Raw genomic sequence first — 59,895 nt, 5'->3', positions numbered from 1 at the left:
TCTTTCTTTCTTTCTTTCTTTCTTTCTTTTTCTTTTCATTCATTCTTTCTTTCTCTTTTTCTTTCTTTCTTCTCTTTCTTCCTTCCTTTCTTTTCTTTCTTCTTTCTTCCTTCTTTCTTCTGTCAGTCCCTTGTTTTTCATTTTTGCATTATCTTGACAGTTTGATGTGTATAAGCAAAATAAACAATTTAAGAATGGGCCGAGAGTTTGGGAGAATTTCTCTCAGAAACTAAACTTGTTTAGAGTAAGAGTTCCTGGTCTCAGTGCAGCTGAGTCAGGGCCTCGTGAGTTTTACATTTAGTTTCTCCAATGTAAAAATGTAAGGTGACTCCTCACCCTGAGGATTTTTGCTCGTGTCCACCCTCAGGATCCAGCCCCCCCCGCAGCCACCCCACCCCCCCGGGCCTGGTCCAGCTGGGGGCTTTCTGTGGAAACTTATTGTGGGAGGTGTCGCCTGGAGCACTTGGCTCCAGCTTCAGAGTCAGCGAGCGAGCGGGAAGAACAGGAGCTATAACTCGGGAGCAGATGCCATTGGCTACATAAAGAGGCAGCCTAGTGGGCAAGTGCCATCCAGCAGTCCCTGCTTACCCCTTCCCTCCACAGCCAAGGCCACTTAACTCTGGCCATGTGTTCTGGGAACGATCCTGTTTTAGATGGGGAGCTGAATTTGATTCCAGTCCTGCTCTGACACTATTATTTATTTATAGTTGTAATCATTAACCATTTGTTGCACTCTTGCCATGTGTCAGCTGTTCTACAGATACTGACATTTAAAACTCCGGGAAAAGAAAGCAAGGAAGCTCTGGGAGCCCTACAAGGGCAGAACTACTAAAGTCACGTAGAACATGACAAAACTGAGGTTGAGGAGATTCAGGGACTCAGTCCCAGAGCCAGGTTCCCTCCAGCTCCAAGTCTGCATTTTGTCTTTCTTGATTTTTTTTAACTGTAAAATATGTCTCAAAATAGTATATATACACATATAAATGATTTAATGCATTACAATATATTTTTATATACAAATAATATGTTTATATTACATAGTTTATTTATTTTTTTAAAGATTTTATTTGTTTGAGAGAGAGCACACAAGCAGGGGGAGCAACAGACTCCCCGCTGAGTGGGGAGCCTGACACGGGGCTCAATCCCAGGACCCCAGGTTCACGACTTGAACCAAAGGCTGACACCTAACCCACTGAGCAACCCAGGCACTTCTGTTGGCTACAGAGTTTAGTGATATATTTGCAGCTTGTTTTTTGCTTTCTTTATGGAATCTTTTAATAAAAACAAATTCTTAGTTTTAATGGAATAGAATTTAGCAATATTTTCTTTTATGATTTGCCCTTTTCCATAGCATGTTTAAAAACTCATTTCCTATTCCAAAGTCATAAAGATGGTTTCCTATATTGTTTTCTAGTTGGGCCTTTCATGTTTATATCTTTAAACAAGCTAGAGGTCTTTTGTATGGGTTTTTCTGGGTGTTTTTGTTTTTGTTTTTGTTTTGAGCGTGATGTAAGGTATACTAATTTACAGACTTTGTGTGTGTGTGTGTGTGTGGTCTCTAAACTCACACAGGAACTACACAAACCAGGCTTACTTCTTTCATTTAAATTTTACAAGATTTTATTCAGTATTTACTGTGGGTCTATCTAGAAGTAGGTCCCGTATAGGAAAAAAAAAAAGGAAATTACGGGTTATGAAAGTTTTGAATCATTAATTAGGAATTTACTGTTAAGGAGAACACCACATATTTTTTAGCTTCCTGATTGTTTTCACACGTGTATATATATATATATATATATGGTTTATATAGGTTCTGTGGGCCACTGGGGATTCCCAAACTCACCTCCTTTGAAATGAGTCATAATCACTTCTTGGCCTTTTGGCTAAGATCAAGTGTGAAATGAGTCTGGTAAGTACTGATGTGATGTGGTGAACCTTGGGTTCTTGTTCACATTCTATTTTGTTACTTATCTTTCTCCACAGAGATATGCTATGGTCCAGAAGTTTTTCTTAATATCCTACAATGATCCTCTATTTTTCCATAAGTAGAAAGAGGTGTTTCTGAACAACTAAATGCTTCATGTGGCTAGATGCTTCCAAACCTAGGGATAAGCATGGTTAAGATCAACTGGGCCATGTTTTGGTCATTAGGTCCAAACAATTGGCTTACCATAAACCTACCATTGCCACTCTAGATAAACCACTCAAAGCTGATAGTCCATTATGTTTGAATTTGTAGAAGGGAGGTAGTTAGGGGAGATCTTTATCATCCAATATGAAAAATTCCTTTTATTGTAAAGTCACTATAGTAAGGGTTTCAGCTCAGGCTTCTGGAAGGCCTTTGCAGCCGGACTCCTCATGCAAAAGAAATGACACTTACAAAGGGGAAGAAAACATCTCCAATAGTACAGAAAGCTATAAAATGAAAAACAAATTTCTCTTTCCCTCTTTCCTACCTTGACCTACTCCCTAGAGCTAATCATTATCCATAATATCTTATGTGTCCTTTCAGAAATTATTTTTAAGCATATGTAAGGAAAAAATATTTCTATTTCCTCTTTTATAACACAAATGGACACATCCATGTAACCACCACTCAAAATGAGATATTAACATTTCCATCCCCTAGAAGGTTTCCTCATGCCCCTTTCCAGTCAGTTCCCATTGTCCCTACTTCCTGCCCTCCCAAAGACAACCATGTTGAAACTTGCTTTTTTGACTGAATCTGTTTTGGATGTGATTTGGTATCAGTGCTTAGAGCTTTACCTCGTTCCTTTAAATAATTGTATAGTATGCATAATATGGATGCATCAGAGTTCCTTATAGATGGACATTAGGAATGTTACCATTAAAAAAAGTACAAACAATATCAACGCAATGCATTAAATTCCAAGTGACAGCAAGACAGTCTCTCAGCATGAAGTCCCAGCATCCTCTGTCTCAATAGGGACCTCTGGTCTTACCCTTCCTTGGGTTTTGTTTGCAACCTTTGCTCCATCCAGTTAAATACCAAGTCCACTTTACCTATGTAAAATGATGCTATTATTTAAAATCATCATCCGGAGAAAAAGTCATACTATTAATCCTACCAACAAATACAATATTTCTAAAATCTTGTACCAGGAACTATCCCTCTTCAAAGGAACTCCCTGGACCTCAGTTCTGTACATTATGGGGAGGGATAAGGATCTTTCTTCCTAAGTGGGCAAATAAATATAATTATGGGCATAAATCTGAAGGTTTTTTTTTTTCAAATAACCAACACAAACAAACTGAGGTAGAGGCACTGCTGACCAATAAATTCTTGAAAAATAAAGCCTATTTTGATATTTAATAAAGTATATAGAGCTGAGGAATGGTTGATATTCTCTCCTACTTAAAGAGTAAACACATTCAGGAACATATACAAGAAGAGTGGATGGATATTTGCTTCTGGTAAGAGCCAAAGCAAATAATAAAATTAAGTTATATCAAAATAAAGCCAACGTGATCTTGATAACTAGAGTAGTTGTATGCATGACACTTGGTGTCTATCATGCATAATGTCAGTTGGGAATCCAGAACATTTCTTATCTGGCAATAGATTATTGTGACAAGCTTGGTCAACAGACCCAAGGCCAGGACGCCTGGGTGGCTCAGTCGGTTGGGCGTCTGCCTTCGGCTCAGGTCATGATCCCAGGGTCCTGGGACTGAGCCCCACATTGGGCTCCCTGCTCCGCGGAGAGTCTGTTTCTCCCTCTCCCTCTGCCCCTCTTCCCTGCTTGTGCTCTGTCTGTCTGTCTGTCTCTCAAATACATAAATAAAATCTTTAAAAAACAAACACACACAACAGACCCAAGACCATGTCTCTCTAAAAGTAAAGAAAGCTAAAACAAGCCGCGTAGACCACAGGATCAGAGGAAACATAGCCATCCCCAGTGAGAAGAGACCTTCTCTCGGCTGCCCCTCCACTTACCAGCGTCTGCTCTGCACCCCAATAATATACACTGGAGAAAATGTGCCCAGTTAAATTACTATTATGTGACTATGGCCTCCCAAAAGTGGTAAAATACACATTTAAAGACATGTTGATGCTTTTTATGTGTACAGAGTTATAAACTGTGTCAAGGGCTTCTGAGGACCCTCCTTGGAAGTGTAGAATAGTCACCCCTGAGTCCCATAGATTTATATGCATTCTTTCTAATCTCTGCAGCTGAATCAGTGACCTGCAAGTTAGCCAGGGGTACGGGCATTAGTTCTCCTAGTGTTTTCAGGGGGTGAGCTTCTTTTTTGCAAGCTGGAATTGGACACCTGTGTGTGTGTTTCCCTCTTTCCTTAAATCCCTGCAGTTAGGGCTCCATTAAGGAACTCATTACTATTAAAATTTAAAGTGTGGGGGCACCTGGCTGGCTCAGTAGGTGGAGCACATGACTCTTGGTCTCAGGGTTGTGAGTTCAAGCCCCATGTTGGGTGTACAGATTACTTAAAAATAAAAAAATCTTAAAAATTTTTTTTTAAATTTTGATTAGTCTTGAAGATTTTTGCCTTTTTTCTCACTCAGCACAACCAGTGGGTTTTTCCTTTTTACTTAACTTGAGACGCCAGGGCAAAAACAAAAAGTCAGTTTTTACTAAGGAGCCTTACAGAGTGAAGCAACTTTAATGGCAAATACTTCTGAGAAGTATGATTTGGATTGTTCCTCTTCAAGGGTTTGTGGGATTGTTAAAAATTTTTCACTTGGGTAGAAGTGGAGGAAACATTAGGACTTTCATATTTTCTCCCCATCTCTAGCTTTGATCATTTTCTACAGATTACCAAGTCCGGAGGACATGGTGTCCTATCAGGGGACCAGCAGGGTACATGCCCACTGTGGAGACAAACACTTTAGACTGTCAGAGATGGGGCCATTTAATAATCAAACCATACAACTCTCTCAGGAAGGGTGTCTGGGAAGAAGACTAAGAGGAAGATTTACACACACGAGGTCATTAAAGATGTCTTCACAACTACCACCTGCAGAGGAGGGAGGGCAGCAGGGTTGGGAGAGGTTGACCTGGGCTGCAGGTGGACCAAAGGCCTCTCAGCCAGTCCTACAACAAGAAGCTTCTGGAGCTTCATGGCCTCAGGAGTCAGTCGACCTGGATTCAAATTCTAGCCACACACCTTACTAGTTGGACAAATTCCTAACCACCCTAAGTTTTCTCAGCTGTTCAATGGGCGTAGTGATTCCATGAGTGCCCACCTCACTGGGTTGTTATGAGAATTGATTGACACAATGTATGAACAGTGTATGACACATTCTATGTGCTCAGCAGGAGTTAGCTATTTGCAGTAATCTATTATCGGCATCGTGATCAGCATAAGAGAAAGTTATGCCTCATTATGTAATAGAAGTAGACATAATATGGAAGTGAGAAAGCCAGGGTTTGTTTTTAAATAAATAATCATTTTCTTTTTTCATGGTTAAAAAATTGTGGTAGGAGAGGGAAACAGGAAGATGCTGGTCAAGGGGTACCGAATTTCAGTTCTGGAAGATGAATAAACTCTGGAGATCTAATGTACAGCAATATGACTATGGTTAATAAGACTGTTTTATATACTTGAGATTTGCTAAGAAGGTAGATCATAAGTATTCTCACCACAAGAAGAAAATGGTAACTATGGGAGGAGAGAGACATGTTAAGTAGCTTAATTGTGGTAAATATTTCACAGTGTATGTGTATATCAAATTGTACCCCCTAAATATGTACAATTTTGAATTGTCAGCTATACCTCACTAAAGCTGGAAAAAAATGACAGTTTTTTTAATGGTCAAAATAATACACATTCATTAAGAAACATTTAACGAAAAAGAAAAGAAGTTTAAAAAATAACTTGTCATTAACTTTTTGGTATTTTTTTTCTTCTATTCCTTATCAACAACTATGTGCATATGTGCGTATATATGTATTTTTTTTTAAAGATTTTATTTATTTATTTGAGAGAGAGAATGAGAGAGAAAGCACATGAGAGGGGGGAAGGTCAGAGGGAGAGGCAGACTCCCTGCTGAGCAGGGAGCCCGATGCGGGACTCAATCCCAGGCCTCCAGGATCATGACCTGAGCCGAAGGCAGTCGCTTAACCAACTGAGCCACCCAGGCGCCCTATATGTGTGTATTTTTGAGCAGCTTTCAAATTACTATGATTAGCTATAGTCATCATGCTGCACATTACATCCCCAGGACTAATTTATTTTATAACTAGAAGTTTATACCTTTTGCCCACCTTTGCCCATATATGATTATTTATTTTCTTTTTTTAAAGATTTTAATCATTTATGTGAGAGAGAGAGAGAGAGAGAGCATGAGTGAGGGTGTGTGGAGGAGGAGCAGAGGGAGAGGGAGAAGCAGGCTCCCCACTGAGCAGGGAGCCCAACACAGGGTTCTATCCCAGGACTCTGAAATCATGACTTGAGCCGAAGGCGGACTCCCAGCCGACTGAGCCACCCAGGTGCCCCCCATATGTGTTTTCTTAAGTAAACTTTTTACTTTAAAATATTTTTTTGATTTACAGAAAAGTTACAAGGGTAATACAGAGAGTTCCCATATAGCTCACACCCAGTTTTTCCTGTTACCTTACATTGCTGTGGTACATTGTGGTACATAAATGTATCATTTATCACAACTAATGAGCCAACATTGATACATTATTTTTTATAAGTAAGCTCTATACCCTATGTGGATCTTGAATTCACAACCCCAAGATCAAGAGTCTTGTGTTCTACCAACTGAGCCAGCCAGGCGCCCCGATACCTGACTCTTAAACTGAAGTCCATAGTGAATTTACATTTCTCAGTTTTTATGTATGTCCCACTTCTCTTCTAGGATTTCTTCCAGGACACCACATGACATGTAGTGATCATATCTTGTTAGGCTACTCTAGAACATAAGAGTTTCTCAGACTTTTCTTGCTTTTGGTGAACTTGACAGTGTTGAGGAGTCCTGGCTAAGTATTTTGTAGAATATCTTTCATTTGGCACATATCTTATGTTTTCCTCATGATTAGACTGGGGTTATGGGTTTGGGGGAGGAAAACCACAGAAGTAAAGTACCATTTTATCACACTATATCAATGGTACTATCAACATGACATCACTGTGGATGTTGACCTTCAGCACCTAGTTGAGGCATTATTTGTAAAGTTTTCTTTTTTTTTTCTGCCCTTTCATTCTGTATCCTTTGGAAGAAAGCCACTATGCACAGCCTATACTTTAGGGGTAGGAAGTTATGGTCCAACTCCTTAATGAAAGAACATCTACGTATATTGTTTGAAATTCTTCTGTATAGATTTGTCTTTTTTCTACTTATTTATTTGGTCAATAATTTATTGATATCAGCGGCGCCTGGGTGGCTCAGTCGTTAAGCCTCTGCCTTCAACTCAGGTCAGGATCCCAGGGTCCTGGGATTGAGCCCTACATCGGGCTCCCTGCTCAGCGCGAAGCCTGCTTCTCCCTCTCCCACACCCCTGCTTGTGTTCCCTCTTTTGCTGTGCCTCTCTCTGTCAAGTAAATAAATAAAATCTTTTAAAAAAATAATTTATTGATATCAGTAGTAAGCTCTCATGGGTATTTATTTTATACCTTGAGTTATAATCCAGTATTATGCTATTTTGTTGTTGACATCATTCCAGTTTTGGCTATTGGGAGTTCCTTCAGTTGGCTCCTGTGCCATGGACATATCCTTGTAGGTTTTTCTTTGAGCACTTCCTTACTCTCCGGCACTAGAAGATGCTCCATATTTATGTTGTATTCCCTGCCCCAGCCATTTCTCCAAGAGGCCTAGTTTCTTTTTACTGAGGAATGGTATTAGAAACCAAGACCTGGGCACTGGGTGTGCTTCATGTACCTGGGTATTGTTGCTTCTGGGCCCTTTCAGTGGACAGAACTAAGAAATATACATGTATATACTAATAGTTTTTTAGTGGATTCATTAGGATTTTCTACATATAAAATCATATTATCTGCAAATATAGTTTCGCTTCTTCCTTTTCAATCTAGATACTTTTTATTTATTTTTTTTCTTGACTAATGGCATTAGCTAGAACCTCCAGCATAATGTTGAATAGAAGTAGTGAGAGTGGACTGTTGAATCACAGATCTGTACTTCTGAAACAAATAACGCAACATATTTTAAGAAAAAAGAAAAAGAAGAAGGTAACAGGAGAGGAAGAAAAGGAGAGTATGTCAGAGGGGGAGACGAACCATGAGAGATGATGGACTCTGAAAAACAAACTGAGGGTTCTAGAGGGGAGGGGGGTAGGGGGATGGGTTAGCCTGGTGATGGGTATTGAGGAGGGCACGTTCTGCGTGGTGCACTGGGTGTTATGAACAAACAATGAATCATGGAACACTGCACCAAAAACTAATGATGTAATATATGGTGATTAACATAACAATAAAAAAATAAAAAAAAATAAGTAGTGAGAGTGGACATCTTTGTCTTGTTCCTGATCTTAGGGGAAATTATTTAGTGTTTCACCACTAAATAAATGTTCTTTATTAGACTGAGGTAGTTTCCTTTAGTTTGTTGAGTGTTTTTTATAATGAAAGCGTCCTGGATTTTGTCAAATGCTTTTTCTACATCTATTGAGATGATCATGTGGGTCTGGTCCTTTATTCTATTGTTATGGTATATTACATTAATTGATTTTCAGATGTTAAGCCAACCTTGCACTCCTGGGATAAATCCTGTTTGTTCATGGTGTAGAATCCTTTTTACATGTTGCTGAGTTCAGTTTTCAAGTATTTTGTTGAGAATTTTTACATCTATATTCATATGAGATATTGCTCTGTTTTTTTCTTGTAAAGTCTTTGGTTCTGGTGTCAGGGTTAATACAAACCTCGTAGAGTGAGTTGGAAAGTGTTCCTTCCACTTTTATTTTTTGGAAGAGTTTGTGAAGAATTGTTATTCATTCTTCTTTAAAATTTGTTAGCATTCACCTGTGAAGCTATCTGGGCCTGAGTTTTTATTTGTGAGAAGTTTTAAAATTACTAACTCAGTCTCTTGTTATAAGTTTATTTAGATTTTCTATTTCTTCTTCAGTTTCAGTAGTTTGTGTCTTTCTAGGAATTTGTCCATTTCATCTAGATTATCTAATTTGTTGGCATATAGTTTCTCCCAGTATTGCTTGATAATCTTTTTTTTTCTATAATGTTGGTAGTGATGTTCTCTTACTCCTGGTTTTCATATTTTGAGTGAGTTTTTCTCTTTTTTAATTTGGTCAGTTAAGCTAAAATTTTTTCAATCTTGCTGATCGTCAGAGGATAATTTTGCTTTGGTCAACTTTATTGTTTTTATGTGTATACTAATCTGTGCATATACATACAATCATAGTTGTTACTATATTATATCCATCTGTATCTATATTAAGCTAAACACAGGTTCACAATGATATCTCCAACTTCAATCTAGTAGCACATGATTCATTCTAGCCTTTCCCCTTGTTTATCTGTAACTTCACACTCCAAGAGTGATAAATTTGGCTCCCATTATCTGCCACCCATTGACTTATTTGTTTAATCCTAGTATATGTATATGGTGGTTTCAGAATTGTCAACCCATATCGCCATGGGAAATAACTTTACCATTTAGAGTACAGTGCTTATGTACAGGTCTTTTGCTTTAGTCTTCCAATCTCCACTCATTTCCAAAGTCACTTAGGTAAGCATCCACTCTCTTCAGTTAACTTGTATCATACATTTTAATAACAGTTAGATTCTTTTATCATAGTCTACATTCTGCTCTGGGATTTCCCTGACCTTTTTTTTTATTTGCATACATTAAGGTTGACTCCTTGTGCTATAAAGTTCTATGGGTTTGAAAAATGCAAGTCTCATGTAATGTACAGAATAGTTTTACTGCCCTAAAACATAGTTCACCTATTCAACACTCTCCACCCGCCAAACCCCTGGCAACCACTGATATAGTTTCTCTTTCTATAAATTTACCTTTTTTCAGAATGTTATATAAATGGAATAGCCTTTTAAGATAGGCTCTTTTCACTTAGTAATACGCATTTCATTTAACAATATTTTCTATGTTGTTGAATGAATTAACAGCTCATTCCATTTTATTGCCAAGTAGTATTCCATTGTACAGTTTTTTTTTCATACCTTCCATACAGTTCTTTTTCACACTTTCACCTTTTGAGGACTATCTTGGTTACTTCCAGTTTTTGTAGATTATGAATAAATCCACTCTAAACATTAATGTGTGGATTTTTGTGTACCTTTTTTTAAAAAGATTTTATTTATTTATTTGACAGAGAGATTGACAGTGAGAGAGGGAACACAAGCAGGGGGAGTGGGAGAGGGAGAAGCAGGCTTCCCACTGAGCAGGGAGCCCGATGAGGGGCTTGATCCCAGGACGTTGGGATCATGACCTGAGCTGAAGGCAGACGCTTAATGACTGAGCCACCCAGGTGCCCCGATTTTTGTGTACTTTGAAGTTTTCAAATCTGTTTAGTAAATGCCTAGGACTATGATTGCTGGATTGAATAATATGACTATATTTAACGTTTTTTAAAGATTTTAATTATTTATTTGAGAGGGAGAGAGAGAGCTAGAGCGCAAGAACAGGGGGAGGGAGAAGCAGACTCCCCACTGAGCAGGGAGCCAGACACAGGCTCCATCCCAGGACGCTGGGATTATGACCTGAGCCGAAGGCAGACGCTTAACCGACTGAGCCACCCAGGAGCCCCAGACTATATTTAACTTTATAAGAAACTGCCAATCTGTCTTCCAGGGTGGCTCTACCATTTCACATTCCTGCCAGCACTGAATGAGAATTGTTCTACACCATGACAGAGGACTTTTCAGCTAAAATGACTTCAAATCCAAATTTATGGCCCTCTGTTAATCTTGCTCTTTATGCTTTGATGGATTGAAAGCCGTGGGAAACTGCAGGAAAGTAAGGGTGTGCCTGGGAGGGAGATATGGATCCTTTGATTAATTTTATCAATCTCTTGGCCAATGGCTAACCTTATAAACACCAGATGTCCAAGGATATCTCATTCTGCTAAGAGAAAACGGCTATGGTCATGAAGAGGAAAAGTTTTCTCCTCACTAAACTGGTAATCTCAACCTCTCGTGTGAGGTTTCCCCCAGGCCATGTATATTTTGCACCCCTTCCCGATAATCCTGATGGTACCATGCTACAGGGGACTACAGATGATATATTTCTCAAAAAAAAAATTCTTTAGCTATCCTTTGATTTTGTTGTTTATAATAGGAGAAGTATACATTTGGGTTGAACGTCTTGGGATAAGATGGTTCCTTTCTTATTACCTTGGGATTCCAGCTAGAGATGAATCTTAAGATACAGGAGCAAATAAACATGGTGTCAGGAGTACCTGACAGGTACTAGGACAAATTTGGGGAAAGGGGGTCAGCATGATCAGTGATGGGGAGAGACGAAAAGAACAACAACTTACCTGGGGAACAGGGAAGGAGCCCATGGCAAGCATGGGCGATCCCCATGGTGGAGGGCCCCCTTGGCTTGAAATGGGGGGGGTGTAGGAAAGGAGAAAGATGGAGGAAGTCAGTCTAGAAAGTCAGGAGAGGAGAAAAAAGCTGGGGTCTGACCTGAATGGAAGCTGAGAGTGAGAAGCTTGGGGAGAAGAATCCGGGACTTCAGTTAGTTTAGGAGTGATTCTGACCTTAAGTTTTGACAACAGCTAACATGCTAAAGGCCCTTCTAAGCGGCCCACACCTGTCCTAAACACTTTACTTCATTATCTCATTTAAACCTGTGCAGTGAGGGGCGCCTGGGTGGTCCAGTTGGTAAAGCGTTTGCCTTTGGTTCGGGTCATGATCTCAGGGTCCTGGGATTGAGCCCCATGTCGGGCTCCCTGCTCCGCAGGGGAGTCTGCTTCTCCCTCTCTGTCTGCAGCTTCCCCTGCTTGTGCTCTCTCTCACTATCTCTCTGACAAATGAATAAATAAAATCTTTTAAAAATAATAAATAAATAAACAACCAAACCTGTGAGGTGAGCACTATTATTCATATCTTACAGAGAAGAGATGATTGAAGTTTAGAGAATTTAAGATACTTAGAAATAAGTATCTTTAAGACACTTGGCTTAAGTTGAGATTCCAATCTGGGATTTTTTGGTTCCAAGGTACCTTCTTTTTGTCTGTGGGCTCTTAAACACCTTCTGTGCTTCAGCAGTGGGGTATCAAAATGCTCACAGCCTGCCCAGATCGAACCTTCAGGATTCCCCAGGCCTCGTTTCTTCCAGGAGCCCTGCTAGATGCCCCTGGCCAGTCCCCCCTCCCCTGAACCCCTAGAAGCCCTTGTCTCAGAGCTCCCTGGCAAGCACATCTTCCGTTGAGTTTCAGCTTTTGCATTTATTATGCAACTCCTGAACTTTTAAAGATTTTTTATTTATTTATTCATGAAAGACAGAGAGAGAGAGAGAGAGAGAGAAAGAGAGGCAGAGGAAGAAGCAGGCTCCCAAGGAGCAGGGAGCCCGATGCAGGACTCGATCCCAGGACCCCGGGATCATGACCTAAGCCGAAGGCAGATGCTTAACCATCTGAGCCACCCAGGTGCCCCAACAACTCCTGAACTTTTAAACAATCTGCTTTTTCATTTTTTTTCTAATCTTTTTTATTTTCAAATAGACTTTATTTATTTAAAGTATGCTCAATGTCCAGCATTGAGCCCAACTCCGGGCTTGAAGTCACGACCCAAGCTGGGGTCCTGGGGCGCCTGGGTGGCTCAGTGGGTTAAGCATCTGCCTTGGGCTCAGGTCATGATCTCGGGTTCCAGGGATTGAGCCCCGCAACGGGATCCCTGCTTAGTGGGGAGTCGGCTTCTCCCTCTGCCCTTTCCCCACCCCCTTGTTCTTTCTCTCTCTCTCTGATAAATAAATTAAAGCTTAAAAAAAAAAAAAAGACCTAAGCTGAGACCAAAAGTCAGATGCTTCACCGACTGAGCCACCCAGGTGCTCCTAGACTTTATTTTTTAGAACAGTTTTGGATTCACAGAAACATGGTAAAGACAGTACAGAGTTCCTGCCTAGTCCCCACACTTCATTTCCCCTTTTATTACCTGTTAGTGTGGTGCATCTCCCTCTTGACTATTTTCTATGCACTTACATACACATCAACATACTTCCAGAAACATGTTTGGTGTGTCTCAGCCTCCTCCTCACAGCTTAGCCTGGTACTCTGCTGAGAGAAACCATCACAACACAGGCCAAGTATTGTGGAGCCTGGCCAAGGTGAAATCCTTGCTCTTCCTCCAGAACAGGGATTTGGGGTGACATGCTGAGGTTTCGAAGCAGGATGTGTCAGTATCTTCCTTCCTTCCATGTGGAAACCTGAAACTCTCCCAAGAGTGAGCTCTGATGAAAAACAAAGACAGAGATGCTGGAATCTGTTCTCTGTGAATCACCAGCAGTGCCCATTTTTGTGATCATCTCTAATTCAGGGCAACTGGTTTGGAGAAGTTATCTGATGAACAAGCTGGTTTTGTCTGAGCCCAGGAACAAACTGATGCCAAAGCTCCATTCAATAAACATTTATCGAGCACCCATCAGGTGGCTCTGGGGAGAATCCCCACAACTATCAGAACTCTCCCCTAAATCTGTAAAGCACAGTGTCCCTGAGCAGGGAAGATGGGAGGCAGGGGCACCAGCTTCGGGAGAAGAATGTTAGGTTCTCTTTGGGACAAGTTGAATCTGAGTGGGTTATCTAGGTGCAGGTGTCCACAGGTCCCTGGGAATAAAGATCTAGCACTTAGAGAGAGAGGACACAATTTGGTATTTGTACAGTGAGCAGAAAGAATCTCATTGTAGAGATCCAGATGGAGCATGTGGGTGCCTGACCTTCAACTCATCACGTACTTTTTCTCAGGTAATTCATGGCATTTGCTATCTGCTGCCTAGGTCGTTTTTATAAAACGTCTTAGAATTTAGATAATGATGAAGCACTTCCATAGATCCGCTGTACTAGCCATTTGTCTGTTTTAAGTGGTACCCAAATATGAAACAAGGATGCTTTTCATAACATTTCAAAGGTTTTTGGTGCTGTAGAAGTGGAATAATAGGCTTCTGGAAGATGGATAAATGATCAGATAGAACTCAAGGGAAGCATTCTGAAGCAGCTCTTTGTCACTAGTGCTTGGCACGGTGCCTGACCCACAGTAGATCCCCCATAAACATTCACTAAATACGCCATAAAGAAGATGAACCCATAAAGGCTTACTTATTGACAGACTGGTTCTCTCTATTCTGTGAACGAATGGAAAATGAGAAGTATCCTTCAGACAGGGAATAAGGACTCGACAGATGGCCCAAAGCAGGCTCAGGATTAGAAACAGGATGAGGAGAGCGCCTGGGTGGCTCAGTGGGTTAGGCATCTACTTTCATGGCATCTACCTCAGGTCATGATCCTGGAGTCCTGGGATTGAGCCCCTCATCAGGCCCCCGGCTCAGTGGGGAGTCTGTTTCTCCCTCTCTCTTTGCTGCTGCCCCCACTTGTGGTCTCTCTCTCGCTCACTCTCTCTCTCTCAAATAAATAAATAAATAATATTACAAAAAAAGAGAAAAGAAACAGGACGAAGTAATATAGTCTTTCTTGCAGAGGGAGCTGAAACCAGGCAGACAAGCCCATGCCAGTGCCCCTTGCCACTCAGGCAGGATGCTGGGTTAGGGCTCTTCATGACCCAGTCCAGTGGCTGTGCTACATAGCCAGAGAGAAGTGGGTCAGGGCAAGGGCTGGCCTTCCAGGAGCTAACTGCCCAAAGATACCCAGACAGGCTGAAACAGTGTCTGCGGGCTCAGTCTCTGAGGACCTCGGTGGGCCAGGGGCGCTTCAGGTCCAGGCGACCCCGGGCAGAAAGGATAGTCTCGAGAGACCATTCCCAGGCAAGGGCCACAACGCCACCTGCACTGTGCCCAGACCAGCCCCCTGCCGTTCCAAGCGTGAGTGCCCTTGTCAGAAGCCACCTCCCTCTTCCTCCTCAGAGAGGTGAAGAAGAGGAAGCAGGTCAAGGCTGGCGCCCCACTCCAGCCAACCTTTAACTAGACTCCAGAATTACGTTTCCAAATGCACGCTCTGTGGGCTGTTTCATTTCTTGTGAGTGTGTGAATGGGTTGGAGGGGGGCAGGGAGGAGTGATTTAGTATTTGTTTCCCTTTAGTTTCTCAGTAAGGGTTGTTGTTTGTTTGTTTGTTTGTTTGAAGGGGTGGGGGGGGGATTCATGGTGGTGTTTGATCATTTTTGAAAAATCCTAGCCCCAGCCCCGGCTGGGTCTGCAGGAGAGGGAGTTTCCTTTGGCAGTCTGCAGGGACTGGCTAGCCATCCGTTCTTCCCTGGAGCACTCAGTGAAGTTCACAAGAGGTCATTCCTCTACTTCAGTTTCAGGAACTCAATTTTTTTTCAGTTCACCCATGGTCATGAGGCAATCTGCTACCCAAGGGCACAAAACACCGCTTCACTGGGCCTTAGAGCTGGCAAGGTCGAATTTTTGCACTGGAGCCTAGTGTCCACTCAAGAATTAGGATGAATGGGTTGTTTGGCAATCATGGAGTCCCAGCAAAGGAGCTGAGTGGTCTTCGAGGCTGTCTTATTGAAGCTGTGATAGCCCCAGGAATTGCCCTTGTCCATTGACAAGCTTTGGAAAATATAGGCCACTACAGTGACAGAAAAACAGCAACCAAGTAGAAACCACTCTCAAGCCAGCTGGCCACACTGCGCGCTCTGCCTGTGCGGCGTGCTGGAGACACGCTTAATGAAAACCTCCCTTTCCTCTACCACCTACTCAGACGTGCTCTAAAACCCGGCAGCCTGGGCGTTCACCCGGGAGCTTGTTAGAAATACACAGTCAAGTCACAGCCGCCCCCCACCCCCCCATTCCCTGGGACCTTCTGAGTCAGAATCTGCATTTTAAAAGACCCTCCGGGAGACTCTTAGGCACTTTGAAGTTTAAGAATCCCCAGGCTAGAGTCTAGGCTCTGCGTGGATCTCAAAATTCACTGCAGTTTGATTTATCTCAGCACCTGCAGGGAACCCGCCTTTCCCTTAATAAAGTCAGGGCAGGACCTTGGATCTCCGCCTGAAATGCGGACGGCCCTGAGCTCAGCAGAAATGCCTCCCGTTCCCTGGGTTCTCTTTGCCTTTGGAGCTCTCCGCTGCCATTGCTTACCTTTGAGTCCTGGGTTGAACTTTTATTACACAAGCCCGTGGGTCCCTTCAAATGCTTCTTTGTTTGAATCCCGTCTCAGGAGCAGTAATCTTAGGAGGTTTAGAGGTGGTTTCTCATGACTACATTTTAGCTTGGCTGCTTTTTGCTTACCTGGTTGTGGGCTGTGGACCTTCATGTCATTAGTTAAGCAAACTCAAAATCTCACTCTAGCATAGGTTACTTCTAGGAAGCCTTCTGAGAGACAGTTATCCCAGACACACCATACCTAGCGAGCTTGTCTTTATATTTTGGGGTCTTTTAGGGGCACCAGGGTGGCTCAGTTGGTTAAGTGTCTGCCTTCGGCTCAGTTCATGATCCCGGGGTCCTGGGTCCCACGTCCACGTCCAGCTCCCTGCTCAGCAGGGAGCCTGCTTCTCCCTCTCCCTGCTTGTGCTCTCTCTTGCTATCGTTCTCTCTCTCTCAAATAAATAAATAAAATCTTTAAAAAAAATTTTCCCCTATTTTGGCGTCTTTTATTTTGTGCCAGTAACATCATATTCAGTTATAAACCAGACTCAAACTTTCCAAAGATGGGTATGGTTATAAGGTCCAGCCTGGAGCCTGGCAGTAAATTACTCTACTCGGGACACAAAGCTTCAACCAGCTGCCTGCTGGACAGTATTTCAAAATTCCAACCTGAGATATAGTGAAAGGTGGTTTTAAGACAGAAGACCTCAAAGATTTCAAGCTAGGCTATGCCATTTAAAAATTGTGGCACTTTGGGGCGACTGGGTGGCTCAGATGGTTAAGCATCTGCCTTTGGCTCAGGTCATGATCCCAGAGTCCTGGGATCGAGTCCCCGCATCCGGCTCCCTGCTCCTTGGGAGCCTGCTTCTCTCTCTTTCTCCCCCTCTGTCTCTCATGAATAAATAAATAAAATCTTTAAAAAAAAATTGTGGCACTTTGGGGCTCCTGACTGGCTCAGTCGATGGAGCATGCGACTCTTGATCTCAGGGTGGTGAGTTGGAGCCCCACGTTGGGTGTAGAGATTACTTAAAAATAAAATCTTAATAATAACAATAAAATATGTGGCACTTGAAGCCAATTGTTCTGATTCTTCACACTTCCACTTGTTCACCTACAAAATGGGTATGGTATCTATTTCAGAGGATGGTTGGGAGGCTGAGATACGGTGACACAGCACAAGCACCCAGCCCAGCCCCTGGACAGGGTCTGGGCTCAGTGAATGTTAGTAGACTGCCAGACACATGGGAACTCTAGCTCTGGAAACCTTGCTCCAGGACACAGTTTCCCTGCCATTTAGGAGACCGTGTGAGATGAACTGGGGGACACCAGGCCAGCCCTCACAGATGTAACCGTCGCAGGATTTCTTTTCCTTTAGTGCCCACGGTTCTTGGTCATGCCCCTTCAAAGAATGAAGAGGTAGACCCGACAAAGAGTGGTGGGCAGCAAAGCAAAGTTTGTTGAGGGATAGTACAAGGCTCCCGAGAAGAGGGAGGGGACCCCAGAGGGCTGCCAATTTGGTATTTAAATCTAAGGGGTTTTATGGGCTCTTTGTGTGGGCTGTTTTAATCTGATTAACCCTCCCTGGCGCCTGTCGCTCAGTCAGGTTTTTGTCATCTACCTATGGGGGGAAAGGCGGGGGAAGGATGGAAGGCTCCTTTCAGGGTGGTGTTTCGTAGGGGGATCTAGAGGGCAGTGCCACCAGATCAAGCTCTTTGTTTAAATATCCCACTGGCCCCTGGGCCTAGGTTAGGACGCCGAAGACCATTCCCTTCTTTTCTGTCACATTCAAGTTGTACGTAAGTCCTCCTAATAGGGAGACTTAAAGCTGGGGCACTGAGTAAAGCCTACAATAACTGGATGGGGTCTTTTTCCTTTTAAGGGTAGTTTCTTCTTAGAACAGGGGGCCCCTTGTTCCTGCCTGCCTTTCTCCCTGTGATCCTTCATTGTAACCACCAAAAGGTTGCCTCCTTGCCCACATTTCCATGTACGAGAAATAAAAACTTTGGCAGAATCATTTTCCAAACCAAGGGCACATTTGTCTATACTTATGTCTATTAAGCTGAAGAAACCAAAAAGTTTCTGATGATATGACATTTTTCCTGAACACTGGATTTGCTGACTTGGAATTTAGATTTAATCATCTGATTGCAAGTGCTTTCTTTACACATATGTTCATTTCCCCTGTTTACATCAACAGCCACTCAGCATGCCCTGATGTTCATTCAAAGGCCTCTTTTTAGCCTTTTTAAAAAAGTCCTCAATTTAGGCAATGTTTGGCCGTATGGCATACAGTTTATCAGAAGTATTATTGTTTAAGATGCCAGATGTACACCATAGAGGAAGAGAAACTCAAATACACGTGAAAGAATTGCAAACTACAGATGTTGAAAGGAGGAAGATGAACATAAGAAAAACTAAACTGACTCACTGATATTTTGGAAACAAAGTTAATATAACTCGTTTAATTCAGTAACTCTCCTTTAGAAGGTAGTATAGGTTGGGAGAATTTAAAGAAACCAGGATTGGGGCACCTGGGTGGCTCAGTCATTAAGAGTCTGCCTTCTGTTCAGGTCATGATCCCAGGGTCCTGGGATGGAGCCCCGCATTGGGCCCCGCTCCGTGGGGAGCCTGCTTCTCCCTCTCCCTCTGCAGCTCTGCATGCTTGTGCTTTCTCTCTCTCTCTCTGTCAAATGAATAAATAAAATCTTTAAAACAAACAAACAAACAAACAAACAAACCAGGATCTTGGAAGGACAATATGAACACACTGCAATTCTGTTAAACATGTACCTGATTGTCTGGAGCATGTTACACTACAAAATCTTGTGTTTAGAATATCTGAGATTTCTTCCTCAACCTGAATATGAATCCAAACTTTGAAATACAATTAAAGCTGAAATGAAAAATAAGTGGATCCCCCAAACTGGATCTTCTCAAATTGTCCTACTTGGACAATCTCTGAACCTCTTTTATTTTATTTTAAGATTTTATTATTTATTTGACAGAGAGGGAGAGAGAGCTCAAGCAGGAGGAGTGGCAGGCAGAGGGAGAAGCGAGAGAGAACACAAGCGGGGGAGGGGAGAAGCAGGGTCCTGGCTGAGCAGTGAGCCCAATGTGGGGCTCGATCCCAGGACCCCCACATCATGACCTGAGCTGAAGGCCGACACTTAACCAACTGAGCCACCCAGGTGCCCCTCTGAACCTCTTTTAATAAAGATTCTGCCTTAGGGACAAGTCTGAAGTGCTACGTGTAAGTCAGTCTGTGCCATGATTAGATTCATAAAGAGATAGTAGAGTGGGGTTTTTTAGGGCTGGGTTCGGAAGCTAGGTTGCCTAGGTTTGAATTCTGGTTATCACCACTTACTAGCCATTATGACCTGGGGCAAATTTTTTAACTTCTGTATAATGTCATTTTTCACACCTGGAAAATGGGGATAATATTAATTCTTATTTTTAAGGATTGTTGTGGGGATCATGTGAACTAATACTATAAAAGGATTAGAATTGTTCGCAGCATCCGTAGATGCTCAGGAAATCTTAGCTGTTACCTTCTGTTATCATTTAGTGCTAATGGCAAGGGTGTTCCCAGCCAAGAAGGTGAGGCTTGACCTGGCTAGGCTGGTGATATACTGGGGCAGTCTATGTACAGCGTATCAGACTGCAACAATATCTGGATATCACATTATCCATGGAAATGAGGGCAAATACGGCCTACTAGTACAATTAGCTAGTACATGGCAAAACTAGATTTTGAACTCAGGTCTCTCTGTTCCAACGGCCAATCTGTTCCCATTGAACCCTGTTGAAAGTTCAACATGAGTTCACAACATGCAGTGACTGTTAGGGTAGTGGATGGGGTGGCAGATGGCATTTGTAAAGGCTGTAGCCTCTAGAACAGAAGAATGTGACCCTGTTCCACCTAGATTGGGCAAACCACACTTCCAAAGTGACCAGCGGGTGGGGAGATGCGGAATTGTGTCCTGTGGTAGTCCTTAGAAGGGGTTAGCATATTTAGTCAAAGAAAAGAAGACAGCTGTGGACATGAGTGCACAAGCAATAACAAATTTATAAAGTAGAGGGAGAAAGAATTCAGTTTAATGCAAGGAAAAGCTTTCTAACCATCTGAACTATTCAAAGCTCTCTGCCTTGGGAAGCGATAGATTTTCCCTCATTGGAAAGGTTAAGAGAAGCTAGATAAGCACTTGGTAGGGCGAAGTAGAGGGATTTTGTTCAGTGAATTCAACGTAAATTTACTGAACATCTATTATAGGTCAGGGATGGTATAAGAGTTAAATTTCCTTCCAAACTCATAGTTCTATTTTGCCCAGATGAAACGAAATAGAACCTCATATCCTGCTCAAAACTCCAACTGAGACCGTTGTACTCATTGGCATAAATGTCCTTATAATCAATTTAAAAATTAATTACGCTTCTTTCCTTGCCCTGAGTAACTTTTGCCAACTTGCTATAAAATAGGGGCAAACTCTTCTGTATTAACCTGGATATTGCTCTTGTTCTATGTTCTCCTACGTAAGCTTCCTTTTAGTACAGGAGAAGCAAAAAAATAATTTAGTCAGCAGTATTAGGACAGGAAACTGATGGTTCCCAAGTACATTTTTAAAAGAAAAAAAGAAAAGAAATGCAAAGGAAAATGGAAAATAGTACCAAACTCAAATATGTGAGCTGACAGTCCACCTCCATTCTGTGGAATGCATCCTGTTCCAATGTGCAGAGGCCCACATTTTTATTTTATGATTCTGATCCTAAAGTGATTGCCCTAGGCTTAGGGATTCCAAAGTAAAGAAAATGGATACAGTTTGTCAAATAGGAGTTGTGGTCAGAGTCGAATGTAGGTTCCAGTGGCTTCTGGGGTGGTTGCTGTGAGGACCTACTGCGTGACAGGCAGAGTTCTGCAGTGATTGACCAAAGTGTGTGCCAGATTTGAAAGCATTTGAAAAGATGTTATCTGTGTTTTCTAACTCTGCCTCCCAACTCATAAAACTTCAATCAATATTTGCTGAAGTGTAGGGTGGTAGAAAGTTGAAACAGTGGGCAAAGTAACAGGGAGAAACCTTGGGAGTTGAAATTTAACTTTGAACAAGTCATTTGTCCTGTTCACTAACAAGACTTGTGCTCTGAGACAGGACATGGCCTCCGACTTTGGTTTTCCAACACAGGTCACAGCCCATTGAGAAATCAATTTCATGGGTTGAAATCAGCATTTTAAAAATTAAATGGAAAATTCCAGAGTGTTTTGCACTAGCAAAGATATTATTTCATGAAACTCTTATTTCATGTGAATACACCATACATATACACACACGTATACTGAGTTGTGAAGTAAAATGGATGTTTTACCATCGAGTGCCATCAAAAATATTTGACCTTAATAGACCCATTTAGCATTTGGACCATAGAACGGACCCCAGAAAGAGTAAATGGTTTTGGATCTACTATTACTGAGTTGGCATATTAATGTGGTTTTTTAAAAAAAATTGTGATAAAATATACATAACATAAACAGATCAAAGTTTTTAAATGGAAGACACAAAATACTAAAACTAAAAACCTCCCACCTCCAATTTGCATCATCTTGTAGGTTTGGGTTTACAATGCCTCCCCCTCTCACCTTTTTTTTTTTTTCCCCTTCTAGGATCCTGGTCTGTAACTAAGGTGAGAGGTTTATGTTTTGACTTTAATCTACTGGGCCAAGCAGCCTAGGCTCCCTCTTGCATCTGTGCCTGACTTACAGAGAAGAATGTGTTTACATGCATTGTACTTTTGCATTGAAAATAGATTATTAAAAAACATTTAAGCATAAAAATTAACTTGAATCTAAATAGGCATATAATTTGGAACAGGATTTAGAGAACCACAGGTGTGCCCTAGTGGACACACCAAAGCTTTATATAACTTTTCAGGTCTGGACATGTGGCTGTCACAGTACCCAGCTTACTTTTATTTTTGCTTGTATTTAACATTTGCATCCTTGTTCTCCGTCCTTTAGTATAAATTCTGTTTCCCCAGCTACTTTGTCTTTTCAGGGGTATAGATTTGTTTCATATCTGCCTACATGCCTTTGCCTAACACACAACACTACTACAATAGATGTTAATAATGATGGCAATTAATTACCTTTTTGTCTCAGCCATTATCAATAATGAGTCCTTTTTTTTTTTTTTTTCTGGAATCAGGGCCTTGAAAGCCGTTAAAGACAGTTTTCCTTTTCTTAAGCAATAGTTACTTAGAACTTTACCATTTCCAGGCTTCTCCCCCTCTGGCCACATTTACTCACTTGGCTTGGGCTTTGAACTAGCAGCACCTTGTATTTGCATAACCATGTGGTTTAAGGAACTTTTCCACTTTTTCATTCACTGGCGGAGGAAATAAAAGGATGTTATCTCCATGTGGCCAATGGGGAAACTGAGGCATGGAGCCATTAAGCGCATGTCTCTGCATCACAATTGGTAACCACTCTGAGGCCAGTTGCTGACTTCTAGGCTGGGATGGCTTTCTGGTTTGTTTTTTCCTGCAATTTCTCCTTTACCAAAGAACAAAACTTTGGCTTTTATTTAAAAAGTGAAGAAAAAAAGGGAAAGGGAGAATTTTCCAGCTGATGACTCCTGTACCCCTTCTCCCACCAATAATTCCCTGGAAGTAACTGTCAGGTATTTCTGTAGAGTAGGATCTTTAAACTATGGTATGCCACAGGCTCATCCTCACTTCGGAGTCTTCAGGCAAGCCATTCTCCTAGGGTGAAGACCTTATTTCTTCCTCTTCATTAACCTAAAATCCTATATTGGTCTGCAGACATCTTCCATGTTACTTTCCTGCCTGACTCTGCTCCATCCCACCCATCTGACTCAACCAATGCTGACCGGTGTCTCTACTATGTGCCAGTTTACTGTGTGTTTTTAGGAGCTTGCAATTGTCTTACTGCATTTAAACCCACAGAAACTCTGCAATGCAGGTATTTTTAATCCCGTTTTAAAGATTTATTTATTTATTAGAGAGAGAGAGAGAGAGAGAGACAGCAGGGGAGGGGCAGAGGGAGAGGGAGAGAAGTAGACTCCCTGCTGATCACGGAGTCTGACATGGGGCTCAACCCCACAACTCTGAGATCACTACCTCAGCAGAAATCAAGAGTTGGTCACTTAACCAATGAGCCACCCAGGCGCCCCAGTCCCATTTTAGTGCTGATACCAGGCTCACGAAATTTGAGAACTCCCGTTCCTTGACTCTGTGCTCTTTCCCCCAGACCTCAAGGGCTTTTTTTTTTTTGAAAGTACATTGTACGTTCCTCTCCAACCTCCAGTTTCCTTTATGTAAAATTCTGATATATATGACTCAAAAAAAATTTGTGTGTGCCTTTCGGAAGAATGTGAAGGGAAGCAGAATATGTGACCCCAAAATATACTATTTGGGCATGTGGATTACATTGAGCTGAAGGCAACTGAGACCTGCAGGCTCAAGAGAAAGGTTTGCCCCTCCCCTAACTACCATGAAGAATCTAAACTGGGGGTTTTACCCAGAATAAGAGTTATGACCAGAGATAAATTTTGTCTGAATGACCCATCAGTATGGCAGGGCAAACATTTAATTGCTAAACATCTGCTCTTCTTACGGTCCTGTGAATTATCGTCTTCTGTTTGAAATCCCCAGGCCCCACCTTATTCCTTAACTCCTGATGGCATATAAGCCTCAATTGTCCGACTTGTCCTTGGGTCTCATATTCTTGTGGGGCTCCCATATATCTGTAATTACATTTGCTTTTCTCCCGTTACTCTGTTTTATAACAACTTACTAGCCAAAGAACCTAGAAGGACAGAGGAAAAAATGTTCCTTCCCCCAAGCTGCAAGAATTTTAGTTCTAGTGTGACTTTAATGTAACTGTCTGAAGAACGCTGGAACTTGAATAATAGTCATTTCAGTTTGCCAGATAGTTTAAATAAAGGTTAGTTACTGGGGCGCCTGGGTGGCTCAGTCGTTCAGCGTCTGCCCTTGGCTCAGGTCATGATCACAGGGTCCTGGTGTTGGGCTCTCTGCTGGGCTGGAAGCCTGCTTCTCCCTCTCCCACTCCCCCTGCATGTATTCCCTCTCTGCTGTCTCTCTCTCTGTCAAATAAATAAATGAAATCTTTAAAAAATAAAAAATAAAGGTTAGTCACCAAAAACTTATTTCATTGCAAGCATCCAAATTATTGGGTCTCCAGAAGTGGGAGATAAAGCTATGTAATAATGGCAACAACAATGAAAATCAGATTAAAAAAATAAAATATTTGAACATTTGTCTGGAATACCAGACAAAGCAGAATTGTCTCTCAGAATGTATAGATTCTGCAACCAAGCAAGAGAAATTTATATTCATCTACTTGAAATTGCAGAAGAGGGAGATCCTGCAAAGCTTCTAGGGAGAAAGGGATAGGAAAGGGAATTTAATTACATTCCATTATTACTAATAAAAGATATGAAATTAAAAATATAATTGACATGCTCTTTAAAGTGTCTTCTTTATTGTTTCATTTTAGTGACTGTAAATTTTTTTCATGTTACTTTTTTTATTTTATTTTTTTCATCATGGTGAGTGTACTCTTTAATCCCCATCCCCTGCCCCCCCAAATATCAGTTTGTTCTCTATAGTTAAGAGCCTTGGTGTGTGTGTCTCTCCCTCTCTTTTTTCCTTTGCTCATTCATTTTGTATTTTAACTTCCACATATGAGTGAGATCAGATGGTATTTGTCTTTCTCTGACTTATTTTCCTTAGCATTATACTCTCTAGCTCTAAGCATATTGTTGTAAATGGCAAGATTTCACTCTTTATGGCTAAAAAGTATTCCATTGTATAGATACACCACATCTTCTTTAGCCATTTATCTATCAGTGGACACTTGAGGCGCTTCCATAATTTGGCTATTGTAAATGATGTAAATAATGCTGCAATAAACATTGGGGTGCATGTATCCCTTTGAATTAATGTTTTTGTAGTTTTTGGTAAATACCAGTAGTGCCACTACTTGGCCCTAGGGTAGTTTTATTTTTAATTTTTTGAGGAACCCTCATACTGTTTTCTACAGTGGCTGCACCAGTGAATGTAAATTTTTTAATTTGGATTTTCATAGGTTCCCTCCTGACTGTGGTCTCCTAAGCCCATTTCTCCATATATGGTTATAAGATTTTCACCTAGACTCTAGCATTGTTAAAGATCCCAGCAGTCAAGGAAAGGGAGAAGAGACTCAGGGGGCCCATTGTCTGAATTTCAAGGCAGCGCCTCCACAGCTAATCCATATCCATCCCATTCGCCGATTTCACTTTTTCCCTGTAGATCCACTAAGATGCAGCGAAGCTCCTGCTTATAAGATTTAAAAATATTTCTCCCTGGGGAGAGATTTTAGAACTGGGCCAAAGTGAAGGGCGGTGTGCAAACCCCGTGTTATTTCCTCTAATATATCGCAGAATAGGGGAAAGAGCCGGGGCCGAAGCCAGGAAACTGATTTGCATTTTAAAGGACTGTCCTGCGTCCCTCGGGGCTCTGACCTGGAAAGAGCTTTATCTGTAACCCTTTTACGGCCCTGGATCCTTTTCTTGCTTTGTAGCTGTTTGTAAAATCGTCAAATCTCCCTCCCTGGACTGCAAATTACCGCCTAGAGGCGGGGAGAGGGGGTGGATGTTGGTAAGAGTTTAAAAAATGACAAGAATCCTATTTTGTTTGTTATACACTGCACAACTCTGTAATAACAATAATGGCAATGAACATAAAAGTTCATCTACAATTCTATCCCCCTAATAAATCTCACTTGTTTCTATTTTCCCTTTCATTCCTTCTTGCATTAAACATTATGCAAAGCACTGTGCCAGTCTTGGTCCATGTGCAGCTTTTACACATCTTATGTACAAATTTGCATTTTGCTTTTAATTTTTTTCCTTTTCGCTTATCCTAAATATTTCAGAGGCAGCAAAATATATACAATATGGCGTTAGTGGCTACCTAATATTCCAACAAGGATATACACTTTACGGAATTATTTCCGTGTATGTACCCAACATTTAGGAGTAAACGCCAACACCATTTGCCTTTGCACTGCAGGGCCTGGAGGTCGGTCAAGGTTAGACGGCGGGATCCGGGTAGCAGGGCTGCGGCCGGCGCGCGCCACAGCGGAAGGCGGCGAAGAGAAAGCCAGTGCGCGCATCCCACAGCTCCTCCCGGCACCTGCAGTCTTGGCGCCTTTTCTGTCCGACCACGCCCCGCCCCGCCCCGCCCCGCGGCGGAGGGTCCTAGTGCCGGTGCGTGCGCACCCCTCGCCCCAGGCAGTCCATTTCCAGGGCTCCTCTTGGGTCTACGTGAGACAGGAAGTGACGCAAAGCCTGGGAAGGGGGGGGTCGGAAGAGGGTGGGTCCAAGCTATAAACAGCCGATTGGGGGCGAACATCCCCCAGAGAGCGTCAGCTTCGGCCTTTGGTGGCTCTGGCGGCAGCGGCCGGAGGGGGTGTCTGTGTAAGTGACGCGGCGAAGCTAGAATCTCGCCGGCCCTCCTGGCCTCTCCTCAGCCGGCAGGGCGGGGCCGCACGGGAGACCGCTGGGTGCTGTCCAGCAGCGTCCGGGAGCCGCGGGGGGCGCGGGGAGGCTGCGGCGACTTCTAAGAGGGGCGGGCGGAATGGAGCGGGGTCCGTGTGCGGGTCTGGAAGGGGCCGCGGCGGCGCGGGGAGCGGGCTGCAGGTGCAGCGAGGTGGAGCCGCTCTGCGGAGAAGGGCTGTCCTCTCTGCCTTTCTGCGCCTTGTCTCGATCGCGGAGCGGCGAATGGTTTCTCCGTTAGGGCACTGAGGGCGAGATGAGGGGTACCCCACTGTCGCTCTCACCCCGCCGTTCTGCTTCCGGTCCTCAGGCCCACCCGGATCCCTTGTCCTCACTAGCTCGTCCTTAAAAGATGCGGGACCTCGTGGGACAACCCTAGGCCGCGGGCGCTGGAGTGCGAGCCACGCTGCCGCAGCGTAGACCCGCTCTGCGGGGAGCACGTGGCCGCTCCGGGAAGTGTCCGCAGGGAATTGCTGTAGGGGTGCATGGGTGACCTTGAGCTTGTAGCCCTTCTCTCTCGGGGCCTACGCGGGCCCTGGTCTCACTACTGAAAGGGACAGAACTGTCCTCGACTCGGTTACTAGTGTGTCCTGGGAATTTGATGGGAGTTTGTGTAAGCCGTGCGTTTGAACTCTGGTACGTCCTGATCTTCAGCGGTGCCGCTGGCCTTGTGTGTGGGTTCTCCGTTTTCCCCAGGCAGAAGCCCCCTGAACTCCGCAGGTACTGACTCGAAGATTATTCTGATTGCTAGGCTCTCCTTGTTGTAAGGTGGGAGACGCAGAAATAATCAGACTTGTGCTTTGTGAAAGCTATGGTCTAGAGGCTAAGTGAAAGCTGTTTGGATTGGAATTGGCTTTTGCTTTCAGGAAATTAGCGATATGGCTGAAAAGGCTGTGCTATATTGATAAATGCCTTAGAAGCCCATTGTATTAGTGTTTCTAGTGGATGGCTCTCTAAGGTAGTAGTGGGTAGGGTAAGTAAGAAAATAATATTTTGTGACTTGACTCTTCGGTTAACATTTTTCAGGGAACTTAATTGCCTTTGCTTTCTTTTCTGGGAGGTGGGGTAAGAGGATTGAAGTAGGAGATAGTTGTCCTCTTTCAGAGGTATTTGGATACCTGATACCTTTATTCTAGGCTTAGATATGAGTTGGAATACTAGATGCTGATTCAGTTGCGGCTGAGCTGAGGGGGTTGACCTTACTGACAAAGACTTTTTAAAAAATTTTTATTATTATGTTAATCACCATACATCATTAGTTCTTGATGTAGTGTTCCGTGATTCATTGTTTGTGCATAACACCCAGTGCTCCACGCAGAACGTGCCCTCCTTAATACCCATCACCAGGCTAACCCATCCCCCCACCCTCCTCCCCTCTAGAACCCTCAGTTTGTTTTTCAGAGACCATCGTCTCTCATGGTTCGTCTCCCCCTCCGACTTACTCCCCTTCGTTCTTCCCCTCCTGCTATCTTGTTCTTTTTCTTTTTTCTTAACATATCTTGCATTATTTGTTTCAGAAGTACAGATCTGTAATTCAACAGTCTTGCACAATTCACAGCGCTCACCATAGCACATACCCTCCCCAATGTCTATCACCCAGCCGACAAAGACGTTTAAGGTGATTTCCCGAAGTTGTTTTCTATTGCAAAACTCAAGGTTAGGCTATCTACAGTACTTGTTGGCCCTGCTGGGGTTTTTTCTCCGTTTTGGATTATAATGAACTCAGTATACTTCACAAGAAGACCTAGAATTAAAAAAACTTTATTGATGTGAAATATTTTCCAAAAATTTACATAGAGCATAGCACCCTGTAATTTTTCTTTGGTGGAATGTTTTTGTGAAGTAATGGTTGTGAAGTTAGCCTGTGCTGAAGATTGTTGGGTAGAGACAACGACTCCACTGACTCTGCCCTAAGTTGTGCCCTAACTCTGCCCTTATTTGCCTCTGATAATGTACTTTATCTATAATGGAGCAAGGTTCCTGATGAAACTTGAATCGGACAACAGTGAAATCTAGTTAAAAATGATCCTCTGAGGCCTTTTGGAACTCTTCTCTGTGTGCTTCTTGTGGGCTCTCTCAGATGAATACCATACAGGTAGATGGCAATGACCTCAGGTGGTCCTGACCTTTGAGTTGGGCAGTCTTTTTACAGAAAGCTGAATAGAAATGAAGATTCTCCTTGTTTTCCTCCACGGCCTTTTCATTTTTTTAAAAGATTTATTTATTTATTTGGGGGGAGGGGCAGAGGGAGAGAATCTTCAAGCAGCCTCCCTGCTGAGTGCCTCTCTCTGGCTCAGTCTCACTACCCATGAGATCATGACCTGAGCTGAAACCAAGAGTCAGATGCTCAAGCGACTAAGCCTCCCAGACACCGCACAGCCTTTTCATTTTAGACCCTTAAAACTAGGAGAGACCTTGTCCATCTCTTTACAAGTCATCCTGGGTGTACACAGTTATATGTGTCCTGAGGGCTCTGCAGAAGCTTTGTAAATTCATGTAACCTTTTCATTTTCACCTGCAAATGAATAGGGAAACAGTTTGCAAAACGGGTATCCATAATCAATTGCTTAAGAACTTGGAGCCCTACCAGGTAACATTTAAAGTTTTTCTGCCTTTTTTTTTTCCTTAAGATTTTATTTATTTATTTGAGAGACAGAGAACACACACAAGTGGGGGCAGGGGCAGAGGGAGGAGGAGAAGGAAAGAATCTCAAGCCAACTCTTTAGCGGAGCTCAGAGATCGGCTGCTGGATGCCTGTCGCAATCCCACCTGTGGGATCCCATCCCATCATGACCTGAGCCAAAACCAAGTGTCAGAGGCCCAACCGACTGAGCCATTCAGGCTCAGTTTTTCTACTTTTTAAAACCTCCCTACTATCTGTGCTTTGCCCAATGGTTCCAGGATAAACCAGAATAGTAGCAGGAATGGGAGAAGATTCCAGGTCTAAGATTTTCATTATATTTTTTATGTAATTTCCAAATGATATGACAAATGAACTTCATATACATTAAGCATTCCCCAATGCTGTTAAGAAATAAAATATCTTTATTCTTTGTTATTCTTTGTAAATTCTTTTTTTTTTTTTTAAAGATTTTATTTATTTATTTGACAGAGAGCATGAGCAGGGGGTGAGGGTAGAGGGAGAAGCAGGCTCCCCGCTGAGCAGGGAGCCTGATGAGGGACTCAATCCCAGGACCCCGGGATCATAACCCGAGCGGAAGGCAGACACTTAACTGACTGAGCCACCCAGGCGTCCCTAGTTCTTGTAAAATCTGTATCAAGTGTAGGGCAGGAAAATCAGAAAAACCTTCCTAAAGATGTTCCCTGAGCTGAGTCAGGAAGAAAGGAGTCGAAGTTCAAGAACAAAGAAAAGAATGTTAGTAGAGGCAGGGGCTGGATTCTGTTTCATTTTGGGGAAAGTGGAGGGCAGTTGGTTATTAGGTAGTGAAATTCTCTAGAACAGAGCCTCAAAAACAGAGGAAATTCCTTTTATGTCAATTCTAAGGACTTGAAACCATGGTCCATTTTCTAAATGGAAGTGGGCTTGTCAATAATAACAAACAAGTGGTTTAGTGTTATTTCAGGTAAAATGGAGTAGCAGTCTTGGGCATCTTATACACAGGTGACAGTGTATTTTGGTACATGATCCCCCCCACCCTTAGCTGTATGTATTGTGTACAGACTCCTGGTTTTGAGACACCCCAAAGTAGCTTAAGACCTCAAGGTAGTTACTGTATTTTAAAAAATTAAATAGAAATTAATGCCACATTCCAGAAAGTAGGAATAAAACGATTCGAATTATAAAGAAGTTTAGGACTGTTGTCTAGCTAGTACCTTTGCCTACTTCCTATCTTCCATCCCATGGCTCAATTAACACATTACAGATCCTCTTTGCATTTCATGTTCAAAACATGGGGGGCTCTATTTTGCTTAGCTTAATTTTCATTAATGTGAGAAACTGAATAGGTTTTCCAGTTATCTGAGAGCACTAAATATATACAAGGTGCTAATATGTATAAAAATCAAGGTGTTTGGTTTATCTCTTGTTATAGATTATCAGCAGTGGTGATATCTTGAAATAAGCCATATAAAAGTTGTTTGGCGTTAGGTACTAGCTAGTACAGTCCTAAACTTCTTTAAATTCACATCGTTTTATTCTTACTTTCTGGAAATGTGGCATTAATTTCTATTTAATTTTTTAAAATACAGTAACTACCCTGAGGTCTTAAGCTACTTTGGGGTGTCTCCAAACCAGGAGTCTGTACACGATACATATATCCTTATGTCTTTTAACATAACTACCTGTTTATAGACAGTAATAACTGGTATGGAAAGTTTCTCCCATGCTTTTAGAGCACATAAATTAAAGTGATTTCAGTTGCAAGAAATTTATTAAGGGGTTCTTTTAAATACAGAGCTTTACTGTGTGTGAGGTCATTTTGAAAGAATGATTCATATTTGTTATATATAAAACTTAAGGAACAACTTTTATAGATCATGGAATTATCATGTTCTTCATAGATGTGGGATTAAATTATGAGGTTAAAATGGGAATTGCCTAGGTCACAGTTTTTTTCCTCTAACTTGATTTCTTTTATGTTATAATCTTAATTTTGTGTCTAGGTATTGAAATAGAAATAACATACTGGTTTTCTCAGTAAAAAATGTATTTTGATTTTAATTATACAAAATCATAATTATATTCTATTAATATCCTTCTTTATGCAGACTTGCAATCATTTAATTTCATCGTCATTTATTTAAATCCTTAGATCATATATTTAAAAGTTGTCACTTTAGCCTCAAAATTAATTTAAAGCTAGAAACCTTGAGGAATGGCTGATTCAGAAGAATATTAAAATTGAAAGCTGCTCTTTCCTAGAAAAGGGTGATTAAAATTGGTTCAGGGTGGAGTCTTCTAGTTCTGGTTTTAGTGATTGGGTTTGTACCGTTCTGGTGCAGTGATAGTGATAAATTTTTTGTACCAGATAGGGCAAGAGACTGTGCTTCTAAGATGATCTCTTACTTCTTAGCTCTGGTCTTTAAAACTTGGGGATTAAATTTTTGTTGTTGTTGTTAATAGGTTTTGATAGGAGACTTTTCTAATTGCCAGTTTATATACTGTCTTTTACAATCTGCATGTATCTTACAGTTTGCTTTGTGCCATGTGGATGTTAAATGTGCAGTAAGTGTAATTGTAGTATAGGAAAAGCCTTAAAATAGTATGAAATAAGTGGCCATTTTATATATTTCAACATAATATAACTTTCAAACATCTAGAGGCACTCAAATTAATTAGAAAAATCCAGATTTCAGTTGATACCTGTGTTTTAACTTAATATAGGACTCTCTTGGTTACAGAGGTGTTTTTTACTTTTAAAGTGGTTGTCAGGGTGCCTGGCTGGCTCAGTCAGTCGGTAGAGCATGTGACTCTTGATCTCAGGGTTGTAAGTTGAAGCCCCACATTGGATGTAGAGATGACTGGAAAACTAAAAAAAAATAATGAAATGGTTGTCATTTACTTATTTTAATTGATGAGTTGATGTATAGTTGACATACAATATTATATTAGTTTTAGGCATGAACATAGTGATTCAAAGGTTAAGATTAATTTCTTAAATTTCTGGAGATGAGAACACAATTTTTATAACCCAGTAATCCATTGAACTTCAGTTTTGGATTATGTTTTCAGCCTTGAACAAGACACGTAACATCTCAGATAATTGGCCTCTTTGTCTGCCTACTCTATTTTTCTTTTTTTGTCTATTCTTTTTGCATCAAAGATCTTCCGGGTCATTTGTAAGAACTGTTCATTTACTCAGAAGGATCAGGTGTTCGCTCATTTTTATTGGATATGCTTTGTTACTGGTCTTTGTAGCATGACCATTCTTGGCTTAGTTCTACTGTAGTTTTTTTTTTTTTTTTCAGGTGCTAGTCTATTGTCTTTTGTATTTGTTCTTTTGATTACTAAATTCAGTTACTTAAATCTATTTAACATGGGTGGCATTCTAACTAATTTTTCCCACATATTTTTTAAGATTTATTATTTATTTTGGGGGGGGAGGGGAAGAGCAGAGAGAGAGGGAGGAAGAGAATCTCAGGCAGACTCCCTGCTGAGTGTGGATTCCCACCATGGGGTTCAGTCCCATGACCCTGATATCATGACCTGAGCTGAAACCAAGAATTGGACACTTTACCCACTGAGCCACCCAGGTGCCCCCCCATTTTTAATTTTGAAAAACTTCAAGCCTATAGGAAAAATTGAAAGAGTAGTAGAGTATATATATCCATGTACCCTTTGCTCTGATTCACCAGTTATTAACAGTTGCCACATTTGCTTTATTTCTTATACACTTTTTAAAACTGAACTGTTAGGATGCGGGGCGCCTGGGTGGCTCAGATGGTTAAACATCCGCCTTCAGCTCAGGTCGTGATCCCAGGGTCCTGGGATCGAGCCCCACATCGGGCTCCCTGCTCCGCAGGAAGCCTGCTTCTCCCTCTCCCTCTACTGCTTCCCCTGCTTGTGTGCTCTCTCTCTCTCTCTGTGTCAAATAAATAAAATCTTAAAAAAAATAACAATAGAATTTATGATACTTTATTTTTTTTTAAGTTCATTTAGTTTTTTTTAGTAATCTCTACACCCAACATAGGGCTTGAACTCACAACCCTGAGATCAAGAGTGGCATGCTCCTCCAACTGAGCCAGCCAGGCTCCCTGATACTTCATTCTTGAAATCTTCAGCATTAATTTCCTAAGCACAAGGGCATTCTCCTCCAAAAACAGAAGACCATTATCGCACTCTCCAAATCTAACATTGATGCAGTACTGTTATCCAGTATATAGTTTGTATTCAGATTTATTTCTCCCAACAATATTCTTTGTCCCTGTCCCCACCCGCACCCCACCTCAATTCAGGATCTAATCAAGGATTACACTAAATTTACTTGTCCTATAAACTAAGTATCTTTGTTAAAGACTCTTTCTAGAAGGTGATAACATATTTAAAAGTAAATTTGATGTATAATAATCCAGCATGATAATGAAAAGCCCTCACTTACCTGATATAGTGGTATCTGTCGCATATTAATTTTCTGTTTTAATACTAGGCTCTTCTTCTGTGTGGCAGCTCAGAATGATGGATCAAGCCAGATCAGCATTCTCTACCTTGGTAAGATATTTTAGGTTGTATTTCTTGTCACCAGTTTGTGAGAATATGAAGTATACAAGAATGACTCTCACCCAGTAAGCATGAAGTAATATTCAAAGGTATCATAAAGTATTTGTTTATGTTGAAGCGGTGGTCTTGAGATGTAACTGATCCCACAAAGGAAGGGTATATTCAGTCTTGAGTAGAGTGGACTTGGAAAATCCTATAAGAACTTCCAGGGTGTTTTTTGGGTGTGCTGGGAGGGGGACAGCCAAGTGGATAAGAGGAACTGAAGAAAGCACTGTTCAAAATACATAGCTACGTTAGTAGACATACATAACAGACACCCTGAATGAAAAGGCTGAGTGAGAGGAAGGCCAGTGTGTGATCTAGCCTTCATCTGTCATGGACAGAACTGGCATAGGGAAGCATGTCGCTTTGAAAGAGGAACTTCTTTTTTCTTAAGAATATATAGCAAGTCCTAATAATGGCCCAATAATAAGTACAGTACCCAGCCAAACTTTTTGTAAATGTTCCTCTTCCCTTTCTTCTCTTTCATAATGCTTTCTTTCTCTCTTTTTTTCAAACCTCAGTTTGGTGGAGAACCATTGTCCTATACCCGGTTTAGTCTGGCACGGCAAGTAGATGGTGATAACAGTCATGTGGAGATGAAACTAGCTGCAGATGAAGAAGAAAATGTTGACAATAACGTGAGGGGTAATCATGCCAGTGTCACAAAACCAAAAAGGCTTAATGGATTTATGTGCTATGGGACTATTGCTGTAGTCCTCTTTTTCTTGATTGGTAAGAGTGTCCATTCAAAACTTAAATGTTCCTTGTCCTGACTCTAGGAAGGGTGTTAATTCAGCCAAGCAAACTTATTTTGTACCTTTTTATGTGCCATTATGCTAGGCACTAGGAATACAATGATGAAGAAGATTCTAGGCCTGCCTTGAGTTGAGCCTGGTGGGGGGAGAAAGACACATGAATCATTTCGTTGTAATGTGCAAATGTTATACTAGAAATACTCACAGGATATTTGTAGCATAGAAACTTGCCCTAAGGATTCAAGGAAGGCTTCTGGGAAGAAAAGTTACCCATATCTTAAGAAGGTAACTATTTAGAGACACGTGGCTGGCTTAGTCAATAGAGCATGTGACTCTTGATCTTGGAAGGGTCATGAGTTCAAGCCCTATGTTGGGTGTAGAGATTATTTAAATGCACGAAAAAAAAAAACCAAAATGGAAAGGTAACTATTTAGAGTTTTTATACATTTGACTCTTGAACAACATGGGCTTGATCTGTGTGGGCCCACTTATATGCAGATTTTTTTCAGTAAATATATTGGAAAATTTTTTGGAAATGTGTGACAATTTGAAAAAACTTACCACCTGTGTAGCCTAGAAATACTGAAAAAGTTAAGAAAAAGATAGGTATTGTTGTAAGAATGTACTGTATAATACATATAAAATACAAAATATATGTTAATCAGTCGTTTATGTCATCATAAGGCTTCTGGTCAACAGTGGACTATTAGTAGTTACGTTTTTGGAGAGTCAAAGTTATATGCAGATTTTTTACTGTGTGTGTGGTCTACACCCTAAACCCACCCCCCCACATTGTTCAGGAGTCAACTGTATGATTTATTAGATTGAATGGTTGAAAATTAAACAAAACTGAGATTCATTATTTACTTTCAAACTGCTTACAATTTGAATAAACCTGTATTTTTAAGGCTTAGCTGAAAATATTAACAGTTCTTATGGGAATATATTATAAAGGAAAATCTGTGAGTTCAGCCATGAAACTTTTTATCCTTAGGCTTTATGATTGGCTACTTGGGCTATTGTAAACGTGTAGAACCAAGAGCTGAGTGTGAGAGACCATCAGGAACGGGGCCTCTGGGGGTAGAGGGAACAGAACCTTCCGAAACTGAAGAGTACTTCCCTGAAACTCCTTCTCGCTTATTTTGGGCGGACCTCAAAACAATGTTGTCACAGAGACTGAGTAACACAAACTTCCTCACCACCATCAGGTAAGCTTGAGCTACTTCAGAAATTTAATGTCAGTACCTAAACAAATACCAGTTACTCAGAGCAGTGCAACACAACAGACAGTCTGGAGGAAAGCCCTCTTAGAGTTAGGGGAGGCTTCCTGTGTTCAGCTGGAGGGTAAACAGTTAGTGAATTCAAACTATGTTGGATGGGGAGAAGTGTGAGGACAGTCCTTTTTCTTTAAAAAATTTGTAGGTCTTTGATCTTTTTGTCATCAGGCTCTTTGTAGCTTGTTGCTTGCTGTCAAACTTTCTTCTGCTTTGATTTTTCATCTTAACCCCTTGTAAGTCATGCTGAACTTTGCTACTATCCACAAGGGTATCAGTAGCCTTCTTCGCTCTTTAGATCAGGACTAACTTGACTGCCTGACTTGATATAGAGACATATCATGTCTTTAGTATTCTTTGATTTCTTCTTGTTCTCATTAATCCATACACTAAGACGTGTCCTTAAGGTTTCTGTCCTTTGGTTTTTAAGATCTTCCGTAGACACTTAGCTAACTCTGTGTAAAGAATGTATTCATCTTTCACCTATTAGCTGGCTTCCTACAGTTGCAGTGGTACAATAATTCTCTTAGTCTTAGCTTAGGAATCTTGGCATTTTTACTTCATCTAGTGAATACTTTTTTGTATACTATTCCAGGCATTATAGATAAAATGAGAGTGTAGTTTACAAAAAAAAATCTATATGATCTATATATATTTACAATGAGACGTAGGAAGTCAGAACAAGGAGTAGTTTCGCTTCAAAGTAGGTGAAAATTAAAGCTGTACTTCTTGAGTTCACCAACAGTAACACTATCTTTCATTTTGCTTACAACAGATCTCTTGGAAACTACTCATTTCCCCTCAAACTACCCTAAGCAGGTACCCCCTTAGGATGGGGCTCCTGAAGGACCACTTTACTTTGGATAAAGAGTTTTTAACAAGCTGAAGACATAAATTCCTTCAGATATTTGGCCATTTTTTTTCTAAGTTTGTCTTTAGTCAGCCCAGAAATTTTGGGTCACAGTTAATTTAGCTATGATGAGTAGTATTGAGTTATGCTTTTAAAACAATTTGCTTGATATTTGAGTTCACTGTTTATTTTAAATTAAATTTCAGTTCCTTTAACAGTGACGGTTTTTCCTCTAGGCTGCTGAATGAAAATTCGTATGTCCCTCGTGAGGCAGGATCTCAAAAAGATGAAAGCCTTGCTTTTTTCATTGAGAATCAGTTCCGTGCATTTCTACTTAGCAAAATCTGGCGTGATGAACATTTTATTAAGATTCAGGTCAAAAGCAGGTATGTTGAAAGATGGTAAACTGATTTTCTATAAATAGCTGTTTTCAGGTGTGCTAATATAGCAGAGACTTTCAAAGTAAATAATGCAAGTCAAATGCTAAATATATTAAAGCCATTTAATTTTTTTCCCCAAGGTTGTCCTTAGCTTCAGCTTCACTTTAACTTAATCTTTTTTAGCAGTGCTCAAAACTCGGTGACCATAGTGGGCACGGACAGTGGCATGGTATACCTGGTGGAGAGTCCTGAGGGTTACGTGGCATACAGTAAGGCAGCGACAGTTACTGTAAGTAAGGCAAAACAATGCATGAGATTTTTTTCCCTACTGAATAGCTCAGAAACTCCTTGTCGTTACTTTTCTTACGATTTTGGTGTAAATTTACTTGTAAAATGAAAGTGATCATGAGATGCTCTTGTTCTCTACCCTCCTATGCCACAGTGAAAGTAAAATCCCAGGTCCTCATCTAGGACAGCAAGGCCCTAAGTCATCCTCCTCCTCTTTTCCTCCTTCACTGTGCTCTGGCCTCCCCAGCTTCCCTGGGTGTTCCTCAAGCTCTGAAACGCAGGCATGCTCCCACCTCAAGGCCTTTATAAAACTTACCTTTCCTTCTGCCGGCCCCACTCTTTCCTTAAATACCAACATGGCCTGTTCCTCATTTTGTGCAAATCTCTTCTCCACTTCTTCCCTTCTTTAGGGAAGTCTTCCTTGATTATCTTGTTAAAAATGGCCTTCCTCCAATCACTTCCCCTTACCCTGCTTTATTTTTCTTCATGGGACACACCTGACATTTGTTTCCATGCTAGCATGTAAGCTACACGAAGGGCTAGAGGTTGGCTTTAGGTACTGCTATGTCACAGAGCCCTGGACAGTGCCTGACACAGGGTGGTGTTTGCTGAAAGAATGTGAATATCAAGATACCATGTGGGGACAGATAGAAGTAACCATCTTGGCTGGAGTCTAGTCTTAGCTTGAATTTTTAATGCTTGATCTTTTGAAATTTAGGCAAATATGGCCAAACTACTACAGAAATTGAAAAACAGATCTATCTAGGTTTTTCAGGTGAAAAAACATGTTTGTATATCAGGGGTCTATCTAACGGATGCCTTCCCAGCCAGATGAAGTCTTACGTGTGCCATATCACTTTCCCTGCCTACCTACAAGCTAGGGGTTTGGAGGTGGGTGGACTTCTGGCCAAGAATATTGAGGGTTTGGGAGCACCTGGGGCACAGTCAGTTAAGCATCCGACTCTTGGTTTCAGCTCAGGTCTTGATCTCAGGGTGGTGAGATTGAGCCCTGTGTGGGGCCCCATGCTGAGCACGGAGTCTGCTTGACACTCTCTCTCCCTCTCCCTCTCCCCCTCCTCCCAACCCCCCCTTTCTCTCTCTCTCAAATAAATTAATTAATTAAAAAAAAAAACAGGGTTTTTGTTCATCCGCAAGCTTTCTATATTTGGATATTTGCTTGTCAATGTCAGTTTATAGCTCTGTTAATAAAATTTAGGAACATTATGAGACAGCTTTTATAAACATTTAAAAGTTGATTTGTGCAAGTCACTTTATTGTAGTAGATAGTGTTCAACAGTTTTCACACGGGTTTATTATCAGAACTTTCAGTTAAGACCCATTCCTATGTATGTCCTCAATTATCTAGCATTCAGATGTTAGGAACTTTATGTAATTGGTGCTGCCAGGGCTAGCCTACAGTATTTATATTGGTATGTGTCTCTTTGTTTATCATATTCTGTTTGCTTTTCTCTTCTCCCAAAATACTGGAAGCAATGTAAAAGAGATTAAATGTCAATAGGTCAATGCGAATTAGATTAAAGGCAGCATGTGATGTTACCAGACGTGAATATAGGAGGCCAGAAGTCTTGATTCACTCCTGATAACTGTGACCGGTTCGACTAGAACTCTCTTACATCCTTTCTAGGCTTTCATTTCCTTCTTTTTGTCTTTTTGTTTTCTCTCTTGGGGTTGAAATGTAAAACCATCCTGTCTCAGACTCTATGGCTGTTCTAATTACCATAATGCTCATTAACTCTCATGTCTTTATTCTAGGGTAGACTGGTCCATGCTAATTTTGGCACCAAAAAAGACTTTGAGAATTTAAAATCTCCTGTGAATGGATCTTTAGTGATCGTTAGAGCAGGGAAAATCACTTTTGCTGAAAAGGTGAGTATAAGTTATTGAGTACATTGGTATCATGCTTTTCTTCATTTAAATGGTATTGATTCTTTTTACATTCTGAAAACTGTCAGTCTTAAACTCTCAATACCTAATAACATAATTTATTAAAGTGTTCAACAAATTACATAAGTTCCAATTCTCTAAACTGTAGGACACTTGTAAAACTATGGCAGAGCCACTTGGAGTATTCTGCAGTCATTGTCTTTCAGTGAAAAAGAAGTAATCAGAAATGCTTAAGTGAAAGCAGTTTAAATTTAGAATGACAATATTCTGTTGTTATATAGGATTGTTAAATTATTGTTAAATTAAGGTGCTTTAATTGTTACGTTCTATATAACCCAGTTTTATGTATGTATAGAATTCAGTTCTATGTTTTATGAAAAGGAAAATTAAAAGTCAAAGCTCCATAAGCACCTAGAATGGAACATAGCAAAAGACAGTGGTTGTGTTGGATGGGTTTTTATTATTTGTCTTTGAAACTCCTTGATGAGTTAGTTAAGGCAAGAAGTTTGTCTCAATGTATAAGCTATTTGAAACATTGGGGAGTTTCAGTGCAGTCCTCTCTAACCCTTTGTCTTTTAGCATAAAGCCCAATGCATAGTCTTCTAATTTTGTGTGATTACATCTTCACTTTCTGATCTTTACATGTTTTCCTTTAGGTTGCAAATGCTCAAAGTTTCAATGCAATTGGTGTCTTGATATACATGGATCAGTCTAGATTTCCCATTGTTAATGCAGAGGTTCCAGTCTTTGGACATGTGAGTGTTTTTCTTAAGAAAATGAGTTTTTGGATTTTACAAATGTTGCTGGGTTCCATCTGTATTAGTAGTATAACATGCCTTCCTTAAATGCTCTTTTTTTTTCTGGGAGAGTCTAGCACTGACAAGAAGATGGATTATGTGACTTTGAGACATAGTTATTATTGCTAACGGAACCTTCTCAACAGTGTCTTGAATTGGGAATTTGGCATATGCTATATAAAAACAAGAGTAACATGTTGTAGAGCCACTCAGACCTTCAGGCTTTGAGGTGCTAAACTAAATTTAGGCTATACCCTTGTACTGAATCTGAATTTTCTAGGGATTTCTTGAACAAATGCCTGACAGAGCACATTATTCTTTTGTTTTACTAGGCTCACCTGGGAACAGGTGACCCGTACACACCTGGATTCCCTTCTTTCAATCACACTCAGTTTCCACCATCTCAGTCATCAGGATTGCCCAGCATTCCTGTCCAAACAATTTCCAGAGCTGCTGCAGAAAAGTTGTTTGAGTAAGTTCTTATTGGAAGGTTCTCTTATTTGAAAACTGGTTTTATGCTTAGAAAGGAATAGTAATCATTTCAGTTAATTTTATAACATTTAAAACAATTGGCTATAATTTTCCATATTTGGCATTTCATGGGGTGGATAGCTGTTAACTTGCAGATAAATATGAATTTTTTTCCTCCATAAGGTGATCTTAATAATTAGACATTGGATTTATAAACTCAGTGAGTCCTTGTTCAATTTACCCACTGAATTCCTTGTATACTGTTCCTGGCATAGCTTCTGCTTGAGGACTTCCTGAGGTAAAGCACTTTGTTGCCTATGGCAACCCATTCAGTTATTGGAGTAGGTCTGTCAGAATTCATGTTGAGCTGAAATCTTATTCCCTGTAACACCTATTAGTTCTAGAGTTTCTTCTTAACAACAGAACAATTCAAGTTTTCTAGTCCGTAGATTGAATATCTTCAGTTCTCATGACAGTTTCCAGATGCTTTACAGTCATGGTTAGTCCTGGATATCCTCCCTAATGTTTTAGTATCCCTCTTTAATAAGAGAACCCAGTCTGATTAGAGCAATTGTCATTAACTTTTATCTTGATCTGGACGTATTTCCCACCTGGTATTGGCACAGGATGTAGATCTAGTCTCAAGACACTTATGTGAACATTTATTTGCTGTGTGACGTAGAACAAGTTACTCTAACCCCACTGATCATGTTTCTTTGACTTAGATAGTTGAAATATATTCTACTTAACAGGGTGCTTGGTTTCAAATGAAGAACATCTACATGTAAGGATACCTGTATAATACTATGCGACTAGTAACAATGCTATCTGCGAAGCATTTTTAATAGGTGATTTTTATCGTTCTTACCACCGCTTACAAGTCTTCCCTAACCTGTGAAGCCAGCTCCCTATTTTGTTGTTCTGTTGTGGGGGGTAATAATGTTTTGACATACTTCTGTAAGTAGAGCAGTCATTGTTTGGATAACATGAGGAATTTGATAGGGGAAGATACCTAACTATTAGCAGCATGAAAATATTCTTTTATAACTAAGATAAGAATGTATACTGGTTAGTAGAGAGAGTGAGGAAACATGGGGATGTGTTTATGGGCTTGTATGCAAGAACTTCATTCTGGGTGGTCTTCGGGAGTGGGCCTGTGGATCTCAGCAGTCATGGCCAGCCACCTCGTGCTCTACACCGGTGCCAAGATGCCCATCATGGGGCTGGGCACCTGGAAGTCCCCTCCAGGCAAAGTGACCGAGGCTGTGAAGATGGCGATTGACCTTGGGTACCACCACATCGACTGTGCTCACGTGTACCAGAACAAGAATGAGGTGGGGTTGGCCATCCAGGAGAAGCTCAAGGAGCAGGTGGTGAAGCGTGAGGACCTCTTCATCGTCAGCAAGCTGTGGTGCACATTCCATGAGAAGAGCATGGTGAAGGGAACTTGCCAGAAGACGCTCAGTGACCTGAAGCTGGACTACCTGGACCTCTACCTTATTCACTGGCCAACCAGCTTCAAGCACGGGAAGGAATATTTCCCACTGAATGGGGAAGGCAATGTGATATCCAGCGACACCAATTTTGTGGACACGTGGGAGGCCATGGAAGAGCTGATGGATGAAGGGCTGGTGAAAGCTATTGGAGTCTCCAACTTCAACCATCTCCAAGTCGAGAAGATCTTAAACAAACCTGGCTTAAAATATAAGCCGGCTGTTAACCAGATCGAGTGCCACCCGTATCTCACTCAGGAGAAGTTAATCCAGTACTGCCAGTCCAAAGGCATCGTGGTGACTGCCTACAGCCCGCTCGGCTCTCCTGACAGGCCCTGGGCCAAGCCTGAGGACCCTTCCCTGTTGGAGGATCCCAGGATCAAAGCTATCGCAGCCAAGCACAAGAAAACCACGGCGCAGGTTCTGATCCGGTTCCCCATGCAGAGGAATTTGGTCGTGATCCCCAAGTCCATGACACCCGAACACATTGCTGAGAACTTTCAGGTCTTTGACTTTGAACTGAGCAGCGTGGATATGACCACCTTACTCAGCTACAACCAGAACTGGTGGGTGTGTGCCTTGGTGAGCTGTGCTTCCCACAAGGACTATCCCTTCAATGCTGAGTTTTGAAGCTCTTGGTGCCTCTTCCCCTCCAGGTTGAGTCTACAGAGTTGAAATAGTGCCACTAACGACTGGATGTTGGCTGCTGGGAACTTTAACCCTTTCATCCAGACTTCTTGCCTCAAATAAAAGTTGTTTTGTGGAAAAAAAAAAAAAAACTTCATTCTGAGTCCATCTTGGTATCTACTTAAAATGTAAATTATAACTGTGTCTCTGGCAGAAATGCACGTGTCAATAAAATCTTTAAAAAAAAAAAGGCACGTGTCAGATGAGGACAGGTAGAGAAATTTTTTTAAACACTGGTTAAACTTGGAGGTAACTGATTTTCAAATGATTGCCTACAGGTCAGAGTAAGATACAGATGGTTGGCCACCAAGAAGTAAATTTTGTATACATTTTCTTTATATGTCCTCCTAGCCTGGACCTTCCCTGGGCAGTAAGGAAGACTGATTTTGAAAGCCTTGGGGGAAGCAACAGTAACTCAGAACTCTGATGTCTGTTTTCTTCTTCTAGAAATATGGAAGGAGACTGTCCTTCTGCCTGGGAAATAGACTCCTCGTGCAGGCTGGAGACTTCCCAGAACAGGAATGTGAAGCTCACTGTGAACAATGTGCTGAAAGAGATAAGAATTTTTAACGTTTTTGGAGTTATTAAAGGTTTTGAAGAACCTGGTAAAGACCCTTGTTTTTGTTTTGTTTGTTTGTTTGTGTTTTCCTAGTTCTTAAGAATGTGGCCAGAAGAGGGAAGAGGGAGTGCAGGAAGGCTGGCTTTGGCTTGGTTTTGTGGAATGCTAACTCTTTTCTGTCCTAAAGCGAACTGTTTAGGTGTCAGTTTTATTGGGAGATAATAAGACCCTAGGAAATTAACTTGTCAAAAATTGACCATTAAGATTAGAAAATGTTTTTTAAGTTATTGAATAGAACAGCAGTAAGCACATTTCTTCTCAAAGGGGGCAGATAATAAACCTGTTGCAGGCTATCAGTCTCGGTTGCAGCTACTTAACTCCAACGTGGCAGCGTGAAAACAGCCATAAATGATACGTAATGAATGCGCACGCAGGCTGTGATTTACCACTGACCCCTTGAATAGGCCATCTGTTTATGTAGAATCTAATAGTCATATCATTTAGTAAAGAAAGCCCGTGGGGGGCACCAGGGTGGCTCAGTCGTTGGGCGTCTGCCTTCGGCTCGGGTCGTGGTCCCGGAGTCCTGGGATCGAGCCCCGCGTTGGGCTCTCTGCTCGGCGGGAGGCCTGTTTCTCCCTCTCCCGCTCTCCCTGCTTGTGTTCCCTCTCTCGCTGTGTCTCTGTCAAATAAATGGATGAAATCTTTAAAAAAAAAAAAAAGCCCATGGATTTTGGTTGCTTATTAAACTATTAGTGGGCACTAATAGGTAGCCGATGAGTAAACTTAATTGGTAATGTGGAAAGAGTAGCAATACTAATAAGGAAAAAGAGATTAGCATTGTCATGTGAATTTTTAATTTCTGGAGTCCTAAGTCAGATATGAAATATTTTATTTACCCTTAGAGCATATACTGCATTTTTACCCTTTTTACTAACATGATTATTCTAGAGTTCAATATTAGAAAACAGTTTAAAAGTTGATTGTATAATTTATCTTTTCTTTTTCTTTTTAAGATCGCTATGTTGTAATAGGGGCTCAGAGGGATGCCTGGGGTCCTGGAGCTGCAAAGTCTAGCGTAGGAACAGCTCTCCTATTGGAGCTTGCCCGGATATTTTCTGATATGGTCTTAAAAGGTAGAGTACAAATTTTGAGAACTTGAATATCTATGTGCTATGTATAGTTCTAAATATTATATGATTTCTCACTTTCGCCTATATTATTATGGTTCACTTACGCTGGGCTCTGAGTTCTTAGGTACAAAGCAGATCATCTTTTGTTGGATCTGCCTTTGACTGAAACAGCTTTCCATGCAGTGTCTTCATTGCATTGGTATCAGCTCCTTTTTGAGACACCAAAAAAGTATTGTATTGGACCCTAATTCTTAGTTTGACATATTCAGAATGATATGGCAAATCTAGCATGGTCCCTAAGGAATCTATTTTAAAGCAAGCAGCGGTATACCTCTGTACTAATTTTCTATAATTTTGTTATAAAGTTATAGTATGTAATTTTATATATTATACTTAGAATACTAGGTATGTTCATATATATTTATAATATATAAACACTTTCAAGCCTCTCTCCCTTGGTAGTTGGCCATTCCTCTACACATACCCCCCCCCCCCCACACACAAACCATCACCTTCTTGAATCTTTGGGTCAGAGGGTAAGTGGTAGTGCTTAAGTTTTATGCAAAAGTATATAATACAAAAAAATACATACCCAAGGAAAGGGGAGGAATGGAGGGCAGTGGTACATATAGTCCCAAAAGGAGCTGTCATTAATGTAATTCCTCTGAAAACTCTTTCTTATAACTTAAATGTGTGAATTTGTATTCTATTTCATAACAATTGTTTGTGGAAGTAACCCAGCTTTTTAAGTGATTGACCTCTACGCAGATTGTTTTCAGAGAAGGTACACGTTGTAGTTGCACCATGATTTCAAGTATTTCTTGGTCCAGATGTTAAGGGGCTCGAAGAATGGAGTTTGGAAAAAAGTGACTTCCTATAAAAACTGGTCCCTACCATGTATTTGAAATCTTTTTTGCAAATGATCTCTTATCCTGTTCTTTGTAGATTACTTTTAAAATTTATTTTTATTCTTTCTGTTGTTGTTCTTTTACCTGGGGCCTCAAAAGGGAAAGAAATAGTTTTTAATCTGCTGTCTTGAATTAGAAATTTCTGATCTCATCTTAAGTCAGTTGCCTACCTGTAACCTGTCCTAAGGTAAAACAACTTTTTGTTACCTTTTAGATGGCTTTAGACCCAGCAGAAGCATTGTCTTTGCCAGCTGGAGTGCTGGCGACTTTGGAGCAATTGGTGCCACTGAATGGCTAGAGGTATTATCTGTACAGCACCCATACCCAGAATGGGCAGCTGAACTTGTTTTGGCTTAATTTGTCCTCCAGAAACCATACTCTTTTAGATTTGATTACAGTTGATCCTGAACGACACAGGTGTGAACTGTGCGGGTCCACTTATGCATGGATTTTTTTTTTTTATATAAATACAGTATAGTCTTCTAAATGTATTTTCTCTTTCTTAGGATTTTCTTAGCATTTTCTTTTCTCTAGCTTATTTTACTGTAAGAATACAGTATATAATATAACATACAAAATAAGTGTTGATCAACTATTTATGTTATTAGTAAAGCTTCCAGTCAACAATAAGCTATTCGTAGTTCAGTTTTGGGGGGTCAGAAGTTATACGTGGATTTTCAGTTGCGTGGGGAGGGGGGTTAGTGCCCTGACTCCCACGTTAGGGAGGTCAACTGTATATATCATTTTTGCCTTTGTATATTTAATCTCAATAGACTCTAAATTTAAAAAGATGCCCCTAATAATAGCTGCTCCATGTGACAATTGGATTAATTCATATTAGTACATTTAGTATTTTTCCTTCTCTTTCAGGGATACCTTTCCTCCCTGCATTTAAAGGCTTTCACGTACATTAATCTGGATAAAGCTATTCTTGGTAAGTATCCTTTTCATTAGCTGTTTATGAATTTAGATAAATTACTTATAAAACAGAAGAAAGCTTTTTACAGCAACACTCATTATTTTCTATAATTTACATTGTCCATTCCCTGATTAAGACTGACTTAGCTTTCTCTTAGTAGTCCATTCAGTTGTAGAATGGGTGCAGGTTGCCTTGTTGAATGCAACAGATCCCAGTGTGGTCCTCAATTAGCAGCATTCGGATCACCTGGGAACTGTTAGCTGTTAGCAATGTAAAATTTCAGACCTTTTGAGTCTGAAACTGGAGTACAAGTCCAGCAGGCTGTGTTTTAACAAGCACTCAGGTGATTCTGAGGCACTAAAGAGAACCATGAGCTGGATTGTTTTTTACACCAGAAGGAACTAAACCATACTGTATAGAATGGTATTTCTAGGGACTAATTCACATCTAGCTAGATGGTGTCATCAGGAACAGAAATACCAGATAGTCAAACTGCTAAAAGAATTTGAATGTTACTAAAAGTGCAGAGGTAGCCAGCGGATGAACTGAGAATAGTAAAATATCGCATTGGAAAGAAAAAGGAAGGAGTTAGAATGGAACTAAATTTGCACTAGATTCATCGTTATTGTCATCTTACCCAGACGGCAGGATGTGCGGAGTGTGGCAAGTAGACGGTGGCTAGCAGATAACTGCCCTGATTAGCTGAACTAGAAAGGCTCCGGAAACAGTCGTTAACACTGTCATCTGCCAGCTCAGGACTAGGAGCTTCAGTCGAGTCAGATGAGGGCTAGCAGTTACTAAAGAAGTTGGCTCTTAAATCACTGTTTTTCTCTAGTTCTCGAAGAGGATAGTTGTATTTGGCCACTCATCTAAGTCATCGTCTTCCTTTTTTGTTGAGTACTTTTGGTTGTAGAAGCTGCCATGTGAAAATTACTTGACTAGAGAAGGGGCAGTGTTTTTAAAATAATCTCTTTGCAGGTACCAACAACTTCAAGGTTTCGGCCAGCCCACTGTTGTATTCGCTTATTGAGAAAACGATGAAAGATGTGAGTATATACCTAATTACAAAATCTGTAACTTGCTTTTTCATCTAATTTACAATAAGATGGAAAATGACATTTAAACCATCATAAGTAACCAAGTTTTGCAACTGGGAGGAATGAGATTTGGCTCAATGGGCTTAGAGGCCATATACATTGGTAATGATTTTTTTTTTTAAGGATTTTACTTATTTCCTTGAGAGAGCACAGAGGGAGAGGGAGAATCAGACTCCCTGCTGAGGATTCTGAGATCATGACCTGAGTCCAAGGCAGACGTTTAACCAGCTGAGCCACTCAGGCGCCTCTGGAATGATTAAAGACAGAACAAGCGTCAGAGAACTTGACCTCGATCCTATGGGAAACTAGGAATTGCTGTAGAGTCTCCAGCAAGGCAGTGTAATGTGTTTGCAGGTTAGGCTGCAGTAGTATAAAATGAGCTACAAGGCAAAAAAAAAACCAAACAAGATAGGCCTATCATGAAGGCTAGAAAGGGCTTTTAAAATTGCGGCTAACCCACCTTTAAAATGGTTAAAGAAGGAGAACGTTTTTTTCTCCTTGTAACTGAAGGAACCGTGACAGCATGAGCCTAGTAGGAGTAACTAGAAATTTGAGATTTTTTAACAGTCTTAAATTTTTTTCAAGAAGATACAGTAGATTTTTTTAACAAATGTTTAGAGATCTAAATATGTTTTTGACCAGCCTGAATAACTATGTCCAGAAAGATTCATTTTAGTGACAAATTAATTTTTTATTTTACAGGTGAAACATCCGGTTACTAAGCAGTCTCTTTATCGGGACAGCAACTGGATGAACAAAGTGTAAGTTGAGAAAAGTGAATGAACAGCTTATAGAAAAGCAGAATCATCCAGTAGCACCTGCTGTGTTAGGTAGAAATCTAAACCTAACCTTGCAGTGTGCTTACCTGTACTCAGAGTCAATTTAAGAATTTATTTGGGGATAGGGGTAGGGTTGCATGATAGCACAGTTTGCTCCTTAGAAAACTTTCTAGAGACACATTCTTGCTTTCCTTGCAGAGAGGAATTTTCTTTGGATAATGCTGCTTTCCCTTTCCTTGCGTATTCTGGAATCCCAGCAGTTTCTTTCTGTTTTTGTGAGGTAAGTCTGAACTCTAAAGTTATATCTTAGATCTTCTTTCATCAATTTTGAGACCTAGAGTGCTTAAAATGTTTTAAGAAGTTATACAGATGCAGTTATTGCATGCTCCCTTATTATCAGTCTCAACGTAGAATTGTTCTCAATTAGCTTAATTAGCAGTTGAATGTATTTGCTAAAACATCTTCAATTAGGTATCATGAGTTTTAATAACAAGGCTACTACCTATTGGACAGTGCAGATACAGAATATTTCCACCAAACAGAAGGTTCACCTGGACATTGCTGTACTTGATACCTGTTAAAGATACCGTTCTAGACATCTGTCCAAAGATGTTAATCTCTTGAACAGGGATTATGGGTAAAAGCACAAAAACCAAACAGATGTAAGGTTGTTATGAGACAGAACTTTGAACAGACCAAGTTGTAGGAAAGCAAGATTGGCTTGTTTCAGGAGCCAGTTAGAAGGCCCTGACGGCTGCTCTGAGTAAACAGAAGGATGAAGGCCTCTGTGCTGAAGTGCTAACGTTGGAAAGCCAGCCCTGTAGTGGGTTCTCCAAGGGATGAAGAGATCCTAGAGTTTTAGTATAGGAGGTCAGGGTGGAAGGTGTTAACTTTTGCATCAAATTATTGATCTCATGGAGGCCAAGTCCTCACGTGACTTTTTATCACTGGATGTTTTGGCCTGGGACTAGGAGGGGAAAGGTCTGAAGCAAGGGAGTGATGTAAGATCTGGATTTGGAGATTAACAAAACTGGAACTCTCTTGACCCTCTGCTAAAACAGCAGTGTGGATGGCATTGAAATAGCTGGTCACAGTATCTGTTTAGTACAGTAGGAAGAACTGAATGTCTGGTCCTAGGGTTGAGGAGATTTATGGATGATTTCTGTTGACCTCCAGAAGGTTTTTAAAAAAAACTTACTTCTTAGATGTCAAAAACCTAGCAGGTAATACAGAACTATATAGTCTGAAAGTAAAGAAAATAGAGTTGAAGAAGTAGTTACTTAAATTGTCTAATGAAGGTAGAGACAACTTCTTATTAGAAAGGTAACTTGTATGAATGGATTGAATGCTGAATCAATAGAAAGAAGGTCAATTTTAGTCTAAGTGTGACACTTTATATCAAAAATACACTTCACGCATGCTGTCCTCATTATTTAATGAGCCAAACTTCCCAGAGAGGAAAATAAGGATACAACCTCAAGAAATTTGGCTAGACATCTCTTTAGGGAATATGATGCAGTAGAACAGGGATTCTATAGGACCTAGAAGAAAGCAGTCTTTCTAGGAGTAGGTTAGCTTCATAGGAAGCAGCAAAAGTAGTTCCAGTATAGTGGATGGGAGATAAAATTGGAGTAGGAATACATTAGAAGCAAGGGAAGAATTCCAACTACTATTACCTTGATAGTAAAATGAATGTGTGGCTCCTACTCTTATGACCCACCTGTGAGTACATTCACCTAGCTTTGTTTTTCAGGACACAAATTATCCTTATTTGGGTACTACCATGGATATCTACGAGAAACTGAAACAGAAAATTCCTCAGTTGAATGAAATGGCACTTGGAGCAGCAGAAGTAGCTGGTCAGCTTATAATGAAACTTACCTATGATCTTGAATTGAACCTGAACTATGAGATGTATAATGACAAAATACTTGCATTTGTGAAGGATATGAACCGATTCAGAGCAGACATAAAGGTGAGCACTAATTAAAATCAGGTTCTCAGTGCTGAAATATCCAACAGTTTGAAGAATGATGTTTAATTTAGCTGTTCCTGAGGAGGGACAGGGTTGGTAGCTGAAGTACATTTTAAAGTGAACTAATGTATAAGTTTTCATAGAATTTGTAACTCATTTGAAAGGGAAGTTGAGAGGCGGTGGGTTATAAATCTAGGATATACCACAGTAAGTATTTCAGAATCGAATTAGCCTAAGGTATGTTATGTTTATGTAATTCCAAGCAACCTGTAAAGAGGACCCAGAGAATATAAAGATCTCAACCATGACTCTGGACCTATGAGTTTGGGCCATAGAGCATATATGCCTTTCAGGGATGTCACAGATGGAGAGAGAACATAGCCAGTAATTACAGTCTTACTTAGTGTTGATTCTTTGTTCCTAGTATTCAAATGCTTGATAAAATCAAATTAATAGTAATCTGTGGTTTCCAACTGGTTTTATGGTACTAGAAGTCAATTTAACAGATCCCTTCAATGAAGTAAATCACTGATAAGTCTTAATGATTATGGCTTTCTTGAAACTTGATACTATAACTGATCAGAAAATGGGACTTACGAGAAAAATCACTAGATTGTGAAGTTCACTCTACCAAAATGGTTAAGATTTTCCCCCATCAGCAAATTGGCCTGGAAACAATATACTGCACAGGATTATATATTAAGTAAATTATGTTAAATTTCTTGACGAGGACGGCTTCCTTGGGAAACTAAGAATGGATAACTGTGCCATCTGCTGGGCTCAGATACAAGTGTATTACTCTAGTTCATAGAGCCTGGGACCTCCTGGGCAAGGTGCCTAAGTCTAGCATTCTCTGCTCGGTCTAGCATTCTCTGCCCGCGAGTCACCCCCTTTTATCAGAACCGTCTCAGTTGCTAGCACTAAATTAGAAATGTATGTAGAATAATATCCTTAGAATAAATATCTCATAGGAAGTTTCATGTCCTTCTGCTTCAGGAGATGGGTCTGAATCTACAATGGCTGTATTCTGCTCGTGGAGACTTTTTCCGAGCCACCTCCAGACTAACAACCGATTATAAGAACGCAGAGAGAACAAACAGATATATCATGAGGGAGATCAATGACCGTATCATGAAAGTAAGTAAATGTCTAAAAAAGGGAGAACTAAAGTATGTTGATTTTTCATTGGTAAATCTTGCATTTCTAAAAAGTAGAGTAGTAATTCCAGGACCTTAGAATCCTTTGCTGCTTTAGAATTGAGCACAGATTTTTAACTCTTATTAGCAAGACCTAGAACTGACATACCTAAACTGGAAATACAAAAGGCATTTGACCTAGTATTAACCTTTTTAGAAAGGGATCATTAATGATTTTTAGCTGTCATTTTCTCTGTATTCCTGTTCTCCAATTCAGCCCTTAACTGCTTTTATCTTAATCTGCTTGGAAGAGGCAGGAGACTTGATTACAGCGGGAACTTGTAAATCTTCCATATGTATGCTCTGTAACTAAAAAAAACCCAATACAATTAGAGTTCACTTTTACAAATGAATTGACAGCTTACTTTATAATTTTAATGTTAGAAGATTAGTAGCCTGGTTCTCCACATTCTTAAATTTGGGGATTTTTTACATTTAAAGTGAGAGAATGACAGTTGTTTTACTACATCAGGTCCTCCCCTCACAGCAGAAGTCCCAGCACTGTGTAAGTTCTCTTGTATGTTTTTGTTTCCATAGGTGGAATATCACTTCCTCTCACCCTACGTATCTCCGAGAGAGTCTCCTTTCCGACACATTTTCTGGGGCTCTGGCTCTCACACTCTGTCAGCTTTACTAGAGCATTTGAAGCTGCGTCAGAAAAATAACAGTGCTTTTAATGAAACACTGCTGAGAAACCAGTTGGCTCTAGCAACTTGGACTATTCAAGGAGCTGCAAATGCCCTCTCTGGTGACATATGGGACATTGACAATGAGCTTTAAATGTAATGCTCGTAACTCCTATAAGAACATCAGGGTAGTGTGATTTCTAGACTTGTGCTGGTTGTGCTAAATTTTTAGTAGGGCTACAAAACCTAATATTGTTAAAATTCTACCCAACCATCTTGGTACTCCTAGATATCTTTAGGCAGCAGCTTTTAATACAGGGTAGGTACCTGCACTTCAAGTTAAAGTGAATAACGACTTAAAAATGTTCATGATAGAATCTTTTCTCTGATCATCTCTAAAATTTTAAATGCTTTGTTTGGTAACTGCCTCTTTCTTGTTACAGTTATGAAAAAGAACCAGTTACATGAATTATTGCTCTAAATCCTAAGGACATGAACTGGTAATCTTCTAAGGGGGACGAGGAGGGTGGTATCTGCTGAAGGCTGAATGCGGTGGCTTGGTGTGATCCTCTGCCTTCATTTGATGCTGGATAGGAGATACCAGGTTGTAAGACCTCATTCTCCAAATGAGATATATGCCTTCTCTAAGGATTTAGCTGGTTTCCACATCCTTGAATGAAACAGTTAACTTTCAGAAGAGATGGGACTTGTTTTCTTGCCCATGAGGTCTGAAGCAGAGGTCCTTCAGTTGGATAAAATGAGGTTCAACTGTTTATCACAGGAGTAAGGCCTTAATGTGTTAACCTCAAGATTATTTATGAAAAGAGGAGACCAGAAGCCAAAGACCTGTATTTTCTTTTCATCCTCCCCTCCCCTGTAAGCCTTTGTTCATTAGTTTTTTGTCGTTTTTGTGTTTCCCAAAGTATTTTGAAAGAGAACCAGCTTCAGGTGTTTAATTTCAAACTCAGTTTGTCAGACGTTAAAGAACACACTGCCAAATTTTGGCCAAAGTGTTAATTTTTTGGAAAAGCTTTCTATCATTTTGGCACTGAGATATTTATTGTTTATTTATCAGTGACAGAGTTCACTATAAATGGTGTTTTTTTTTATAGAAGATAATTATCGGAAGCAGTGCCTTCCATAATTATGACAGTTATACTGTCGTTTTTTTTTAATAAAAGCAGCATCTGCTAATAAAACCCAACAGATACTGGAAGTTTTGCATTTATGGCCGACACTCGTGGGTTTTAGAAAACAGCCACAAGCCAAATAAAATTTTAAAGCTAAATATCGGTAAAGAATTCCATTTAATTGGGGGTTGCTAATCAAGTTAGACTTCTGTTTAGCCAACCAGATAAAAATAGCAGTTCTCCTAAAGGGAAGGAATTGCAACCAAGTTATAAATTAATGTCACTTAAAGGCTTGATAGTACTCATATGTGTGAAATTTTACAGCTCAGTTTATCCAAGGTGTAACTTTAATTCAAATTTTGCAAAATTTCCAGTACCTTTGTCACAAACCTAACTCACATTATCGGGAGCAGTGTCTTCCATAATGTATAAAGAACAAGGTAGTTTTTGCCTACCACAGTGTCTATATCGGAGACAGTGATCTCCATATGTTACACTAAGGGTGTACGTAATTATCGGGAACAGTGTTTCCCATAATTTTCTTCATGCAATGACATCTTCAAAGCTTGAAGATCGTTAGTATCTAACATGTATTCCCAGCTCCCTATAATTCTCTTTTAGTTTTAGTTGCAGAAACATTTTATGGTCATTAAGCATTTGGTGGGTGAATTCAACCACTATAAAATAAAATTACTTCCTTCAAGATTCTTTGTTTTTAAACCTAATGTAGTATCTCGTTATATTTGTGGTTTCTCCAGGTCTTCTGTTTAGCGGGATAGTAGTATACATTTATAACGTTTGCCGTTGACAAATGAATTTAACTTTATCCCCTTATTTGTATGTTCTCTCCTGTAAACTTAGTTCATAAAAGTTTGAATCCAGAATTGACCTTTTAGCTTAAATCAGGGGAAACTTGCCTAGGAGGCTCGGGGGGGGGCGGTGGAGTGAAAGGTGTAGGGAAGCAAGGCTTGCAAAAGAATCTTTGAACATGTCTACCTACCCATTAGTATGTGGTGGTTTTCAGTTAAATATAGATGTAAGCAAATAAGTTTGAAGCTACATGAGTAAGACTTTATTTTCTGGTCAGCCATCATTATAAACCTGATAATCAGCTGTTTGTCGTAGGGCAGTTCACTCTAAGAAATCGTCACCTAAGAAAAAGCCTATAGGGTCTCTTAAGGTTCTTAAACTTAGCGTCACCTGCCTAAGTTAACCTCGATCTATATGATTACAGCCTCACTGAGCTGCTTCACTGCTCGCAGTCTGTTTAGTCTTCACAGTGTTTTCTCTTGAACTGGTATTTAGTGTAGCTGAGTGAAAAGGTCATAGCTGGGATCCCTGGTTTGGGTATCATGCTTTATCATACTTTAATGAAAGCTCAGTAACTTCAAGACATAATATGAATAATGGGCATCCATTTACAGCAGTAAATCTCTTCAAAAACCTCTTTTCCATGGTGAGGATTCAGTTATTTCTAATCCAAAAAGCCACTAAGTGGTAAGAGGCTTAATATTCCTGAATGAAATGTGTATCTGACTAGCAACAACCTGCTGGACTTCAGATTTTTTCTGGTTATAGATATCAAGTGCATTTTGAAGGTAAAGGATAAAAGAAGTGAGCTCTATCGTGACTCACTGTTCTAGAACTTGCATGACCTTTACTGTGTTTCCTCTTTGAATGTTCTTGAAATTTCAGTTGGCTAAACATGGCTTGTTAGACTTGCCAACCTACTGCTCATCTATATCTTTATAAACAAGTGATATGCCCTTAAAATTGTGTCCAAGCTGGTATGTGCAACAGTGTGGAAATCCCTTATCTGATTTAATAAAAATGCTTGAACACTGAGTCGTCATTTTTTAAAATAGACTTTTATTTTTTTAGTGCAGTTTTGGGTTCATAGCAAAATGGAGCAGAAAGTATGGAGTTCCCATATACTCTCGGCCTGCACACCCCTGGCCCAGCTTCCCCCACAATCAACATCCCCCACCAGAGTAGGACACAGGTTATAATTGATGAACATACATTGACACAACATTATTGCCCAAAGCCCATAGTTTACGTTAAAGTTTAATTTCAGTGTTGTACATTCTGTGAGTTTGGACAAATCTACAATGACATGTATCCACCATTTATAATACGGAATAGTTCTACTGCCTTGAAAATCCTCTGTTCTCCACCTCTTCATTTTCCCTCTCCCGCATCCCTGGCAACCACTGATCTTCTTATTGTCCCCATAGTTTTGCCTTTTCCAGAATGTCATGTAGTTAGAATTGTACGGTATGTAGCCTTTTCAACTTGACTTCTTTCACTTAGTAGTAGTAATATGCACGTAAAGTTTCTCCATGTATTTTTATGGCTTGATAGCTCACTTCATTTTAGTGCTGAATTTTACGTTGTCTGGATGTAAGTTTGTTTATCCATTCATCTACTGAAGGACTGCTTCATTACTCCCAAATTTTGGCAATTATGAATAAGGCTGCTATAAAGATGGGGACAGGTTTTTAAGTGGACGTTTTCAGTTCATTTGGATAAATATCCAACCAAGGAGTGCAGTTGCTGGATCATACAGTAATAGTATGTTTAGTTTTGTAAGAAACTGCCAAACTGTCTTCCAAAGTGGCTGTACTATTTGAATTCCTATAGCAACGAATGAGTTCCTGTTGCTTTGCATACTTGCCAGCATCTGGTGGTGTCAAGTGTTTGGGATTTTAGCCATTCTAATAGGTGTACTAGTAGTGATATTTTGTTTTAATTTCCATTTTGCTTACGACATTATGCTGAACATCTTTTCATGTGTTTATTCATCCAGTGTATGTCTTTGGTGAGGTGTCTGTTCAGGTCTTTTGTCCCTTTTTCTAATTGGGTTGTTCATTTTATTGTTTTTAAGAATTTTGTGTATATTATGGGTAACTGATTTGTCAGGTATGTGTTTTACAGATATTTTTGCCTGGTCCGTGGCTGGCTCGTCTTCTCGTTTTCTTGACAATGTCTTCTACGGAGAAGTTTTTAATTTTAATGAAGTCCAACTTAATTCTCTCTCTCACGGATCGTGCTTTTGGTATTTTATCTAAAAAGTCACCGCCAAACCCAGCGTCATCTAGATTTTCTCCTGTGTTATCTTCTAGGAGTTTTATAATAAGTTTTGCTTTTACATTTAGGTCTGTGATCCATTTTCAGCTCACTTTTATAGAGAGCATATGGTCTGTGTCTAGATTCATTTTATTACATGTGGATGTCCAACTGGTCATGAGTTTTTGTTAAGAATACTCTAGTAAGACTCTCCCTCTAGAAATAGGAGCTATGTATGTAATTTTAAATGTCCTTAATAGCCACATTAAAAAACTAAAAAGAAACAGGTGAAATTTTTCTATATTTAACTCCATATATCCAAAATACTATCATTGAACATGTATGCATTAAAAATTATTGTCAAGATATTTTATATTCCTTTTTTCAGGGTAAGGCTTCAAAATCCATTGTACTTATAGCACATCTCAATTTGGAATACCCACATTCCAAGTGCTCAATAGCTACTTATGGTTAGTGGAACACTGCTGCTATATATATAGTGAAAGGCATGATTGGTAAGATTTTTGGTTTGTTTTTATTTTTTGTTTTTTGTGTTTTTTTTTGTAACAGGCTTTCTACTATGCAGTTACCAAAAAAGCCATCATGCAATTTAATCTCCTCACTACAAGTGCCAGCCAGGATTCTTCAGTAGAATTGGAGGAATTGCCCCCACTAGAATAGGGAAGCTTTTTAATTGCTTCACCTGTGCCCAAGTTTGCTCCTGTGAGAATGCATAACTGCATGCATACTCTTGAGAAGCATGACAAAAATTAAACTGCTGTGCCTATGTGAAAGATGGTGGGCCAGAAAGCAGCCCTAAACAAATATTTGAAGACATGTTTATCTGCAAGATACACTTTCACTTGGAACATAACATATCAGATACCGGTATCTTCCTTGTGGCTACCAATGGGTTTACTTTTTTAGGTGATCATGTTAGAGCCTTTGCCATTTGGTACATCTGTCCTTTAAACTGCCTAATGTTTAATCCATCCCACATGGACTGCTTTGACTAGTTAATACCCCCCCCTTTTTTGACTAGTTAATACCTTTTTTGAAAATATGTACATTCTAATGGTCAAAGTGCAGAGGGGTCTGTATTGAAAAGTAAGTTTTTCCTCTTGTTTTTCACAATTTCTCCCTGTATCCACAATCACCAATTTATTTTTTTTCCCCTCAATCACCAGTTTCTTGTGTATACTTCCAAAGTAGTCTATGCATAAGTGAAAATGTCTATGAAACCTTCAAAAAGCACACATGGGGGGTTTGGTTCCACTATCACAATGTCAGCCCTACCAACCCAACCCTCCCACTGCTTAAAATGATAAATTGGTTAAAATAGAAAGAAAGGAAAAAGGAAGAAAGAAAACCACCCAAGGGCTTTAAAAAGTAAAGGCAAACAGACTGGAGGGGAGTAAAACCTGAAGTGTTTGGCAAGAACAAAGAGAGGAGACAAAAAACTAATTGAATAATGGTATGCCAAAGTCCAACCATATCAATAATTATATATTATGAGCTATTAACATTCTAATTAAAAGACTGACAGTGGGTTAGGGAAAAGCTCACATGCTACCTATTAGAAACACTTTAAAGACACAGATGAGTTTAAAATCAAAAGATGGAAAAAATAGAACATGCAAATTAGCATAAGATTAGAGTGGCTATATAAATCCCAAATAAAATAGACTTCAGTACAAAGATTATTGCCATAGATAAAAATTAGGAATGTTTCATAATGATAAAAGGGACAATTCATCAGGAAGATACTACAAGTATAAATGTGTATATGCCTAACAGCCTTAAATTACATGAATAAAAAGTTTAAAGAATTGAAGGAAGAAACTGACAATTTTGCCATAGATCTAAAAAAAAATTTTTAAAGATTTTATTTATTTATTTGAGAGAAAGTGAGAGTGAGCACACGAGAGGGGATAGGGTCAGAGGGAGAAGCAGCCTCCCTGCCGAGCAGGGAGCCCGATGCGGGACTCGATCCCGGGACTCCAGGATCATGACCTGAGACGAAGGCAGTTGCTTAACCAACTGAGCCGCCCAGGCTCCATACCCAATGTGTAGGACCCTGAGATTAAGAGTCACATGCTCTACTGACTGAGCCAGCCAGCACCCTGCTGTAGTAGATTTTTAACACCCACTTAGCAGTTCATAGAACAACTAGACAAGTCAGGACAGAAGATTTAAACCACTTTATCAGCCACCTCAATCTACTTGACACTTATAGAACACTACCTCCAACAACAGCAAAATACTTTTTTTCAGGTATGCATGGCATATTCATCAAGATAGAATATATTCTGGGCTGTAGTATTAAAGTTATACACAGTGTATTCTCTGACCACAGTGGAGTGAGAAATCGGTTACAAGATATGCAGGAAACCCCAAAACGTCAGGATATTAAGCCACATATCTGTAAGTAATTTATGGGTCAAAGATGAAATCACAAGAGGAATTAGACAAATTTGAATTTAATGATATAAAATTTGTGGATGCAGGTAAAGCAGTGCTTAGAGATACATTGCTCAGTACAGTAGCCACTAGCCACATGTGATTAAATTTAATTAGAACTAAAAGTTCCAATTCCTCACACTGGCTACATTTCAAGTGCTCAGTAGGTACATGTGGCTAGTGGCCACTGAATTGGACAGCAGAAAATAGGATATTTCCATTACTGTAAAAAGTTCTATTAGTCATGGCTTAGAGGGAAACTAAGAGTTTTAAATACTTATATTAGAAAAGAAAAAACATCTAAAATCAATGACCTCAGTTTCCACCTTAACAAGGTAGAGAAAGAAAAGCAAAGTAAGCCCAAATGAAATAGAAAAAAAAAAGGAAATATAGCAAAAATCAAAGTAGAAATCAGATAATAGGTAACAAAGCCAAAATCTGATTCTTTGGAGTGAAAAGCACAACTGAAAAACCCCTAGCTAGACTGATCAAGAAAAACGTATGAAACAATCAGCACTTATCAGAAATGAAAAAGAGGTTATCACCACAAGTTCTATGGACATTAAAGGAGAATAAAGGTATACCATGAACAACTTTATGCCAACAAATTAGACTACTTACACAAAGTCAACAAATATATTTATAATTCAGCTTAGCCAAAACTAACACAAAAATCAGGAAATCTGAATGGCCCTATATCAAAGAAATAAAATGTATCAAAACTTTCCAGAAAGGGAACTCAAGACTCAGTTTCACTGGTGAATTCTACCAAACATTGAAGGAAGGAATACCACCAATCTTACAGAAACATTTTCAGAAAACAGGAAGAGGAAACTGTTGAGGCTAATAAAACATACCAAAGCCTAACAGACATTACAAGAACTACAGACCAATATTATAATAAATACAGATGTACAAATCCTCAACAATACCAGCAAATTGAAAACAATGTATAAAAGGATAATATATATGTTATGACCAAATAAGATTTATTCCATTCCAATATATCATGACCAAGTAAGATTTATTTGAAGAATGTAGGGTTAAAATCTATGTACCCAGCAATGCCCCACATATATACATATAACTGAAATGAAAACATGTCCACACAAAAATTTATACATGAGAGATCATAGTAGCATTATTCATAATAGTGTTCATTACCTCATGAATGAATAAACAAAATGT

The 59,895-nt window shown here is 40.2% G+C and overlaps 1 protein-coding gene and 1 pseudogene across 4 annotated transcripts; both read left to right on the top strand.

Moving 5' to 3' along the window:
- The first annotated feature begins 26,556 nt into the window (after positions 1–26,556).
- On the top strand, positions 26,557–55,023 carry TFRC (transferrin receptor). Of its 4 annotated transcripts, none has more exons than XM_025875929.2 (19): positions 26,557–26,662; positions 33,847–33,908; positions 34,481–34,691; positions 35,709–35,922; positions 37,075–37,224; positions 37,405–37,507; positions 39,280–39,393; positions 40,068–40,166; positions 40,541–40,680; positions 43,307–43,464; positions 44,432–44,551; positions 45,671–45,756; positions 46,327–46,390; positions 47,354–47,421; positions 48,175–48,233; positions 48,450–48,531; positions 50,005–50,226; positions 51,223–51,363; positions 51,960–55,023. In XM_025875929.2, the coding sequence occupies exons 2-19, from the start codon at positions 33,873–33,875 to the stop codon at positions 52,200–52,202; spliced, it is 2,310 nt and encodes a 769-aa protein (XP_025731714.1). In that variant the 5' UTR covers positions 26,557–26,662; positions 33,847–33,872; the 3' UTR covers positions 52,203–55,023. The 4 variants fall into 4 exon arrangements, with proteins under 4 accessions (XP_025731714.1, XP_025731703.1, XP_073750985.1 ...); XM_025875918.1 differs by having other exon boundaries at positions 26,569–26,662; positions 37,402–37,507; XM_073894884.1 differs by lacking the exon at positions 26,557–26,662 and adding an exon at positions 27,358–27,376 and having other exon boundaries at positions 37,402–37,507.
- LOC112827386 (aldo-keto reductase family 1 member B1 pseudogene) lies at positions 41,422–42,944 on the top strand (annotated as a pseudogene).
- Positions 55,024–59,895: the final 4,872 nt, after the last annotated feature.

Source organism: Callorhinus ursinus, unplaced genomic scaffold (assembly GCF_003265705.2).
Source record: "Callorhinus ursinus isolate GAN/ISIS: 27379988/994484 unplaced genomic scaffold, GSC_fseal_2.0 scaffold1, whole genome shotgun sequence".
Classification (NCBI taxonomy): Eukaryota; Metazoa; Chordata; class Mammalia; order Carnivora; family Otariidae; genus Callorhinus; species Callorhinus ursinus.
The sequence above is the reverse complement of the archived record's forward strand: the minus strand, read 5'-3'. Positions and strand labels throughout refer to the sequence as shown.

What these genes read in the sequence shown, in the direction of transcription:
- TFRC (XM_025875918.1), top strand. Translation starts at nt 33,873, where the DNA reads ATGATGGATCAAGCCAGATCAGCATTCTCTACCTTG. An exon ending in GATCAGCATTCTCTACCTTG is followed by an intron (nt 33,909 to 34,480) that starts GTAAGATATTTT and finishes TTCAAACCTCAG; the next exon opens with TTTGGTGGAGAACCATTGTC. An exon ending in AAATCACTTTTGCTGAAAAG is followed by an intron (nt 39,394 to 40,067) that starts GTGAGTATAAGT and finishes GTTTTCCTTTAG; the next exon opens with GTTGCAAATGCTCAAAGTTT.